General features: G+C 35.9%; 11 protein-coding genes and 1 pseudogene across 20 annotated transcripts in view; 6 read left to right on the top strand and 6 right to left on the bottom strand.

Moving 5' to 3' along the window:
• Window positions 1-12,208: 12,208 nt before the first annotated feature.
• LOC106325179 (basic leucine zipper 43-like) lies at window positions 12,209-13,038 on the top strand. The gene has a single exon (XM_013763202.1). The coding sequence runs from the start codon at window positions 12,292-12,294 to the stop codon at window positions 12,874-12,876; it is 585 nt and encodes a 194-aa protein (XP_013618656.1). The 5' UTR covers window positions 12,209-12,291; the 3' UTR covers window positions 12,877-13,038.
• A 2,178-nt stretch (window positions 13,039-15,216) lies between these two features.
• Window positions 15,217-17,090, bottom strand: LOC106323080 (zinc finger protein CONSTANS-LIKE 1-like). The gene has a single exon (XM_013761246.1). It carries the CDS (start codon window positions 16,457-16,459, stop codon window positions 15,494-15,496), a length of 966 nt encoding a protein of 321 aa, XP_013616700.1. The 5' UTR covers window positions 16,460-17,090; the 3' UTR covers window positions 15,217-15,493.
• Window positions 17,091-18,316: 1,226 nt separating this feature from the next.
• Window positions 18,317-21,208, bottom strand: LOC106322601 (isoprenylcysteine alpha-carbonyl methylesterase ICME). Its single transcript, XM_013760673.1, has 11 exons — window positions 20,736-21,208; window positions 20,272-20,348; window positions 20,052-20,121; window positions 19,885-19,965; window positions 19,687-19,761; window positions 19,463-19,564; window positions 19,239-19,376; window positions 19,095-19,160; window positions 18,868-19,011; window positions 18,693-18,783; window positions 18,317-18,600 (listed from the first exon to the last, which is right to left on the bottom strand). The coding sequence occupies exons 1-11, from the start codon at window positions 21,014-21,016 to the stop codon at window positions 18,439-18,441; spliced, it is 1,287 nt and encodes a 428-aa protein (XP_013616127.1). The 5' UTR covers window positions 21,017-21,208; the 3' UTR covers window positions 18,317-18,438.
• Window positions 21,209-21,888: 680 nt separating this feature from the next.
• On the bottom strand, window positions 21,889-24,178 carry LOC106326396 (annotated as a pseudogene).
• Window positions 24,179-25,704: 1,526 nt separating this feature from the next.
• LOC106325891 (endo-1,3(4)-beta-glucanase 2-like) lies at window positions 25,705-28,329 on the bottom strand. The gene is given in 3 exon segments (XM_013763940.1): window positions 25,705-26,133; window positions 26,705-28,198; window positions 28,200-28,329. Coding segments are annotated over 3 exon segments (2,022 nt in total). The 5' UTR covers window position 28,329; the 3' UTR covers window positions 25,705-25,734.
• A 208-nt stretch (window positions 28,330-28,537) lies between these two features.
• Window positions 28,538-30,746, top strand: LOC106325121 (uncharacterized protein At1g32220, chloroplastic). The gene is made up of 10 exons (XM_013763146.1): window positions 28,538-28,730; window positions 28,892-28,958; window positions 29,284-29,372; window positions 29,457-29,512; window positions 29,617-29,672; window positions 29,752-29,845; window positions 29,975-30,054; window positions 30,122-30,164; window positions 30,267-30,358; window positions 30,445-30,746. Exons 1-10 carry the CDS (start codon window positions 28,672-28,674, stop codon window positions 30,622-30,624), a joined length of 816 nt encoding a protein of 271 aa, XP_013618600.1. The 5' UTR covers window positions 28,538-28,671; the 3' UTR covers window positions 30,625-30,746.
• A 969-nt stretch (window positions 30,747-31,715) lies between these two features.
• On the top strand, window positions 31,716-34,183 carry LOC106324762 (ecotropic viral integration site 5 ortholog). Its single transcript, XM_013762741.1, has 7 exons — window positions 31,716-31,908; window positions 32,232-32,374; window positions 32,434-32,629; window positions 32,713-33,000; window positions 33,224-33,421; window positions 33,592-33,750; window positions 33,862-34,183. The coding sequence occupies exons 2-7, from the start codon at window positions 32,241-32,243 to the stop codon at window positions 33,946-33,948; spliced, it is 1,062 nt and encodes a 353-aa protein (XP_013618195.1). The 5' UTR covers window positions 31,716-31,908; window positions 32,232-32,240; the 3' UTR covers window positions 33,949-34,183.
• A 266-nt stretch (window positions 34,184-34,449) lies between these two features.
• LOC106323194 (dehydrogenase/reductase SDR family member on chromosome X-like) lies at window positions 34,450-36,704 on the top strand (the record flags this gene model as incomplete). The annotated part of the gene is made up of 10 exons (XM_013761349.1): window positions 34,450-34,545; window positions 34,631-34,831; window positions 34,980-35,046; window positions 35,131-35,159; window positions 35,255-35,463; window positions 35,530-35,648; window positions 35,723-35,818; window positions 35,896-35,971; window positions 36,056-36,209; window positions 36,459-36,704. Coding segments are annotated over 10 exons (1,188 nt in total), but the record flags the coding sequence as incomplete, so codon positions are not given.
• A 3,563-nt stretch (window positions 36,705-40,267) lies between these two features.
• On the top strand, window positions 40,268-43,842 carry LOC106327581 (very-long-chain enoyl-CoA reductase-like). Of its 8 annotated transcripts, none has more exons than XM_013765752.1 (10): window positions 40,268-40,366; window positions 40,862-40,994; window positions 41,087-41,453; window positions 41,537-41,611; window positions 41,700-41,808; window positions 41,908-42,005; window positions 42,092-42,175; window positions 42,254-42,630; window positions 42,765-43,145; window positions 43,218-43,842. In XM_013765752.1, the coding sequence occupies exons 9-10, from the start codon at window positions 42,780-42,782 to the stop codon at window positions 43,698-43,700; spliced, it is 849 nt and encodes a 282-aa protein (XP_013621206.1). In that variant the 5' UTR covers window positions 40,268-40,366; window positions 40,862-40,994; window positions 41,087-41,453; window positions 41,537-41,611; window positions 41,700-41,808; window positions 41,908-42,005; window positions 42,092-42,175; window positions 42,254-42,630; window positions 42,765-42,779; the 3' UTR covers window positions 43,701-43,842. The 8 variants fall into 8 exon arrangements, with proteins under 8 accessions (XP_013621206.1, XP_013621204.1, XP_013621209.1 ...); XM_013765750.1 differs by having other exon boundaries at window positions 41,087-41,222; window positions 41,297-41,453; window positions 42,254-43,145; XM_013765755.1 differs by having other exon boundaries at window positions 41,087-41,153; window positions 41,297-41,453; window positions 42,254-43,145.
• An 11,406-nt stretch (window positions 43,843-55,248) lies between these two features.
• Window positions 55,249-55,401, bottom strand: LOC106326683. The gene has a single exon (XM_013764597.1). The coding sequence runs from the start codon at window positions 55,399-55,401 to the stop codon at window positions 55,249-55,251; it is 153 nt and encodes a 50-aa protein (XP_013620051.1).
• Window positions 55,402-58,718: 3,317 nt separating this feature from the next.
• LOC106323196 (uncharacterized mitochondrial protein AtMg00310-like) lies at window positions 58,719-59,279 on the bottom strand. Its single transcript, XM_013761350.1, has one exon. The coding sequence runs from the start codon at window positions 59,277-59,279 to the stop codon at window positions 58,719-58,721; it is 561 nt and encodes a 186-aa protein (XP_013616804.1).
• A 7,417-nt stretch (window positions 59,280-66,696) lies between these two features.
• The window catches only part of LOC106327670 (protein MNN4-like), a 7,029-nt gene continuing 4,972 nt past the window's right edge, over window positions 66,697-68,753 (top strand). The window contains exons 1-4 of one of the 3 annotated variants that reach the window (XM_013765889.1): window positions 66,697-66,976; window positions 67,069-67,113; window positions 67,220-67,531; window positions 67,623-67,804. In XM_013765889.1, coding sequence (XP_013621343.1) covers window positions 66,772-66,976; window positions 67,069-67,113; window positions 67,220-67,531; window positions 67,623-67,804 — 744 coding nt within the window. In that variant the 5' untranslated portion in view covers window positions 66,697-66,771. The remainder of the gene's footprint in view (window positions 66,977-67,068; window positions 67,114-67,219; window positions 67,532-67,622; window positions 67,805-68,753) is intronic. The other 2 variants (XM_013765891.1, XM_013765890.1) reach the window with 2 other exon arrangements.

The following is a 68,753-nucleotide window of genomic DNA, read 5'->3' on the forward strand; positions in this document are numbered from 1 at the left end:
AGAAAAAAATAAGTGAAGTTAAACCGTTTTTAGTAAAAACTCAAATATAAAAATATATGAGTAATGAATCACAACTAAAGTTTAATTAACTTTTCATTGAATTGCTTACCAGTCTATATATTTTCTGGTATTAACAAACAAGTTTACAATTTTGATACTTCCAAATTGTTGTGCAGGACAAAAAAAGAATAATTTAACATTTTTAATGATTTCTATTTTTATAATCGTTCCACATATATATACGCTATATATATATATTCAAATATAAATGTCAAAATATTATAAACTTAATAAAATTATGCAAATAAATCTGAGTCAGAAGATAACTGGTAGTATAAATTTATGACCCGATTTACATATATGTCAGAAAACATCAACCAAAACAATTTTTAATATTATCTACTTCGCCAAATAGTATATAATTTTAAGAAAATCAAAACGCATAATCCGCGCGTAGCGCGGAAACGGACCTAGTGAACAATAAAAGCAGTACAATAAAACAAGCAATATAAATGTTAAAGAGAGGGACATGATGAAAGTAAAAAATCAATAGATATTCTTCATTTGTAATCTTGAAATGGTCGTTCCAACGAGTTTGCAATGGTCGGAAACAACGATAAAATATCCAACTAAAGAAGTTTTGAAGATGCCAGAAATGTTCATTGATAAGCTAGATTTGGCTAAACAACCATTAAACAAGCACAATCAGCTCTAAGAGTGACAAGGTTAACCGAAAAGACTAGGTGAATCTCAAAAACATCGGTTTACTGTTCGATGAGGAAGCCGGAGAAACGGCTGAGGCTAATGACAACTCTAAATCCATAATGTAAATATTAATACATAAGTGCGTCGTCCCCCTACATTATAAATCAAGTTTTTTTGCTAAATACATTTTAATCAAGTTGAGTGTATGTAGAGATATTTTTCTTCATCACAATTTCTCTTAACTTCCATGAATTTTTTAAAATGGTAATATGTTATTAAAGCAAAAAAAAATATCGAGCTTCAATCATTTTCCACTTCATTTGGTTCCATGATTCAATTGATTGTTATTGACTGATTACTCTTCATCCTCTTAGTTTGACGACTCAAGTTTGAATTTCAACAAATCATCTTCACGAACCTCATAAAGATTGTATTCCAGTTTGGATATTTCAAGTAGTTTCATATACTTTTTGATATTTTGGTTATTTTGTTCTTGTGGCAATTTCCAAAAATTGTATTATTTCGAGTACACAGACGGAGACGGCTATACTTATTATACACATTCGTAATTGCTATGTGTATCCAATTTTCAAGATGGATAAGTTACTACAACAGGATTGAACACGAAATCAATATCTAAGGTCGGATATGAATTAGATCAGGTAAATCATTTGGAAATGAAACCGTTTTTCATTAGAACTTTTAAAAATGTTTAAACTTCTAGTTGCCTATTTAATATTTCCATGGTCTATCAATTAACCCCGAAGCCCATTACAAATAAGATTGCTAAAAAAAACACTAAAGTTAACAGTCATTTTCACATGGGAGTGGCCGGCTCCTTTCTCTATAGTGACTCTACATATCCAAAGAGCCAAACTTGAAACATTGAGTGTCGATTTTATTTTCATTTCTTTTTGTGATCATGGAAAATCCTTTTTCTGGCTCTTGGATACCCAATTGGCTCAACACTATTTTCTATCCTCAAATACAATAATTATGGCCCTTGTCTCATTCCATGTAACATATACTCCACATGTAAATTTAATATAATTTTTTGAGAAATATAAGCTCCTCTATGAACTCTAAAGTTTTAACCACTTGCATCAGTTGTTCACATCAACCACGTATATATATATATATATATTTTAAGGTGAAATTTATTGAAGAATGTTTGGATATTCAAATTATGGAAACAAAACTACATGAAGATTAAGTAAATGAGAACAATAACCTCACCAGCATCTGAATTAGACATAAGAACACCATTATCGCACAAATCATTTTGGGTTTTTTTTTTTTTTTTTTAAAGAAGGAATCAATCACGGGCCGCCACGTGTCAGTGGAGCCCGCAAACAGCATTAAAAACAGACCAAAAACGTCTTCTATCTCGCTACTTCTACATACGTTTTTAATGAACTCTGCGGGATCCATGCCTTAAAACTCTTGTTAGTATACGGCGATAATGGTGCTCTACGTACATCTCGAAGCTTTGAGTTGGATGACTTTGGCAGCATTGAATTCGCCAAGTGACTACTGTTGCAAGCTCTACTAGAAATATGACAGAATTCACCAAGCATTCAAATTTTCAGATTTTCACTATATTTGCGTGAAAATGACCTTCTTATTGTCATGCATCTTTGCGAAAATAATATATAACAAACTATTCAACTATGAACGAGTAGTGTTTAACTGTTCTGAAGCATGTTCATTTCATGATTGATCAGACGATATATTTCTGTTATAAAACACTCGTTTATATCTTGAGTACTCTTTCATTGATTTATGTCTCGATGGTCATCTTCTATATTATCTAAAAAACATTTTCTTGTTATCTTTGATTTATATTTTTTTTTTTTGGAATTTATTTGTGTGGATCTGCTTCAACTAAAGCAGTTTAAAGAAGTGTATCAAGATATTTGTAAAACCACGAATATAAAACGTATTGTATTTTAGTTGGGGTGGGTGAATAACAACACATCAAAAAATAATTCATCACACCATTTCAAAATTTTCAGTTGATAATTATTACTTCAATCATTTTGGGATTGAAATTTGAGCTCAAGTTTTCCATGACGTTCTCCCACTTTGTCTTCTTGTCTCTTAGGATTCCCTCTTTTCTCCTTAACGGACCATATTAAGCTTTATAGACCAAAATGCATATCAACTACTCTCAAGCAAATATTATAATAGTAACTATTTTTTAACATTTAGAAGTCAATGGTAGAGTGGAATTTAAGAGCAGGATTAACGGCAGCTCTTATAGCTGCCTCTTAAAAAAAATTAAAAATAAGCGAATCCCACCGTATTATTAAGAGCTGTTGTTTTTGCCTCTTCTATAAGAGGCGAGTTTAGTTTGGTTTTTGCACTGTGCGCGAGCCCCACCGATACGTGGCGACCCGCGATTGGTTCGATTATTATTATTTTTTTTTAAAAAAAACCAAAAAAAAAAACTAAAAACATGTGCCTAAGAAGTTTACCGTTAATTATGCTCTAATGTTATTAATCGTAACTAAAATTACTAAAAACGAAGTAGTTATATGTTATTGACAACAAAACTAATACTTGAATAATCAGAAATACAACCTATATATACAACTTGTTAGTAAAAAAACCCTATATATACAACTTCAATGCATACCAATCAAAAATCATTTGGCCATTTCCAAACGTGAGAAAAAAGTTAGACACTGAAACCCATATTGATTAATAAATCTATCAGTAGCACAGGAAAACTTCATATACAACTTGGCTAGGATCCAGACTCATTATAAACTACAATGTAACATAATGTATGGATGCATTTTACCTCAAAAATTGTATGCATGAAAAGAAAATGTATGCATGCACTTGAACATGAATGCATATAGAAGGATAAATGATTCATGTCATCATCACCAATGTAAGAATATAGGCTCTCACATCGAAAATTTAACTAACTGGAACATAAATAATATATAAAAAGTTATGACCATTCCATTTAGGGCAAATCTCCAAAATAACACCTTTCTAAGTTTATATCACAAAAATAGCACTCAAAAACTAAAATGACCAAAATAGCACCTTTCTAAGTTTATCCTTTGAAAATTTTAATTTTTTTATTTTTCGAAATTTGAAATCTTATCCCCAAAACCTCATTTCTCAACTCTAAACCCTAAATCCTAAACTCTAAACCCTAAACCCTAAACTCTAAACCCTAAACCCTAAAACCTAAATCCTAAACCCCACCCTTTAACTCTAAACCCTAAGTTTGTGACTTTTGATAAAACACTAAATGCTATTTTTGTGACTTTTGACCTTGAGTGCTAGTTCGAGAACATAAACTTGATTTAGTGCTATTTTGTCTTTTTCTCTTCCATTTATCACTAATTTGTTTTAAGTTAGAATTTTGTGATAAGCGGGAATTTAACAACCAAGCAATATCTATTGACACACATAGATGCATTGTGCATGCATGTATAATGTGCATGTGTATGCACGCACTTGGTCTTAATCGGATACCAAAGCTTGTGATTGTGTTAGGTATTTAAACTTTCATGTGTAAAGTTGCAATCTGAGTTTGTATCCGTACCCTTCGAATAATTTTTTTTTGTTAGGGATCGAATAATAATTTATCTGCCTTTGATACGAAACCTGATTAACATAATACGTCAAAAGACTAAAATTATCTCAAAACCTAAAATAAATTACCGAAAAAAATAATTAGGCAATGATAAGAGGTATTTGAACTTTTTTACTCTTTGCTGGTCACTGTAAAATTAATAGCACAATAATATAACTTTCTGATAATGACTGACGATAATGATACAAATTGGCACTGATAGTGGATATGCAAGCCCTTAATAAAAGCTAATTACAAGGACATCATCACATTATTTTGGCCTTTATCAACTAGAAGAAAACTGGACTACGTATCTGTGATTAAACTATGTATTGTTAATTAACTAATAAAGTAAGAATTTTGTTTTTATTGTGAGTATATAGTTTTTTTTAGCCCTGGGACGGATCCGGATATCCGGATATCCGGATCCGTCGGATCCGTGGATTTAATATCCGGATCCGGATTCGTGGTTTCCGGATATGCGGGTTTCGGATATACGTCTCGATATTCTATTATCCGCGGATATCCGGATCCGGATCCGTCAAAATAATTAAAAATAATTTTTTTAACAAAAAATACTATTTTTTTAATATAATACATAAATTAAATATTTATAAATATATTTATATATGTTTATAATATTGTAAAAACTAAAATATAATATTATAAGATTAATTCATGTATAAATATTAATAAAATTTAAAAATTTAATAAAAATTTAAAAATACGGATCCGGATCCGGATATCCGGACCTAAAAATTATGATATCCGGATCCGGATTCGGTTTGCACAGTTCCAAGATTTTACTATCCGGATATGGATCCGGGCACCCCGGATATCCTATTTTCGGAGCGGATCTCGGATCGAATCCGGATCTCGGATAATAAGTCTCAGGCCTAGTTTTCTTGGTAAAATAAAAGAGAAAAATGGATCAATTTTTCCAACAAAAGAGAAAAGAAAATATGGATCGGTTTTACAGCAACTGAACGCAGAGATTAAAAGAAGCTAGGCACATATAAACATTTATTAAAATATATTTGTGAGTATTCTCCATTTGGCAAATTGGATAGGATGATTAAAGATATGAGCAGAAAAATATCAAGTATAAAATGGGTATGTAATTATAAAGTTTTTATATGAATAAAAGACGTGGAATTAAAAAATGTATCGTAAAAGGTGTGATGATATAATAGGCTTCGCTTTAGTGATTGGCTTATCCTTAATTCACCAATCAGTCGGACCATTATGACATCATCCATTTTCAATACTATAATAAATTAATATATATTGATGATTGCTTAACGAAAAAGATCAATGGAATTTCGAACTCTCATATGGTATTTAAGAGGCCAATTAATGAATGTCAGAGTTAAAAGAATTAAGAAATCTATTTTATCAGTCAGTCAAAACACACAACTTTGCAACAGTGTAAAATTCAAAAAGCAGTATGAATTTTAACATTTACACCCAAAAAAAAATACACAACTTTTTAGTTTCTTTGTGTTTTGTTGGGGGCAAATGTAGTTCTATATACATATTTAGTTTTAGCTAAAAGAGCATATTTCCATACCAAAAAGTCACATGATAGTTACTAATTACATCATATTTCAGTTTGGATTTTTTGTAATTTTCTTTACAAATTAATACGATATTAGGAATTCTTTGGTAAAGAATAGAAAATTGATTTTTAGCAAAAACAAAAAAAAGAATAGAAAATTGAAGGTAGGCCAATATCAGGTGGTAGTGTTACTGATGGGACCAAAACAATGAAAAATTCAAAACACTTTAATAGTTTATGACCCAATAAAAATAAGATTAAAGGAATAATAGATAAAGGAAACACTAAAGAAAAAAGCAAATTGGAGAAAAAAAGTAAAAGAAAAAATAGAGATGGGGAAAAAAGATTTGAGGCTGTGGAAGAAGAACAAACCGTGCAAAAGGACATGAGGCTGAAATAAAGAAGAAATAGACTTTGTCTGAATGATATGACCTGATGGTGTGTGTGTATTTGCCTTTTGTTTGACCAACACAGTCGCACTCTCTTTCGTTCAATAGTCATTAGATTTGGCAAATTATGCAATTTCAGGGTTTAAATCAGTCGGCAAAGTTTACTGTGTTGTGAATTTCACAATAAAGAAGAGTATTTATGGATATAAACTATTTTTTTCAATTCATTATCCGTCGGTTGAAGATGAAAGTCAGTAACATCAAAGCTTATTAATCTCAAATGAATATATAATCCATAATCCATAATCCATGAACTACGCTACACTACATCTGTTAAGCAGAAATTAATGGTCTCTTGATAAAGGTGGTTTCCTCAAATGGTAAGGTATGCATCACTAAACAGTAGAACCTGAAATTAACTTTTGGAAAAGAATAAAAGCAACTACTATTACTGTATTATATAACTTTCTGTGCACACCCAAAATGCTATGACCAATATCAATATGCATATATATTAGTTAACACTAGATTATAATAACCTATGCATGCCTAAGTTTTTGGTTATTTAAAGAAAGATACGTGCTAAATTTATAATAATGACAAGAAAGAAAAAAGGGACCAACGAAGATTTGTTCATTTTCCAATTATTGAATAGTTTTTAATTTACTTATTAGCAAATTTATGGCAGGAAACTAAAGGACAACCTCAAATGATTTTCTATGACGTTAATAAAAAGTCAAAACAGTTCTACAACGAAATGATCAAATATGCACTCGGTTATATTAGTTAGTTAAGCCAAAATTTTGGTCTTAAACCATAATAATCATTTTGCAAGCGTGTGTGGTATTAAGTGGCTGTTGAGTCTTCAGCTTCTCACATCACACGTATAGCCTTTGCTTTAAAAAAAATGTAATATAGCCTCTGCCTTAGCGGCTTAGCCTTTGTAATGAACACTATAAAACGACAAACCAACCCTGCCTACCGCACATCTTGCTTTCCTAGTGCAACTAAAGAGTTCGCTTGGTTATTGTTAAAAGTGCTCTTTGACCATATAGAGAAGAGTTATAAGTTAAGTTTATTTTTGAGTAAAAATGTTAAGATTTTATTACCAATTTTAGTTTTCGACAGAATTAGAGAGAAAACAAGAAACAAATAATTGAAATGCAACTAAACTAACTAGACATAAGCACTAACTCAACAAGTAAGAGAAAATACAACTACCTAACTAGCCTACACGGAGGACCCATCAGAGTCGGCACAAGTCGCTTGCCGCAAAAAGATGAACCGCAGTGAATACGAGATCCTGAGTCAGGTAGAAGTTGACGTACCCAATGAACATGTCTTTAAGATAAGGTCCACCCAAGAACAGCTCGCTAATGACCTCCTAATCCAAATCCAACATGCACGGACCGCTAGACCAGAGACCAAACACACCCATGAGACAGCCGAGCTTTATTCAACATGAACAAACACATGCTGCGATGGAGACAAATCTGAAACGAGATCTTCGGATCCTGCAAAAAGAAAGGGAATAATCTGCTGAGCAAGCCAAGAGGCCGACCAAGCACTGGGATGACCATTCCCTAACCAGGAGACCCACGCCGTCCACACCACCGACTGACCCAACCGGAGCTACAAGACGACGACCTGATCCAAAACAGAGAACCTGCTTCGGTCTTTAAGCGCTTCACAAACATCCTTGATAGAGCATGGCGAACGTGAAGCAGAACCAACAGAAGCCCTAACCACTCACGAAGAGAGTAGAGCACACTCGACCAGATTAATGAGAGAGGAAGCAAAAGGAGAGCAACCTCGGCGACGGAGACAAGCAAGCCATAGAAGACAAACCCTAACCACGCCACAGAAAATGTAGACGCAAGCCCACAGAAGAAACGATAGCCACACGACCATTCAAACCCTGTGCACAAACCGACAGACAACCGTACATGTCGTCTCCCTTGAGCAGAGCAGACCGCATGAAGACACCAGAACCCAAGCGCCGGCAAGAAGAAGAGAAAAACGCCCCTCGCCGGTAACCGTACATGTCGTCTTCAAGATACATAAATTAAATAAGTTAAGTTCTTGTATAGACATGATACTTGATTTAATGAGATTAAATACGTAATGAAAAGAAAATCAGTTACTGACTGTAGGCCTGAGACTTATTATTCGGGATCCGGATTTGATCTGAGATCTGCTCCGGATCGATCCCTTCGAAAATAGAATATCTGGAGCGTCCAAATCCAGATACAAATATTAAAATTTCGGATCTGTCAAAACCGAGTCCGGATCCGGATATCTTGATTTTTATGTCTGGATATCCGGATCCAGATCCGTAATTTTTAAAGGTTTTTAATTTTTAATTTTATTAATAATTATACTTGATATATTAATATTTATACATAAAATTAATTTTATAAAATTATATCTAATTTTTAATATTATATACATATATATATAAATCTATATTTAATTTATGTATTATTTTAGAATTTTAATATTTTTTAAAATATTTATTTATTTTTTAATTATTTTTATGAATCCAAATCCGGATCTGACGAATCCTCTGACAAATCCGCATGTGTATCCGAATACCATAAATTTTTTGGATATCCGGATCCGTTCCATTTCTGTATAACTGCATGATTTATTACCTTAAATTGAAAGACCAAAGTTCGAGAGTCATTCTATTGCAATTTTTTATGATTTTCCACTGAATTTTTATAAGTGTAAAAATCAGTTTTTCGGCAAGTATTGAAGACTATGTAGTATTCCCTCCATTTCAAAAATGTCCTTATTTTAGAAAAAAAATTGTTTCAAAAAGATATACTCCCTCTATTTTTGTTTATACGAAGTTGTAGCCATTTGCACACAAATTAAAGCACCCAGCACAATATCTTTTATGTCCTCAACATTAATTAATTATCATGTTTCGTAAAGCACAGAGTAGAGTAAATACATGGTGAATACAATCATTTGTCACTATATTCAGCATTGTTTTTTGGAAGACGCCAATTATATTGAAACATGAAAATGATTTGACTATTATAAAAAAACAGAGGGAATATGTTTTACATTTTCAATGTATAAATTAATTGCAAATTGTAAATTTCAAAAAACACAATGGCGTTTATAAAGATTTTATTGATTAAAAGTTGTGGAGGAATAGTTGATAACATAAATAATACATTGGTAATTACAATTCGATATGTTTTTTAATTAATGTGAAAAACCAAAAACACACATCTTTCTGAAATGGAGGAAGTATAAAGTAATATGTTTTAGTCTGAAATTTTACTTATCGAGAAAAAACACTAACATTTATAAATGGTTAAGATACTATGCACAATCAATGGCTTACTAGGTGGTTGGTTGTCCGCGATTTCGCGGATATAAATATTTTATGAAAATAATATATTATGTTTATAATTTTGAATAATAATCATAACTATTAAAAACAACCTTTTTATTTTAAATAGATTGAAAATTAAAAGTTTTGGTATTGTACAATCTTAGAAGATTATTGACATATATTGTTAATTCTATGAATTTTATTATAAGTTTCCAAAAAGTCTTTTTATGACATAATTTTTGATTAATAAATAAACCAAAGATTAATGAACAAAAAAGTTATTTTATAACACTTTCTATTTTCGCATTATTTTGTCTACCACTTTATTTTATTTAGAAGTAAAATAGTTACAAATAATTAATTAAAATTTATAGTAATACGTAAACAACATGTATTTCAGCAAACATATAAAAAATTAAGTATGTAAAAGTATAAAATAACATTGAATACAACCAAGAATACAACAAACAAGTTTTAATATTCTTCAGTGGTGTTTTTTCTATTACAAAATATGCATGTCAATTTTATTATAATCAAAACTATATCAATAGAGTCTTAAATCTAGTCTTGTATTAATATATTGTTCTCGTTTTTTAATTTATATTATAATAAACATTTTCATTGATTAATATTGTCTTAAAGAATTTACCATATAATTTTATTATAATCAAGGCTATAAAATTTATTAATAAAGTATATTAACTTTAGTCTTATATTAGTATAATGTTTCCAATGTCCAGAGAGTAATAACTCAACTATACGATCAACATTTATTACTGAAAAATGATTGAATGTTTTTAAATTGTATATTTGACTGTTTTGCATTCACTGGACACATTTTAGAAAAAAATATATATAGTGAGTATAAAAAAATATTATTAGGTTTAGGTTAATTAGTTTTCTGTAATCTATAATTTATTGTATCCACTATTAATATTAATGTTAAAATTGTTTATATAATTATTTCTATCATACCATTTGTATTAAAATGTATATTTTAAATTTCTATGATGTAAACTATGTATTTAATTGTTTCTAGAAACAAATTATGTTAATTCTTCTATCTTTAAAATGTTTATTTGTTTGTATGGTAATAGATTAGGTAGTTCTAGAATTAGTTTATTTTTTAAAACTTTAATTAAATAAATAAAAATTCAAATACCAACAACCAATCAAATTAAGAGAATTAATTTTAAATTCCACTTATGAATGACACCTAAGCAAAAGTCACTTAAGTGATTTTCTCAATTAATATATAGTAGGATTTAATTTGTTCGAGGCGCATAAACGTGTAAACAACCGTTTAACTCTGGGGGAACGTATTAACAATAAAATTCAGAGGTTAAAACCATGTTAAGAAAAATAAAGTTCAGAGGTTGCAAGATCGAGGGGCGCCTGCGACGAATGTTATGATCTCATGTTTGGATTATGCATGGGTTTCAACCTAAACCTTCTAATAAAAAAAACAATATGGATCAAATATTTAAATTTCTTGGTAAAATTCTAGTTTAGTAATTATTATATTAGTAATTACCTTTTGTGATACTAAGAAATTAGTTGACACCACGTTGTTTTATATATGATCTAGGACCTCTTATTAAAATTCTACGCAGGAAACCATATAATAATTGATGCTATTAGGGAAGAGAAGCAAATCTCAAGAATCCAAGAGATAATCTTCTTATTTTTTCCATCGAAAAAGAAGAAGCGAGATTGGTGAGTTGTGTAGATGTTGAAATTAAATAAAGTATGTATATATGTATATTTATAAGCTTTATAAATTGACTTATTTGGCATCATTACCACTTTATATGTTGGCTAGCAAAAGCATTGTGACTAAACTCAAATAATTTTGAAACCCCACAACTAGAAAGTATAAATTTTCTCTCTGATGTAAGCACAAAACACTGATCCAAACTTGATTTTATCCACAATATATACATAACGTGCCCAACTCCTCATGTGTCGTTATCATCATAATGCATGGGCATGATATATAAACCTGTGTCAGTTCAATCATGCGCGAACATCATGATCATGCATCATGTATGTTCACCTGTTTAATGCCACTAGATGGCCATGGTACCCTCCTATACTCGCATTGCACCGGCTACAAAAACTTTCCAGCCACTTGGTTATTAAACTAATCATATCATATGATTGATGTACCACCTCCACGTGTCATCACACACAGACACACATACCACCACCACCACCATGTATGCAATGGTTACGATATAACACAAGGCATGCTTCCCAAGTATCACCTATCGATCAATAAACAATACTGTCAATGGAACCAACTCATTTTAATTCATGAGCAACCTGTTTATCAATGTCGTAATTAATCTTTAATATTACCTACAAAACATTATGTTGAGTACCAACTTTATATATTTGTAGATTTATATGGCAACCTGCAAATAAATAAATAGTCTTCTCAATAATTTAAGGAAAACAAATCATGCCAATGGGTCATGTAGAAGACATAATCTAAATTATTTTATTTCAAAAGCTAAACCCTTAAGCATGTGTCACGAAAGCCACCAATTTGCAAAAAAAAAAATGTGGTCCACTTCTATGCCTTTATCTGCTGTATAAACACTCCTTCTCATTCAATCTCCACCATTAACTCACTCTCTTTGAGCTCTAACAACATCAGTGAGAGAGCGAGAGAGAGAAACTGACCATGCAGCCAAATTATGATAGCTCAAGTTTTAACAACATGCAACAACAAGATTACTTCCACTTAAACCACTATTACAACAACCTAAACCCTTCAACCAATATCAACAATCTCAATCTTATCCCATACCCTCAAATTCACCAAGAATTCAATCTACAATCACCAGGCAACAACTCTACCACGTCCGATGAAGCAACTGAGGATATCTTCGTCATCAACGACAGAAAGCAAAGACGTATGGTATCTAACAGAGAGTCAGCAAGAAGGTCAAGAATGAGAAAGCAAAGACACTTAGATGAGCTTCTTTCTCAGGTTGCTTGGCTAAGAAGCGAGAACCAACAGCTTTTAGATAAGCTTAACCAAGCCTCGGATAGCAATGATCTTGTTATTCAAGAGAACTTGAGGCTTAAAGAGGAAAACGTGGAACTTCGTCAAGTTATCACATCTATGAAGAAGCTTGGAGGAAGCACAAGCCTCCAGGGAAGATACTGCTCTTCTTCATTGGATCATGAGTTGGATCAAGACTTCTCTTGTATTACAGATGATCCAAGGACTCATCACCCATCACGAGTTGTTCGTTCTGATTGAACTTTTAAGTTTCTACCTCTAATCTATCTCTTTTTTTGTATCCACAAAACTCTGGCTCCTATATGTCTTTATGAGCCGAGACCAAAGTGGATTTTATGTATTTTTTCTCTGGGCTAGGCTTAGGTCTAGCACCGTTGAAACGTTACTTTTATAACGGTTTAACTAGGTACCAAAGTATGAGCTTTCTTTTCCAGCCATTTGTGATCATGAATAATGATTTGGAAGATTGCTTCTATATATATGTTATAATCTAGATTTTGTATAAACATGAAAGAAGATAATTTGGAAATGATGGATGTATCTTCTTGAACTTGAAGGAGATGATATACAAATTACTATTAGGATATAATTTTAAAGTTGAAAACGATAAACTAAAAGAAAAGGACGACAATTATTAGTCGAAAAGAGAAATGCATATTTTAAGTATACGTGCATAAGAAAGACAAACAAGAACTACCAACTCTCCTAACCCAGGACGACAGAGTAGCCAATTAGCGTCAAGAAAATTAAATTACTCAAAAAGGTCTTTGATAATTATGGTATTCTTCGTGAGGATCGCTCGAGGAGAATCCTTTATCGAATTCTTTTCGCTCGACGTAGAAGTATATGAGGTGAAAGTGGATTTGTGAAATTAACGTATATCAAATGAAAGTGATCCTCTCATACGCGCATGCATTTTTGCTTTTAATCTCGTCGGTGATCAATAGCATGCCTATCACTCGATATAACCATCCCGTTGAACATTTCTTAGGTGCTAAACGCCCGGTTCGAAACCAATCACTTAACTTTATCCATCTGCATGGTCAGACGACTAACTTCCACGTAGAGTAACTGGCTTTATCTTTTGCCGGTCCCAAGAAATTAGTCGCGCCTTTAGGTTCGGATACTTATAAAATGAAAACATTTCACTCTTTCGATTATTTTGTAACTCATGTTTGATCGCTACGATTATGATAACAGTTTTTTTTTTCTTTTTGGTAGCTAGAATTGTGATGAAAAAATCTCGCCTCTCTATAATTTATCGGAGAAATTCTATTAAAAATAGGAAACGTTTTAATTATATAAATAACGTATAATGCATGGGTCTAAACAGGGTAAATCCCCAAAACCTAAATAGCATAGGATATAAGAACCAAGTTGCTTTGGTCTAGTGGTATAGGAGCTCCAGCTGAAGTGTCCGCCCCTGGGTTCGAGCCTTGGCCACTGCGGAATTTACATGTGGGCTGCAGCACCCGAGACCGAAGACCGTTACACGGTGAGCCACATGGTCACGCCCTGGCAGCGTCCATGCTCACTTCGGTCTCTAGTCTGGACCACTTCGGTGGGGCTAGGATACTCGGTTAGCAAAAAAAAAGCATAGGATATAAGAGCATGATTATTGGGAAGTTCTTAAGGTGGAGTTTTTAACGAAATATAAGAACTCGTCTATTAACTTTTTTTAATTTTTAATTTTTTTTAGTTAAAAGTTAAGATTCAGGTTCTTATATTCCACTAAGAATCACACCTTAAGAATCTTCGAATAACCGTGCTCTAACATGTTTTCATAAGCTGACGCGTGCGGCTACTTAATTTGGGCGCTTTCTCTATATATCTGATCTTTGGTTTTATAGACGGGCTTAAATGAGCTTTGTTTATACATTTGCTTAGTAAGGCCCATAAAGGTTGAAAGGCGTTGATGGCTTGGATGGGGTCAAATTCTTGGACGTGGCTAGTTGTAGGGAAAACCAAGAGAATGTAGATTTTGGTTTTCAGGAAGGAAGTAGTAAAAAGCCACAAAAACTAATTTCCCTATAAAATAAGAAATCTATTTGATCAAAATTATGATTGGATAAAAAACAGTTTTTGGAAAATCAAAAACCAAAAATCAGTCTAAAAACTACAAACAATCGTTCTCCAAATATTCTTCTCGAACCTTGTGGTAACTGTCCATGTATATCTCTGAGTAAGGCTAAGGCTTCGAGTCCTAGAGTCATCATGACCAACTGTACCTGAGCCACAAGTTGTAAGAAAGTTTGGAGTCCAAAAGGAGCAAGTAATAAAAACATGACTTAGGTTGTCTTCACGTGTTTCCACGCCCGACTCTGGGCTAAAGCCCGTGAAACATGGGCTTCGGGTGCCAAATATTATATACAATTTTGGGGCGCCAATAAGAAAAGTATGTTGCTGGTCTAGTGGCTATAGAGCTTACATTTCTCCTAAAGATGTTGGGTTTCGATTCTAGCAAGGAGCAGAATTTTTGTAAATTTACTTTAGACATTTATTTATTCTGGACCGACACTGCTTGTCTCTGTACATTTAGAGAATCTGTGGAGTATCAAAATACATATTTGGTATCTTATTTCTGAAATGAAAAAGTTAACGCACCATCCTTAGCATGAAATGGAAACTATATGCCGAGAAAGCAGGCGTAAGAGTGAGAGGCCCATTAGCGTAGCCGTGGGTTGTCTGGGCATTACCTACGAATGGATAATATTCTATTCTATGTGGGGGTATCATTTCACATAACACAGTATTTATATTTGGTTTTGAACTAAAGTTGCAGTGGTGATAACTTCTAAGGAACTCAAACAAGTAAAACATTTACAAGCTGCAAGCTAGTTTTGCCTTAAGCATCATTTCATAATGAAGGAACAACTCCATATCCTGTGTTGAACATTATCATTGTGGGGAAACCTTGGTCTGCCTCTGCATCCACTTCTTCTCTCTTTACAAACCGGCCTTTGATCCGTGGTCTTGTCTCTGCATAAGCTTTCCTTGAAGCATATCTTACCCTCTTCTCAAACTTCCTCGTCTTCTTCTTCTCTCTGTATCTCATAACCCTAGCCTCTCTTTCCCCTGGACTAAATATCTGAATTGAAGGGTCAGGTAGTTGGTCTGTTGCCGCTTTGGGGGATGGTGAATGTAATAATACTGTTGTGTCACTCGACGTTGACTCTAACACAAGACTGACCATATGACATCCTGAGGATACATTAGTGAAACCAAACTGAAAGTTGTGTTGCTCATGGTGCACGTGGGCCTTTGATTCTTCAACTTGAAGTGGAACAACTCCATCTCTAGCATATCTACTTCGAGGTACTACGTTGTAGTCTTGTTGACAATCAACAAGGTCCAGACTATTGTTATTGTTTTTCTCTGAACTAGGCAACAACCAAGAAGCCACCTCTGTTTCATCCTCTTCTTCTTGTCCCATCACCACTATGTTCTCTGGATCTGTCATCGCTGTTGTCTCACTTGAATGGTTAGTGGCCATGGAGGAGATTGGGAGAATAGGAACACGTTGGTGGCGTCTAGCAAGTGGATTTGCTAAATGAACCTGTGAGTCACAGGCTATGCATAGTGATGCAGCATCTGCCTTGCAAAAGAAGGCAGCTGGGGCTCGCTCACATGCCTCGCAGACTCGAACACGTTCGTGGCGGGAAGCAAGAAGATTGGCAGCGTGAACTTGAGCATCACAGGTGGCGCATAAGTAGGCAGAATCAGCTCGGCAGTACACGGTGCAAGCTGCTGAACGGCATGTGTTGCAAGCTGCTGAACGGCATGTGTTGCAAACTTTTGTCCGGTTACGCTCTTGTTTCAACATAATAACTTCAGATGTAGTGTAGTTTGATGATGAGGGAGGTTGTGTTTTGAAAGGCAGAGACTAAGAAGAAGGCAAATGAAGGATATAATCTGGAGGGTAAGACAGGTGGCGAGAAGTTAGTGGCTTTGAAAAGTTGTTTGAATATCTTGTGGCTGGCTGAGTTTCTGTATAGGGTTTCTGTATGGGGTTCAGTCCTGCGATGCTGACATTGGCTTTTGTAATAACCAACCATCATCAGGACCAAGTGAAAACTGCTAGTCTTCGTATATCTCAACTACATTGGCCCTTTCACCATGGGACACATTAACGTATTGCCTAGGTTCTGGCCCATGACACATAGGTATGTTACAGATACGAAGCGTCTAGGTTGCAACTTCTGAACTATTTTCGTATTATCCCCGCTACTATTTTGGTAAAGCTTGGTTATCAACATCACCTATGGTAACAGGTAGAGCTGGGAATTTGGGTCATTACCCGCGGGTCCCGCCCCGTTTGACCCGCCGCGGGGCGGATGCGGGTCGATCGATTTACAAATTTCAGCATGCGGGTGCGGGTGCGGGTTGAGTCGATTTTTAGCGGGGCGGGTGCGGGTCAACCAAATTTGAGTCGCGAGTATCCGCCGACCCGCAAAATAAAAAAAATATTATTTTTTTCTAAATTTTTGTAAAATAAATAAAAATAAAAATAAAAATATGTAAAAAGTATATAAATTAATGAAAATTATATAATTTAAATTATAAATGTATAATTTTTATTATAAAAAGTAATTAATTGATAAAAAAAATAATTATTTATTAAATTTAATATTATCTGCGGGCCCCGCGGGTTACCCGCAATCTTAGCGGGGCGGGTGCGGGTTTACGATTTTTATTTCGCGGGTTATGCAGGTCGGAATTTTGAGTTTAAAAAATAGAGTCGATCCGCGGGTTGACGGGTCATGCGGGGCGGGTTGACCCGCGAACCCAGCCCTAGTAACAGGTCGGCCAAGCTGACGTGGCAAACTAAGGAGATCCGAGCAGCCAATTGGAATCTACCAAGTGGCTTCGAGTCTTAAAGATTGGGAAGAACATGAGCCACAAGTTGCAGCAAATGGTGGGTCCAAAGGGTGAATAATAAGGTAGGTAATATCAACATCACCTTATGATGTGTATGTTTATACAATCGAATTTGCATATGATCACCATTATATTCATAGTAATAAAAACATGCACGAGTCCATGCGAGTTGTTACATCTCTCTATCACCTTTTGAGTATATGTTAGTAGTTTTCGTATTTCTAGGTAACTTTTACATTTATTGAATACAGTGTGACCAATCAAATTAAATAAACTTTTTTTTTATTTGTTAAATTATATCTAACCTATTTATTATAAAATACTTTTTAAAAACATAATAATTTTCTTAATCTTCGTGCTTTTATCCAAAACTACTTATATTATGAAATAGAGAGAGTATCAATTTAGCCTTTCCTAGAAAATTTTCAAACTTGCGGAAGTAATCATATTGATATCAGTTCAAACCTACATGACTGAATCCACAAAACTTATACTACCTCCGTTCCTTGACAACAAATTTAATAAGGTCACACATTAAGAAAACACATTAATTCACTATTGTAAATGCATCATTTTACAACTATCAATTTTCAATAACTTTCAACCAATACCAATTCAATAAACTCGTTAGTTTTTTTGAAATTTACAATTTCTACATGGAAAACATATATATATATATATATTTGTGAAACAAAAAAAAATTTCTTCTAAAACATCTATCTTAACAGAGGGAGTATTTTGAATCTCAAACATCTAGTGATTCTAATCAAACTGACACTTTAAATTAGATTGTGAAGAACCCTGAGTTAAACTGGTAATAGATTTCAGCTTCAGTGACATACCAGGCGAGAGTTTCTATTTATATTTTAAGATACAAATCGAATAACACAAAAATGAAAATACAGAGAAAATAACTAGCTTCTATCAGAAGGGGCTAACCTCACGAGCTAGTTTCAGCAACAACTCTGGGACAAGACGCTTTCTAGGAGGAGCCAATGAGTCTTTGGCCAGCGCCTCATCATCATCCGCGTGTATCACAGAGACTATGTCATCAAAGAGTTCATCTTTACCGCCTCTTAACGGATCCTACAACAAAACACTCTCATGCATTTATTATAATTACCAATCATTGAGCTGAATCCGTGTCCGTACGTGTTACATAGTTTATGTGGCCTTGCCTGAAGAAACAAATCAGTATGTGTTTTTCCGTTGTATAAAATAAGCTCCACTTTGGCTCCAACAGCTTGGAGAGCGTCTGCAAAAGTTTTGCTGCAAAAAAAAAGAGAGAGATGATTTTAGTAAAAGCAAAGCATTGATTAGTAAAGTATAGCTTCAAGAGAATGATCATTGCACCTTGCATCACATGGTATTGAATAATCTGAGGATCCGTGGAAAAGCATAATTGGAGGCAACATAGACGCAGCTTTTCCAACAATTGGGTCTTTTAATCTTACTTCTGGCGAGAATTTATCAAATGACTCTTCTCCTTCCATTATGCTACAAGTTGGAGTTGATTCATTATAAATCTATATATAAAACTAATCAGTCTGCGTTTAGTATTTGATTAAATTAGAATTTACCTTAGGAAAATGGAGCGATACAGTCCCCGGTTATGGAAGTGATCAACCAAGTTGTATAGATTGTACCTGTTCAAGTTCAAAAATAATAAGCAAATCAACTGAATATATTACCAAAAAGCACATGAAACGTAGGGAATATAGTACCCTCCAGATAATCCGAAATAAGCTTTTATTTGGGAAACCCTCCAAGAGATGCTCTCTCCTTTTGATTCTTTAGTAGCTTGTTCCAGTAGAGCACAAGCGGCTATGTGTGCACCAGCTGATTGTCCCATCAGGTAGATCCTACAGAAACGCAGTTCAGTACTCGATACCGAGTTGGAAGATCTAATGGTTTAGATAAAAGTTAAAGTCAATGAGTTGATGGAAACCTGTTGGGGTCACCTCCAAAGGCAGAGATGTTATTGCAGACAAATGAGATTCCTTGAGAAGCATCCGTCACCATATCGCTAATTGTTCCCTGAGGAAAGTTTCTGGACCAAAAGAGGAAGGGTATGCTTGGTAAGGCGCTTCAAACAAATATAGATTTATGTAGAATCTAGAGTAAGGAACATATTTAAACGACTACTAGTTTTGAATGTTAAGCTTTAGTTACCTGTAGTCAACGCATGCTACAATGATATCCCTTTCTGCTAGCTGCATTCCTAGGAGCGAGCCCCAGGCTTTGTACCTATACAACATCACAAGAGTAGCAAACATGAACTCATTAACTACACCTACACCAAACTACATTTACAGAATGAACTTCAAACTTATTCATAGGAGAATGCTGTAACTCTATTGTGTTACTCACCCAATAATCCAAGCTCCGCCCGTCACAAAAACAACAACCGGCTTCATGCCATCGTTGTTGCTTGGTAAGTACAGATCCAGCCTACCAAAACGTCATTCATAAATGCAATGCATCAACAGTCTCAGACATAAGGCATACGATAAAAGCAGAGGTATTAAAAAGCAAACCTATTCCTTGGTTGATCTCCGTACACTACACTCCTCCTTACTTGCGATGAGAAAAAATACATATAAGCAACTGCACAATACAAAAAAAAAAAAAAAAAAAACTAGGAAATCAGAAATATAAACACTAAATTTCCCAGAAGATTCTTAATTTATAAAAAAAAAAATGTCCTTTTCTATGCATTTATTTATCACCATTCACCAAAGAAAAGAAAAATCAAACCTTGGAGAAAGCCAGGCATAAGCAGCATAGCATAACATGCAAGTGCAAGTAACTTCATGATCCATCGATAACCTACCCTGAACATGACTTAACAATTAAATAAAAATCCTTTCCTGAACTATAAACAAACAACAAAACAAAAGTTGAAACCGTATCTCCAAGGCTGTCAAGATATACACAATGCAAGTAAGCTATCACATGTTCAATAATAGATCAACAGCACATGGGGGTAGCTTTCCTAATTAGAGCTTGCGTTCCTAAACCTCACGCAACTTTGCAAATAAGACAGAACAGAGTTCCATTGATTCATTACAGAACAAGCAACAAACACAAGTAATAAAATATACTAAAGTTAATGATACCGTGCACACAATGGTTAGAGCCAGCTAATATATCTACAACCAATCACGAACTCCTCGTGCTTAATCATTAAATTCTGGAAAATTCGACATCAGTACTAGTACCCGAGGTATCGAAGAAGCTTGAAGCTAAGACGAGTAACCAGGTACGTCTCCTTCGCCGCGTGTCCGATGTCGCGGCCGAGCGACGGCTGCCGGCAAATCCGACGAGATCCTCCGTCCGCCGGCGACTTCCCCGACACTCGGCGACGCACCGGTTCGAGCGAAGACAAACCGTTGAGAAGAGTCGTTCTCTCGGAGTCGATAACCTCCTCGATCTCCGATACCGTCGAGGTCATCGGACGGCACCGCTCCGGCTGGTGAGTCTCCAGAGGCGGTTGATGCATCTTTCGCCGTTGAATTAGTGAATCAGATACGTCTTCTTCTCCTCGTGTTCGTCTCGGTGAAGCTCTCTCTCTCTCTCTCGCAAAATTTTCAAACTCTTTGCGCTCTCTGTTGTTTCTCCCTTCACCAGAAGGTAATAGTTATATCATATAACCAAGAGAGCCCTGAAACGGTGTCGTTTTTAATCCCTTCCTTAATTCCCTCAAGTTAATTAATTATCTTCTCGTAAGAAAACCTATATAATCATGTAAATGAACAGACACAAAAAAAGCTAATTATCCCCATAAGACTTTTGTCGTATGTATTTTTAGGGAAATAAATTTATTTTTTTTGTTAGTAATTTTTTGATTGGATGGAGTAGACTGACGACTTCGTAGCTATTGGCATAAGGTTAAACTCGTGGGACCCAGACATGACGAATATTTCAGAATGTGTGAGAAGAGAACCCATCACTTTCAGAAGCTCTAGATCATGGCAGTGCCCACCAACCACTACAAAGAACATCCCACGAATATTTTTTTTCTTTTCGTGATCTAAATTACAAATCAAGTGTGGACGCCACAAATCAAAGTAATAATGCTATTTTCTAGTTAATAATAATCTTTCAAAGGAATTATTAGTGTTGTATATTTTCTAGGTAGTAAGTAGTAACAGATTTACAGACTAGCGTCTGGTAATTGAAATCTCGTTCTACACAACTTGGTATCATAAACGTATTTTCTTTTAAGAAACTAATTTTCTATCAAGCGATAATTACGAAAACGTAGTAGTAGTATGAGACAGGTCTATAGCTACGGTTATCTATTGCAACCGGGCCAGCGGATTATGAATCTAATTTTTGGGTCATAATTGTTTTTGAATTGAAACAGTCATAGTTTCAATAGATTGGAAGCTTTTTAATGAAAAATATATATATAGATTTACAGGCTAGCGTCTGGTAATTGTGACATGTCTTTTATGTCTTGTCTGATGGTTTAAAACCTGGTTTGGACTTTGGCCTTTAGGGTTTTAATATTTTCAGATCAACTACTTTGTGTTTCTCATGTATTAAGTTTTTTTTTGTTTTGTACAAAAATGATTAGCAGCTTGTTTAATGTTAAGGTCTTACTGTTTTTGTTACCAGTAATGGTTATTCAAGTCTAAATGATAAGATAAATCTCACTTAATACTAAAACCTTCAAATGTCCAAAGTAAAAAGCATGAAAACAGAAAAAGATTCGAATTAAAGAAACAAGAGAAACATGGTAGCTCTTGTAAAAAGGGTGGTGGACAGTGGTTTTTTTTTTTTTGCAGATAAACGATCAACTTAAGAGGCTTGACAATCATCGACTTTCTGTTTCTTCCTTTGGCTTCTTCGAAGTTGGGTCTGACAAAGTGGTTCTTTCCTTGGCTTCTTTGCAATAAAATCACCTAAAGCACTGCTTAAAGCACATGAAGTCAACAATGAAGCTCTCAGCAAATCCACAGCCTGATTCATAAACACAGACTTCATCAACTTCATTTCCAGCAAGTGCAAGATAATCAAATAACCGGATAAACTAAAGCAATACATACCTCTGCTTTGCTGATGCTAATTTCTTGAACATCAACATCTTCTGCGTTAGTCTGCAACTTCTTAAGTAAGCAAACAGTAGAACAGGAGCTCGTCGGTGTAATGACCAGATCATCTGACACCGTAAACTGTGTCTCTTTCTTCAAGAACCCGGAACAATGGGTTTGGTGATCGTTCCCATGAGATTTTGGATCCACCAAAGTCACAGGCACAAGTTTGTTGACAGAGGAATATATGAACCGGTAGTAAACCGGTGGTTCAAGAGTGATGATACCAGGCAACTGCACCTGAAAGCTATAAAAACAAGGGAGGACACCTTTGGAATCTGCTGGTGCTGCTTTTGTTTATTCGTTAACAACACTCAATCCCTTGAAGCTTCTGCACAAGTTTGCTAAGCAACCGAAAGTGATACTGTTTCCAGATATTTCCAGTACAGATTCCAGAGGGACGGCAAGAAAAGACAATAGAAGCTCAACAAAATCTTCTCCGCACTCAACAAATAAAATCTTCATATCCTGCTTCCTAACGACTGCATTTATAGTTAAAACCTTTTCTGATTCATCAGCTTCATCCTTTTTCTCCATACATGGCCTTGACGTTTCATAAGACTTTGTCAAACCGCGTGCGCTTCCCTTGTTCAAGAAAGTCTCCGTCAACGGAGCATTTGAGGAGAATACACACTGCAGCAAAGTCAGGACCTGGTAGATCCAGATCAAAGACAAACTGTGAGGTAAGTAACGCAAGTTAGGCAGGACCGGTTCTGGAGATAAGCTAGTCAAGCAATGGCCTATGGCTCCTAAAATTTTTGAAAAAAATATACATAGAAAAGCCCCTTAAATTTGTAAAATAAAATCTATTAAAACTATTACTAAATCGTCTAGTGTCCCCAAAATTTCAGGACCGGTTCTGATGTTAGTAATATAAATAAATAAATAAATAAATAAACTCAGAGAGAATGAGCTGAAATTACCTCTTTGGAACCAATACCAACAAACTTCTCCCCGAGCTTACTAACATCAGCACACCCTACGGATTTAAGCCTTTCCAAGACAAGACCAGTGGACTTAACTGCCACTTCCAAGTCATCAGTTATGATGAACGTAGTAGAGGCACCACCACCGCTGATAAATACTCCATTTTGCATGTTATCTGCAACTTTTAGTTGTGATTCATGAATCTCTTCCTTCATCAAGTTTCCACATCGGCATCGAGTAGTGCTAAAGTTACTGCACAACCTACAGTGCGAGAAGCTAGGACACTTAAAGTACTTCTGGCCGCCCTCCGTAGGATTTATGTTGACCTTAAGCCTTTGGCACTGGACATCGCTGACACTCTTCGGACAAAGGAGCATCCGCTTACAGGCTTCGGTCTGAAAATTATCAAAGCCTATATCCACAACACTTGTATAGAGGTTGTTAAAACAGCCCACGCTCACGGTATGAGCTTTATTATGCTTCTTAAACAACATGGCGATTGTACCCATTGGCAGTGTTAAGAAACTGAAGAGAACGTCGACAAAATCTTTACCGGCCTCAGCCAAAACAACCTTGTTCTTCTCTTCATCAATGACAAGTCTTAAATAAACCTTCGCTTCTCCAGAACTTTCAGCCATTGTCGCGATTTGGAGGTAAGAATAAGGAAAGAGAGAAGAAAATATTTAAATGAACAAATAGGCGTAGACACCAAGAGTCAATATATAAGCAATGTGTCTGACAGTGAATAAAACAATTTAATACCAAGAAGCAACCCTTTAAGCTTCCCCATGAGTGCAGACTCGTAAACCAATACGTACTAGCTAGAGTAGGATGTTTCTGTAGCCTGCACTTTAAATTCAGAAACCACAAAAGCTACACTCGAAGACAGCCCTTTGAGCTTCCACTTCACTGCAAGGCCAACATCTAGCTTCTTTTTAGCCATCGTTTATATCAAAATGTTTAGATGTGCAAATTACAAATTTCATGATTCTCTTAATTAACTTCTGTTAAAAAAATCATGTACAAGTGAAAACAGAGAAAAATTGAAAAGGAAGAGCAATAATAATAGAAAAAAAACAAGTCAGTGTCTGGTGAACATATGTAGCAAGCATTTGAGGTTTTGGGTTGAACAATGTCAATCTTTGCAGAATCAAAAATCAAGATGAACCATTAGGGCTGGCCCTAGATTTTGGGAGCTAGGGTTTCAATAATTTTTTTTTTCTTTTACAAATTTGAAGACCTATTTCTATGTAATTTTATTCAAAAATTTTGGCTCATGTCTAGGACCGGCCATGTGAACCATCAATAATAGTATTAGGTCTCCCTACTGTTCATATCTCTATCTGGTTTCTTAGAAATAGGGTTGAATCTATCTTCCTTTACAAGCAAACTCCTAAAAGCAAAGCTCGAAGCAGAGGATGTCACCAGTGAGGCTCTCAATAGATTCAAAGCCTGATTTACAAATAACAGAGAATCACAGTTTTGTCTTCTTAACTGGCCAAGAAAGAAAAAAAAAGGTTTAGCTGTATCATACCTCTGCATTGCTGATGCTAATTACCATAAGGCACTGTCCTTATAATCATTTGTCCTTATAACAATAAGGGATATCTGAAATATCTGAACGAAATTGCAAAGGAGCATATCAAGTTATCAACCAATTTGAAGCGGTCATAGCTTCTCTTAAGATTGAGTTTCAAGATAGGCGAGTAAGCCTGGATGAAATTCACTTGCCACATAAAGCATATATACACATGATAGAGTTCTTTCATTTTTATAATACTATCTAATGTGCTTGTTGAAACATGAGTTTTGTGTGTTATAATATGTACACATGCATTATGCATATACGTTAATACGTACATAGGAGATAAAATGATAGCATCGATTGTTTCTTTCATGTACAATTTAAGGCACTTTTATATTGACAGCGACCTCTTATTATTACAAAACCTACGTAACGAGAGACTACATGAACTCAAAACAATCGAATTCCCGATATGAAAGATCAATGATGAGGGACTAAACCAAGTTTTATTTAATAAATCAAGTTACAATATTACATTTTGTTGTATTTAATTAACGGAAAAGCGAACAACTTCAAAGCTTAATTTCAATAAGACCAAACGAGCAATACTTCCCGCCACCGCCCAGCGCCATAGCCACCGTACCAACATGTACCCCGTCTTCATCATCTTCATTCATCACCAGAGTTTCTACTGTGAATCCACCACAATAGATTACTCAGAGAGTTCCCATCATCATGCCCTTTTAATCCTTTAACCTTCTCCATAGCTCCATCTTTGTCGTACATACTTTCCAAAGCATACAAAAATCCTTTCCACCCTTCTCCGACGCCGCCCTCTCTATCCAACGCAGGCAAAGTCCAATCCACGAGCTGCTTCGCGAATTTCACGTCCGAGAAGAGAATCTCCGACACAGGAAGTATCGGTAATAACTGGATTCCGAGGCGACACTCTTTCCACTCTTTTGGCGCGAACCATAAGCCACTGTCTCTCTTTGTCGACCATAATACCCCAACCACACGATTCTCCGCCGTGAAATCGCTCGGGTACAAAGTGTCCTCTTCTTTCACCTGCCACCACCACCGAGAAGAAAAATTAGTAATGAAATTGAAACTGACGTAGCATGAAAATGGGAATGGTTTTTGGTTTGGTATAATATCCCAATCGAACCGAAGAAAACCAATCAAATCCTAACCAAAAGAAAATTTGAACCGAATAGCATTCAGTTTTCAATTTGGTTTATTTGTTTTATAGTGTAAACTTATTCATTTCTAACTCATTTATATATTTGTCTGTATTAAACATTTAAATGTTACCTTTTTTTCCTAAAATAAACATTATTATGTACTTGTAGGAGAAGTAATAACATTTATCTTCTATAAAGAAATTGTTATCTTAGGAAAATATATTTGCGTAAATCTATCTATATTTTATTCTAAATGAACAAATATCGAAACATATTAGAGATGGTTTCATCCAACAAATTTTTAAACCAAAAGAATCAAAGTAAACCGAACTTAAAGGCGAAGACACTAGTACACAATTTGGTTTTCATATCGAAATTCTCGGTTCATTCGGTTCAAATCAACTTATCCGGTTCAATTTTATTATTTCATATTTAACGTTATTAAACGTCGTTACCTGCCACCACATCTTCGCGGCGTGAATCTCGAACGCCAAAACCGTCGAAGCCACCGCCGCCAGCTCTATATCACCATAAGCCAACCCCAACAAAGCAGCAGAGTAATAACCGTTCACAGCCTCGCTCGTGCTCTCCTGATTCCTCCCGTCAGTAAACTCCGTCAACCCTCCCGCCCAAGAATGAAGCTTGAAAAAATCAAAGCATCTCAAACGCGTATAAACCGAACTCGAACCCTCACCCTTCTTCCCCAGCGTCATGTAATCCGCCGCCAGAGCATAAACCTGGGGCCTATATTTCTTGCCCCACAAGTTATCGATTTTAACGAGCACGGCGATCGCGTACAGAAAGTAACCTAAGTGATAATGGTGATCGTTGTAAATCCCGAACCCGAAGTCGCCTCCCGAGTCTTTAGATCCGAGCTTGGTGATCAGACCGCCCCACGTGGGGTCGTAGAGGAACCCGTTCGGTCCGAAACTCCCGTCCAGCCACGGCTCGATCATGCTCTTGAGATAGTTTCGAATCTTCGGGACCACGTCGAGGTGGGAAACCTCTCCCGCGATTAAAACAAACCTCGCGGCCCGCGCGATTAGTTTCCCGTAGAAGTACGACGCGCTCGTGACGTCAGCGGACGAGTCCAATGCGTCGACGTTTTCGACGAGGGCCGAGATGATCTCCTCGCGGTGATGATCTTCTTTGATTCCTTTGAGTGAGTGCCACGTCACGGGGATGGGGGCTGGTTTTAGAAGCCACGTGTCTCCGACGACGCCTACCAAGTCTCCGTCGAGGCTCTTGTAACGGAAGGTGTCGAGAACGGTGGTTGATGATGAGGTTGATAAGAGCTTGAGGTGGAGAGGGTGAGCTAGCATGAGGAGGTCTCCGTAGCCTCTCTTCTGCCACGTGTACTCCATTTCAAACGGTTTCGTGAAGTCAGCGTCTCCGGAGACTGGGTAACAGACGCTGAACCGGTCTAGGATCGGTTCGGAGTCTTGATTCGAATCCGGTAAGACGACGAACCGTATTATACCGGAGAATCCACCGGTTGAGTTAATCGCGGAACCGGTTTTGACCAGGTTGATCGGGGAAGAGGAGTATATAAGCCACGTCTGGTCGTTGTTGAGCTTCGCGGTGTACTTGGTTGATGACCTGTTACCGGAGAAGGATGAAACCGCGTGGGTTGTTGAGATTGTGACCGAGGAGTTGTTGGAGACGAAGCAGGTGACGAAGGGGCTTCCTCTGACGAGGAAGAATCTGAGGTTGGAGGAAGGGAAGTCTAGCGTCACGCCGAGGTCGCTGAAGGAAGAGATTAAGTGTGTTTTTCTGGAGTGCGGGTCGGGTCCATCCGACCCGGTGATGGTGATGTCGGCGGTGAAGGCTTTGTAGACGACAGCAGGGTTGTGAGTGAGAGATGGGTATGAGATGGAGAGAGACGAAGGGGAGGTTTTGATGAGGTAAGGGTGGAAGTTTTCGGCTTGGTCGCCGTTTTTGAGGGTGAATTAAGTTTTGGAAGAATGAGTTTGTAGGGAGAGGGGAGGAGAGGAGGTCGTGGCTGAAGAAGCGAGATGGGTCGGGTAAAACGGTTGAGTCGGATCTTGGGAAGAGATAAGGAGCATTCGAGGAATCCATTTCTTGAAACAGTAGAGATCCTGTAGGAGGAGGAGATGGTGGTTTTGGTGGAGATTAATTTAACAATTTCCTCAAAAGGAAAACAAAAAAGATATAAAGGAAAGGCCTTTTAAGGCCCATATATTATATTTAACGACGGATATAGAAGCCATTTTGGGGGTCTACTCTAGTATTCAGAGTTCAGACCCAAACCTAACCAATGTGATCTGTCTACTTGGAAGCTGTTACGCCACAATAGTGTACACTTTTGAATGGGTTTAGAGTAGACAATTTATAATTCTTTCGATCGATCGATTGCTTGCTTACACAAAGCTCCGTCGGTTGCTCAGCTGTAGGGTTTGCTATGTTTAGGTCTCTGATTCGGGCACGATCACAGTCGTCCTCTCCACTCGTCACCATGTCGTGAGTTCTTCTTCTTCTTCTAGGCTTCTCGAATTTCCTTTAAAATGATGTTTGTCGGCTAAAGCATTGATCTTTGCGGTTTATATAGATCCTGCTGTCTTTGATCTTTGATACATTGTGATTGATTCATATGATGTTCCTTATTGGTCTCTCTGTGACAGTTCAATCACCCAGAGAGGAAATGCAAGGCCTTTGTCTGAAGCTGCTGGTTCACATTCTAGAGATAAGGTGAAAGATCATACCTTTTTTTCATTGCCTTTTGAGTTTGATGAGATATATTGATGATAACAGAGTTCATCAAATCCGATTGCAACTTCAGCAAAATTAGTTAAGAAAATCGAGTCCGTTGAAACAAGAGTTTAGATATTCATGTGTGTTAGTTAGTGGGAAGACTCTGGGCTTATAGTAGAGTAGAGAGTGCTCTCTTTTGTGTCTTTATTTCTCAATTACAGATATTCTTTGGTTGATTCCTTGTTGCTCTCTCTCCCTCTCTCTCTGCTCTCTGAACCTATCACATTGGTTTTGAGATTGTTACTTCTGTCTTGAAATGCAGATATTGGTTTTGGGAGGAAATGGTTATGTTGGATCACACATATGCAAGGAGGCACTCAGACAAGGTTTCTCTGTCTCCAGTCTTAGCAGGTAATTTTTTAAATCCTTCTTGTTGTTTTAAACCTGATTTTTGCTCATAGACCATCTCTACATAACTCTCTTCACTGTTATTAGGTCAGGAAGATCTTCTCTGCATGATTCATGGGCCAATGATGTTACCTGGCATCAAGGTATATTCTCTCTCAAAACACATTTCACTTTGTTCATCATTTAAAAAGCAAAAAGACTTCAATGAATGACCTGATTTTCTGTTTTTTTCAACTGAAACAAATAGGTGATTTGCTTGCACCGGAGTCTCTGAAGCCTGCACTAGAGGGAATAACATCTGTGGTAATTAGTTAATTAATAAATCTTGTTAAAAAGCGACTATCCATTTCAACCAGCATCTCATAATGGAAGAGTTGTGCAGATTTCATGCGTTGGTGGTTTCGGTTCCAACTCACAAATGGTCCGAATCAACGGAACTGCAAACATTAACGCTGTTAAAGCTGCTGCTGAAGGAGGTCAGATGTTTTTCATAGAACCTAATGAATTTTTATGGCCTTCTTTTGTTTGAATTATTTAGTTATCTACTACAAAAAAAAAAATATAGATATTGACAGAAAAAAGAATCTTAACTTGTTATGTTTCAGGTGTGAAGAGATTTGTGTATATATCAGCTGCTGATTTTGGCGTCATAAATAACTTGATTCGAGGCTATTTCCAAGGAAAGGTACTGTCTTCTTCTTCTTCTTGGCTTACTTCTTAGTTATATCATATGTCTATCCATCTATTTGTAGAGAGCAACTGAAGCTGAGATCTTGGATAAATTCGGAAACAGAGGTGTGCATATCTCGTCACTTTTACTTAGTACTCATTTGGCTACTATACATGTGTATTCTTCACTGATTAAGCCTGTGTTTTGTTTTCCTCTTGGTTTCTTAGGAACGGTTCTGAGGCCAGGATTCATACACGGGACTCGTCAGGTTGGTAGCATAAAGCTGCCACTTAGTCTCATTGGAGCTCCTCTCGAAATGGTATAAGAAGATTTTTTTTTTTTTTGCATCAATCTTTGATTGTTCTGTGACGATATTTTTGACCAAAACATATTTTATCATTACAGGTTCTGAAGCTGTTCCCGAAAGAAGTGACGAAAATTCCTCTGATTGGACCGCTTTTAATACCTCCGGTTAATGTCAAATCCGTGGCAGGTACTGCGGTGAAAGCTGCAGTTGATCCAGAGTTTGCATCTGGAGTCGTCGATGTTTACCAGATTCTTCAACACAAGACGACTCCATCTTAAACAATGCTTTGTCCTAGTTTATGTTTCTACGTATTGGTTTAACTGTTTGAAACATTGAATCGAATGTAAACCAACCACGGCCTCTGGCTCTGCCACTAATAAACTATGTTTAGTTGAAATTACTTAAATTAAAATACAATAAAAAATTAGGTCTCCAAATTACAAACATTCTTAGTTGAAATTTTTAATAAATTGTGTATTGTAATGTTTTAAAAATCATTAGGCTGTGGTAGGGACTAGGAGGCCTCGTAGAGGAATATTGTTTAGGCTAGGCCGATTTTTTAATAAATCAGTTTTTGAAAACAAATGTTTCCTTCATATCTAATTGCCGACTATGCAGCAGAGGCCGATGTACATTGGTAAACGGGGTGTCACTTGACACACCATTAATTTCAAATTTTCCCTTATAGTTATGTGTTTTTATAACATTGTTATTGAAAATATTTTAAATTGTGTAGTTTTAAAGTTTTCATGTGATTTTAGAATGTTTGGGTGGATTTTCTTAGTTAAAAAAAATAAAACTCAAATTCCATGGTTTTATGTGATATTCTAGAGTGGTTTAACAAAAAATCATTTTATTTTCTGAAATTCTTTAAAATCATCTAAAACCTCATTAAAAGTCACATCACCTCAAATTTTAGATTGAATACATCCCCTAAGTTCACTAGATTGTCTAGTTAAAATATGTATTGACACCTGTTAAAAAAATTTTTGGATCCGCCATTGGTACGCCGGCGGCGTCTTCTAAACCGATTTTTAGAACAAAACTTATAAATTGAGTTGCTGACCCTGTCTGTGTATTACTTTTGGATATTATTACAGAAAGAGAAAAATATGAGATTTTGGAAGCTGAAGTATCATTATCAGTCAGCTTTCTATTTTGGGTTATTGGAAGAACATGTAGGTAAAGGGCATATAATATGCTATTAAACTAACCGGTTAAACCAGATTGAACTATAACCGGTATTCGATTTCTGGTTTACGTTTTATCGGGGGAAAAGGAAGCTAATTTTTTTTTTTTTTTTTTTTTTTTTAAAGGAAGCTAATTTGCTTTTCCCTCGGATAAAGTCTGCAGCTTTGGGTAACATCTCGAACGTCCTGTCTTCTTTAAAAAAAAAAAACGCGTGTCTATCTATCGATGTGATCTCCAACATCGCATTTCTTCAGATATCAATTTTCATTCCGTAAAAAATTGAGAAGCTTTTGAGTTCGTAAAACTCCTTTGATCGTCTCGAAAGTCGAGGTTTTGAATACGACCCTTTTGAATCTGACATCGGAATGTTGGTGGGTTTCGTTAAAAGTTCCTCTCTTTCGTAATTTATTTACTTTGGTCTGAATCGTCTTTGTCTTCTCCTAGTATGATGATTAACTTGATCACCATTCACCGTGACTAATATTTTCTCCAGCATTTTTTTCTGCTGTTTGCGCTTTTCTTCAAAGATCTTAAATGGTTATGATCTGAATTTTTAGTAAAGCTTCTGTCTTTGTATTTACTTCTCTTATGTGAATATGATTTGCAGCATTGGTCGCTTGGTCTCACAATGTTGTAAATGGGGAGATCTTTTAGTATGTGGTTTAACTTTAACCAATGATTTGTTCTTTTTCAGCTTAGTTAAATGGAAAAGAAAAAAACAGATGACAGTCCTGTCCCTGTCATTGCACCGGTTGATAGATTTGGGTTTCTGAAGCAAGAACAAGGCAACTCTCCTCCACGTTTCATCAAAACCAGATCATCTACCAACTATGAAAAGTATGTCTCAATTGGTATTTTGTTGAAAAATCAGTATATTTTACCATAAAATTGTTTAGGGAGGAGGGAAGGGTGACGAAATGGAGGAAGATGATAGGAGCTGGAGGCAGTGACTGGAAGCATTACGTTAAAAGAAAACCTCACGTTGTCAAAAGGCGGATTCGAAAAGGCATCCCTGACTGCTTAAGGGGTCTTGTCTGGCAGCTAATCTCCGGAAGCAGAGACCTTTTGCTCATGAACCCTGGTGTTTATGAGGTTAGTGTCATAATCATAATCATAATCTCCTTGTGTGTTGTAATAATACTTGTTTTTGATTCTGATATTGATTTTCATTTTAGCAACTGGTGGTTTATGAGACTTCAGCTTCAGAACTAGACATCATCCGGGACATATCCAGGACTTTCCCATCACATGTTTTCTTCCAGAAGAGACATGGACCAGGCCAAAGATCATTATACAATGTTTTAAAAGCGTACTCTGTCTATGACAGAGATGTTGGATACGTTCAGGGAATGGGGTTCGTAGCTGGTTTGTTGCTTCTTTATATGAGCGAAGAAGATGCCTTCTGGTTATTAGTTGCGTTACTCAAAGGAGCTGTCCACTCCCCAATGGAAGGATTGTATCAGGTGAGAAACTTTCTTTATTTAGCTAGTTGCCTCTTTAATTATGCTAGTTTGAAAGTGATAGAGCTGCTTTAGTTCATAAGGATATTTTAAGAAAATGAACATAAAGTCAAATATTAAAAAATATCCTTTCCTTCATGAATTAGTTTATGACTGCTTTTAAAAAAAACTTCTCTGTGATTAAATATGATTTTTAATGATGTATTTGAGTTGTGTGTAAATGTAGGCAGGGCTTCCACTTGTACAGAAGTATCTGTTACAGTTTGATCAGCTTGTAAGAGAGCTAATGCCGAAGCTAGGAGAACATTTCACTCAAGAAATGATCAATCCGAGTATGTATGCAAGCCAATGGTTCATAACAGTCTTCTCCTACTCGTTTCCTTTCCACTCAGCTCTAAGAATCTGGGATGTGTTTCTAGCAGAGGTAAAATCAACATCTTTATAACCTTTTTTTTTTCAGTTTGATAAGCTTGTTTTTTTCTTATTTTTCAATTTTGGTTTTGGATTATTTATTTTTCAGTTTTGGATTATATATGTGTTTTAATTTCTCCAGTTTTGTTGCATCATTTCTTTGTTTTTTATCGGTGGGTGTAGGGTATAAATATTGTGTTCAAAGTGGGGTTAGCATTGTTGAAGCATTGCCATGATGATTTGGTGAAGTTGCCGTTTGAGGAACTTATGCATGCTTTGAGGAACTTTCCTGAAGATGCCATGGATCCTGATACTTTGCTTCCTTTGGCTTACTCCATCAAGGTTCTTGTCTTTTCTCTTTTATGAATCAACAAGCTAATGAAGTTAATGGGTTGTGACTTGTGGACACAAAAAAAAGATGCTTGAATCTATATTCTTGTTATGAATCTCCAGGTAGCAAAGCGTTTGGAAGAGATGAAACAGGACGGTGAGAAGCCTGTAGCTAAACCGGCTCAAACGGTCCACCCGGTTCAGCAATAGTGTTTGATAAGCTTGAGCCCCCAGGGTCTGTTAATTGTGGATTTCATTCAGTTTCATTCTCTTTTTTGCAACTCACGTGTGAAGAAAGTATAGTTGTTTTTTATTTATTTCTTCTCTAATAGAATTTCGATTCCAAGAAAATCAAACTTTCTAGTTTCTCCTTTCTTTTTTGTGTTGTTTTGGCATGATTTTTTGTGTGTGTTTAACATGCTTTTGTAACGTCTAAGTCAATGTATTTCATATTTTAAAAGTTAAAAGTAATTGTAAAACATATACTATGAGAAACTCTTATATGATTTCAGTTTGATTAAATCCGTTTGTTAAGATCCGCAAAACAAGGTTTCTCGATGTTGAATTCAAATTTGAATCTTACTCTTTCCATCCATCTAAAGTCCAACCTCATCAATGGAACGTGGCTAGGTGATTCACTGATTTGCTCGAGGCAAAGATAACTTTTACGTCAAGTAACAAAATATCTAATTGTTGTCTACATTAACACTGCAACAACCTTTCACTCCTATTCTCTTCTTTTCTTCAACGTCTGGACAAGGTTTAGTTTCAAGCTTTTTTGGTTACCTGAATCATTTTGGATCTCTGGTGAGTTACTTCTGTTACTATGTAAGCATCCATTGATGACAATTGCTCAACTGAATCCTAATAAACAGGTATTTTTTTTTTTCAGAAAATGATTAAAGACGTGATGGAGGCTTTACGTTTTGCATGGTCACCTAGTTCTTGGGACATGTTTCTTTGGAGTATCGGTCTCTTTTCTTCCTACTTGAAATTGCTTAGAGCAAGCATCTTTGGCTCAAAATCTATTCCCATTTCTACCTCCATCGTACAAAAGATTGGATCTTCAAGACCTATTTGTGTTGTTACTGGTGTAAGTAAAAATAATCAGTGGCTCATTAGACCATTTCCTAATGGATATTTTTTATGTTTTGCGTTTTGGTTCTATATTATGAGTATGAACTAGTGTTGTTTTGGTGTTTAAAAAAAAAAAAGAACTAGTGTTGTTTTTTTAATTGAAGGTTACTTCTGGGATTGGTAAGGCCACTGCATTTGCTCTTGCAGAGAAGGGCTACCACGTTGTTCTTGGTAATGCATTGCTTCCTAAAGTGTTTAATGTATCTGTATTCTTCTTCATTTAATGTGGTGGCATCTTTCTTGATTTATTTTCAGTTGGAAGGTCTCCTCAGCTTCTTTCAGAGGTTATTTAACATTCTTTTTTTTTGCTTTTTTTCTTTGAATTAAATATGTTCTTTCTTTCTTTTGATGCAAGAATCATTTTCTTGACTTATGATAGACTTTGAAAGAAATCAAGAGAAAGAACAAAGATGCACAACTCAAATCTTTCGTAGTTGACATGTCTTGTTTTTCATCAATCTTCAATTTTAAAGACTCTCTAAAGCAGTGGCTCTCGGACGCAGAGTTAGATCCTTCAATTCAGCTTTTAGTGAACAATGCTGGGATCATGGCAGTTTCTAGTCGACCAACCAATGAAGGTTATGATAGGTAAGTCTTTGTTTTCATCACTTTTTGACATGGATATGCTCAAAATATTGGACTATGGGTTTTCAGGGTGATGGCTACAAACTATATTGGTCCATTTACTATGACCAAACTCCTTTTGCCACTTCTGGAAAACAGCTCTGTGCCTTCACGGGTCGTGAACGTTGTATCTTTCACACATCGTTATGGTGAATATATAGTGTCATAATTCACCTATCATGAGAGTCAGTGAATCTGATATCTTGTTTTCATGGCTACGTAGCTTCTATTGGTAAGGTTGACAAGGATTATGTAACTGGAAAACATTTTACGACATACAATCAATATCCGCATGCTCATGTCTACGAGTATTCTAAATGTAAGCTCAAAACAATATTCATTTATATAGTTTTGTATTCGTCCTTGGGAACTGATGAGTTTATGTTTCTTGAATAGTATGCCTTCTACTTTTCTCATATGAGTTGCACAGACAGCTTCGTCTCAAAGATGATTCACATCATGTCTCTGTTATGTATGCATGCTTCCGATATTGTCTTAATCTGTTACTCTCACTTTTTCATTGTTTAAATATTATGTTTTGCATTATAAAATGCAGAGCTGCAGATCCTGGATTTGTGAAAACAAATCTAATGCGCGAGTATCCTAAATATGTATCTGCTTTTGCGTTTCTCTCCTTCAAACTTATTGGCCTCCTCCAGACCCCTGATGAAGGAGCTCGATCTTCAGTCGATGCAACTTTAGCTCCACCAGTTAAGGAAACACTTTAATTTTGTATCATAATTGCATCATTCGCCAATAAATTTAAACCACTAATAATTCAATAAGTTTAAATATATTTTTTTTCAAAATAGTACAATTTATTATTATTAAACAAAAGAAAATTTATAGAAAAAAATATTTTGTGAACAACTTTCACCAAAACATTAATTTTTGGGGAACGAAAGTAGCATATATCAATATGGAACTGTTCTAAGTGTCTTCATCTTCTACTTATGTAGGAAACATCAGGTGTTTACTATTTTGGAGGAAAAGGAAGGACCATTAAATCGTCAAAAGCTTCTAGAGATCCCAAACTTGGTAAACAACTTTGGGAAACTTCTTGTGGTTTGTTCGATCAGTTGCAGTCATATAACGACTAAATCAAAGACTCTCTTCAAAATCATTAACATCTTAGTGGCCTAAATTATCTCTGTTTTTATTGTTATTTGTACTCAACTAGTAATAATAAGCAGCACATTTTAAGATTCATGTGTTAAATACAGTAAATGGTGATACGCATGGTTCATAAAATGTTAGTTCTTTTAAAGTTTTTTTTTTTTTTTTTGGTGTATCAGTACTTTCTCCCAAAATGTTAATTCTTTTAGTATAGCCACAGGACTGAAGGGGATAAAAGTGAATATATTCAAGAGCTAATTAGCTCAATATACTTATAAGAGTGAGATACCATACAAATGCGGGAAAATGGTAGTGATGGGGGAAGAAAAATGGAGGGATTTTGGATATGGATTGCAAATAGGGTATCTTTGGGGTGTAGGGAGTACAATTGCTTTATATTCAATATAGTTTTCGTAAAGCCGTCTACGTTTATTCTAACCGAACAAACAGAACAATTAACGTGTTTTCGAATGTGAATGGTACTTATCGTAATTCTATACTTAAGTTTAGTCATGATATTCTTGTGATCTATATCAATATGTCTCTTGTAAGAGAGCTTCTACACTTGTATACGTTGATATTCGGTGTAGTTTGTCTTTTTCTTTCTCAGTGTTTTATACGTTTTTTTTAGAACTTGTTTTCTCTAAGACATATAGTTAATGCAACACAATTGAACGTGGGTGTTTTTGCTTCCCAATAGTTCATTCACTTAATAAAAGTTCGTTCTATAAAGGATTTTGTTGCCGTGGACCCTTTTTGTTCTTAACATCTCATTTTTTGCTTGAAATATTTTGTTTTCTCTTAGCACATTTGTTTTTAAATAGTTAAATCATGTGTTTAACATGGTTCCTATTCGTTATCTTTTGATAAAGATTCGATGAGTTTTTTAATTGGGTTTTAATTTAGTAATAAAAACGAAATGTTTGGCAAACGCATATGCAAAATTAACAAACCCCACGTTACATATTTCTATTTACAGCCATAGACTTGGCCCTAATATCTCTATATCTATTAGAGATATTTTTTAAAGACTTGTCTTATTCTCTTAAAAGATACTATACTGTGTATATCTAAAATTAACAAATAACCGGAAATGAAGTAATGTTTACCCTAACATCAACTCAAACTTTCTATAAACTAAACTCAAAATACTAATCACTAAACTGTAAAAAATAAATATAAACTCTAACTCAAATATCAAAATATGAAAATAGTACATAATATGAAATATTATTTAAATAAAATAGTAATAAATGAAATAGCATATAATATCTCAACTGATTTGACATGAATCGATGATGTGAAGAAGAGAATCGAAGACACCTCGACCGTATCGCCGTCGTGATCTGTAAATTTCAGAAGCAGAGACGTAGCGGTACAAAAATAGATGAAGCGGAAGTGAGGATGAAAAAAGAACAGTGGTAGTTAGTAGTCGAAGAAGAAGATATTTTAATTTTTCATTAACCGGATATTAGAGTTAATATAGTATATATTACAGAAATAATGGAATTACTTTTTTTTTGTTAGATATTGAATTATGTTTTGTTTGGTAGTTATCCTGCCCAATGCCCAATTTCCTTTGTTTTATCTTAACACATTTGTTTTTAAATAGTTAAATCATGTGTTTAACATGGTTCCTGTTCGTTCTCTTTTGATAAAGATTCGATGAGTTTTTTAATTTGGTAATAAAAATGAAATGTTTGGCAAACGCATATGCAAAATTAACAAACCCCACGTTACATATTTCTATTTACAGCCATAGACTTGGCCCTAATATCTCTATATTTATCAGAGATATTTTTTAAAGACTTGTCTTATTCTCTTAAAAGATAATAATTGAAAAAGAAACAGAGGCGAGAGAACCACACACAAAGAGAATCCTCTATCTCTCTCAAAATTGACACGTGAAAAGTCCTAGATAGCCAATTAAAAGCTACCGACATAAGGCAAAACTGATCGTACCACTACCCGTTGCCCACGTGATTTGAGTGTACAAGTAATGAGCACCACCGAAGTATCTCCATGTAGCCTATAAATACAAACCCTAAACTGACATCTCCTCTCACCAATCAAAACACAAAAACACAAAAACACAACAAAATTCAATAAATAAACAAATGGCAGACAACAAGCAGAGCTTCCAAGCCGGTCAAGCCGCTGGTCGTGCTGAGGTCTCTTTCTCTCTTTAACTCTCTGATCAAATGCAGTTGCTGCGGTTAAACAATCACACTTTATAAAATAAAGAGAAGTTATTTATATTTTCTTGAACCAAGTAAATGAATGTATTAATTGATTTCGTGTGTGTGTAAATATAGGAGAAGGGTAATGTGCTGATGGACAAGGTCAAGGATGCTGCTACCGCAGCTGGAGCGTCTGCGCAAACCGTAAGCGATCTACCCCATGATATATATAAATAAATAGTAAATACGTCTCTAGTGTACATGTATGTTGATAGATCTCATATCTTTTTATGCTGTACATGTATTTACGTTTATAGGCGGGACAGAAGATAACGGAGGCGGCAGGGGGAGCTGTTAATCTCGCGAAGGAGAAGACCGGCGTGAAAAAGTAGCCCATTGGAAATAAAATTGGGAGTTATAGTTTCCCTTTTTAAAAATTAATCGTTGTGGTTTTAATTAAATAAAAAAATGGGGTGTTCTAATTGATCTTCACCGTAGTTCTTTGTTGTTGTTGTTTTTAGTGTTTGAAGTAATGTTTTCAACGTTTAGGTGTATGCCTTGATGTTTATGTATTCAGTTCCCCGTTAATGAACATCTGATTTAAGCTTCAATTCCAACAATTTATCTTATTATTATTTTTTTTAAAGCTGAATAATCCTGAGAAGGGGGGGGGGGCAGTCAGTGACCCCCCGGGGCCCATATCAAATTTTTTTTTTTTTGAAAATTTTTATGTTTAAATTGCATATGTATATTACATTCAGATAAATATAGTGTAATAGAATATAACTATGTAAAATAATTTAACTTCTTACAAAGTTCAAACAAAAAATAAATGTAATTTTTTTTTTTTTTTTTTAAAAACTAATAGTTAAATTGTTCAAAAAGAAAACTTGTTCTAAAACTTTTTATGGTAGGGCCCAATTTTTTTTCTTTTTTGCACTAGCCGGCCCTGCTTTCATATATATATTATTAGTAAGTTTCTGTTTCTGATTAAGTCGAATTATAATTCCGTAAACACACAAGTTAAAGAAACCGTACTTCAAATTAGAGATAACAATTCTGATTAAGTTTGTTTTAATCTAAATTTCCCCCGGATTCGATTAGCACTGACCACTAAGGTTTTCACATAAGTTTTCGGCCCGAGGAAACCAACACATGGCCTGATCCAAAGCAGTCGCCAAAAGCTCTAAATCTGCCACGTGGCTAGTTTGGACTCACAAAATGGGAACCAGAAAATTCCTCGTAAATAAAGAAAAAAAAAAAACTTGAAAAATTCCCAAGGCACTGCGGACATGTGAAATACTGATCTAAGTAACATTTAGAAATATGACAGCCAAAAATAAAAGAGAATTCTAATTTACCGTAATGTTACAAAGTTGGCCACGTGGACTAATTAATCAATCGCTAACCAAAACGGAAATTACATATTTACCCTTAATATTTCAACTCAAAGTCGCGTTTTATTTATTTTATTTCGTCTCCACTCTCCTCCACTCGCGCGTTAGTCATATCCTCGTTGCATCGTCTCCGCCCGCCGCCGCGGTTCAACACTCTCCGGCCAACTTTAACGGGTAAGTCTCCGTCAATTTCGCTGCGTCTCTCACCGATTCCTCCTTCTAGTCAATTAGTTGCATTCGTTAGGCTATCTATAATGAAAAAAAAACATATCGATTTGCTACTTATGGATACTGCTAATTCGAGTATCGCGATTCGTTGGATATTGCTCGGGAAAAATCCGAGAATGCCTACCTACGGTGACTGTTGGCAGAGACCGTTTGTTATCACTAAGAAGCAGAAGTTGATGAGGACGAAGAAGTCAGTGGGCTCCAGTCTGGAATTGGTGACAACTTATCATGTGGGATAATTTTGTTTAAAGATGAGATCTTGGCTTCGAGGAACGCTAAGTGCACCAATAATCTACCTGGTGGGAGCATAGGGCTCATGTGAGAGGTTTAGGGTCGGTGTTCTGCAGAGCCAACCCGGGGTGCACGAGACATGTTGTTACAGAACCATCTGCATTTTGATCATAGATTTTTAGTATTTAAACATCTTAAGCATCATCGCAGGTACGATTTGCTCTGCCTTGAGGGGCTTGCTCAAGCTCTTCGCGTTTTCAACAAGAAACAGAAGATACCATCATATAGGCTTGTGGACATCGGGAGAGAGAAGATGCTTAAAATGAATGTTAAATCAGATCAGGTGTGTATGTATATTCCTGGCAACCAAAGTTCGTTTTGTTTTTTTATTTCCCTTGTTGTTGTTGATGTTTTTGCCTTTTGCAAACATCTCAGATTCTCCCTTATGTTGTATGTGCTGCTTTATAGATCTTCAGGATAAGCTACATCAGAATATTTGCAGGTATATGTTAGTGTCAGCTTCCATAAAACTCTGTCTCTGAATGAATTCAGCGATCTTCTCGGATCTGAGGTTACTAGCACTACTTCCACTTGCTCGTCTATGTTTTTCCATGTGAAATATAGCTAACCATATATGTCTCGCAGAGGTTTTCATCTTTGGCACTTTTAGATAGTGATGAATGTCTACACAGAGGTTATGACATGGCTACTATGCTCCCACAAGGAAAACTTTGCATTGCTAAATAAAAGAGATGATAACTCGGCCGTTCTAGTTGCTAACCCGCGGTCTGCTGATCTCGAGGTACCTCTCAAAACCCTTTTTAGTGCTTTTTTCTTAGATTACTGCTTTTCCATTTCTGAAAGATTTTTCTTTAAAACAAACAGGTAATCAGATCGAGTCTCATGCCTGGACTCTTGAAGACAGTTGGTTCTAACAAAGACCACCCTAAACCTATCAAGGTAAGCGGTTTGATTTTATATATCCTTTCTTCAATCACCGTACCTAAATTTGAGGTCTCTTGATCAATTTTTTTGTTGTTGTTTCAAGATTTTTTAAATAGGTGATGTGGCGTTATTGAATGAAACAAAAGACTGTAGGTGCATCCAATCGTCGCCATCTCGCTGCACTACATTGTGGTGCTACTTCTGGATTTGAGGTTAACTGATTTCAGTCTCATTTTATTTTCCCAGCTCATCTTCTTGGTCATGGATGATGCTTAAAATCTGATACTGAGAGACTTCTCTGTATTGTTCAGCTTATACATGGCCTCGTCGACAGAATCATGGAAGTAATGGGAGTCCCATCTGTACAAACCGGTGACAATACACAGGATACTATATAAACCGCTCTCAGGTAAGTTTTTTTCTAATGAGTTTGATTGTCTTTGATTACCAAACGCAGACTCTCTAAACTGTTTCTTTTGCTGTAATCTGCGAAAGGAACCTGAGTTTTTACCTGGTAAACAAGCCAGCATCATTTACAAAGGGAAACATGTTGGTAACTTTGGAATCGTGCATCCTCAGGTACACTTGTTTTGATTGAAAAGTCAAATTAAGCGGTTTGGTTTGTGATTTAATCGATTTTGTTTTTTACTGCTCCAGGTTTTGAACAACTTTGACATCATTGATCCATACTCTCTCGTGGAGATCGACATGGAAGCTCTCCTTTCTGTATCTGTGCTCAACTGTTACAGTTATCGATTTTGTCTCTGTTCGAGGATAAAAGAGGATTATTCCTACAAACTGTTTAAGCTTCTTCGCTCGGTGGATTACAATTTTGCATGGAGATATTCTTTTCGTATTTTATTGATTGAAAAATGTTGAAATATTTCGAGAGAGATGCTCAACTTTCCATGTACACACACTACTGACCGATGGAACAGGTTACACGTCAGTTCATCGTATTGCTTGCTTGGAGAAACAGTGTGAAGAGAAGATGAGCTTTGTCCACGCACTACGCACCCACAAGTGGAGGTTTGGTGAGGTTTAGGTTTGGTTTGTTTACACATTTTTTATATTTCTACTACACCACTGTGTGTGTGTGGGTCATCTGATAGAAACAGCAGCTAATCATAAATGCATCTAGTTACGTGTCGGCGTCTCATTTGATCAGAAAGTGCGGCTATAAATGGAAGATAATTGGAGAGGACAACAATCATCCATGGAAATGGCGACAAGTTTTCTTTATCCACCGCCTCCGTCTGTTTTGCTCAATACTATGACCGTCGTTGGTTTAGCCGCTCTGCCGGTTATAGGTCTGTCGGAAGTGAGAGGAAATAATCTGAAATACTCCAAATTCAACAACAACAACGCATCATCATCATCACAAAAACAGCGATTCGGTAGCATCTCGAGCAGAACCGGAATGCTTTGTCTATACACGCCAGCGTTTCTAGCCGCATCGGCCTCTTTCGTCCTCTCACCTTCTCAAAATCTCAGATTCCTTCTTCTCAAATCCGCACTCTCCATCCATTTCTTCAAAAGGATCTTCGAGGTAAAAAAACCTATGATTATATATCCATAAAACCGTTGTAGCTTTCTTTGACTGACGCATTTCGTCGAACAGGTTCTGTTCATTCACAAGTACAGTGGAGAGATGGCCTCAGACGCAGCTTTCACCATATCAAGCGGCTATTTCTCATCCGCGGCGTTGGTGCTGTACAGCCAAAGCTTCGCCCTGGGACTACCCGATCCGGGTTTGGATCTGAAATTCTATGGGATTCTCATGTTTGTGGTGGGGATCGTTGGGAATATGTATCACCATGTTCTGCTAGCTAAGCTGAGGAAAGAAGGTGACGGTGGTGGGAAGAAAGAGTACAAGATACCAAAAGGTGGTCTGTTTGGTGAAGTCATATGTCCTCATTACATGTTCGAGATACTTGTGTTTTGGGGCTTCTTTATGATTTCTCAGACCATTTACTCGCTGTCTTTGGCCATGTCAACTACTTTCTATCTTATGGGTCGGAGTTATGCTACGAGAAGATGGTATCTTTCTAAGTTTGATGACTTCCCCAAGCGCATCAAGGCTCTCATTCCCTTTGTTTTCTAGACATATATTGCGACAACTGGATACTGTTTTACTGGTTTTGTTACACGAGAGGGAAAATAAATCTCCTATATATTAATTAAAAAACATTTGAAAAAAAAATGTAATCTCAATTTTGTTTTAATTAAAAAATACTTTTTGCTTACGTGGCACATCTAAATGATTTCTAAATTTTTTTTCTAACAATTCTATAGCACTTAATATAAACTACAGTTTAATCTAACGTTGTTCCACTTTTCCATAATTATATAATACTAGAGAACATTATATTAACCTAAAATATAAAAAAATATGTATTCTTTCTTTAAATAAAAGCTACGGAATTACCTAATATGATTTACATATATATGGCAATTAATGATTATGAATAATAAAGATTTGATAACAATTTTTGCATCCTTCTTCATTTTGTTTAATTTTATATTATTTAAAAAAATAAACAATCACAGTAACCATATAATAAAAAAATTAGATTTTTTCTTATATGTTATATTTTGAATTTTTTTTAAATGACTTTAAATTACAAAAATGAGGAAACCTTATATGTTATATTTTATTTTAAAAACGACTTTAAAATACAAAAATGAAGACACCTTATATGTTATATTTTTCATATATGTTAGATTTTTTCTTATATGTTATACTTTAATTTTTTTTAAACGACTTTAAATTACAAAAATGTAAGTTTTCCTTAAGTATACGACTAAAAACATTAAAATGACATGTATCAATTCAATGGTTGATTTGAATGCTTTCAAAATCATATGGAAGATAAAAGTCAAAATAATTTAACTGTGAAAACAATACTGTTCATTTTTTTTCATGAATGTGTTCGATGGAAAAAATAAGGTTTTTATGTCATAATTTGTTTAATATCCACTAGAGAAACATTATATTAATCTAAAATATAAGAAGTGTATATTCTTTTCCTAAATAAAAGTGACGGAATTACCTAATATGATTTACAATATGACAATTAATGATTATGAATAATAAAGATTTGATAACAATTTTTGCATCCTTCTTCATTTTGTTTAATTTTATATTATTTAAAAAAATAAACAATCACAGTAACCATATAATAAAAAAATTAGATTTTTTCTTATATGTTATATTTTGAATTTTTTTTAAATGACTTTAAATTACAAAAATGAGGAAACCTTATATGTTATATTTTTCTTTGAAGCGACTTTAAAATACAAAAATGAAATTTCTTATATGTTAGAATTTTCTTATATATAATATTTTGAATTTTTTTAAAACGACTTTAAATTACAAAAATGCAAGTTTTCCTTAAGTATACGACTAAAAACATTAAAATGACATGTATCAATTCGATGGTTGATTTTAAAGCTTTCAAAACCATATGGAAGATAAAAGTAAAAATAATTCAACTGTGAAAACAATATTGTTCACTTTTTTTCAATAATGTTTTCGATGAAAAAATAAGGTTTTTATGTCATAATTTCTTTAATGTCCAATCCGATCAACCCATGATGTATTAATTATAGTTTTGTTCCATAATTTTTAATAAAAATTAATCCGATCCATCAGAAAGAAATTATATAATAACAACAAAAAATATTGTATATGTATAAATAAAATGATCAAATATATAAAAAAAATTATCGATAATATATACAAATAAACTCACTCTGCGCAAGGCGCAGGTCTTATACTAGAAATATAGTAATTACATCTATATTATTAAAAGAGAAGTACCCATTAAAAATACTCTTAAGTTTTCTAACTTATTTACACTTCCATGCCACTGAGAATTAAATTAAACTATCTATTTTAATGCTTATCTTTTCGAGTTAAATTAATGAGTTTTTTTAATCAAATTTAAACTTAATGTATTAAATGAACCTACCTATTTTAATGCTTGTCTTTTCTGATAAATGAATGAGTTTTTCTTAATCAAATTTAAACTTAATGTCATTAAATGAACCTAAAAATACATCATATTTAACGTAGCTTATTACGGACGAGTACGTCCCAATAATGAACTTGAATTTTATTTTTACGAAAACGTGAATCACTTGACTTATGTAATATTTAAAATATATTAACTACAATATAACAAATGCATATAACCTACCTATGGTTTAGTTTGAAATGATCATGCTCAAGTTTGATATAGTCAACTTACATCATATATCGATCGATGTACAATATTCAAACCACCTATAGCTTTCGTTTTCTTTATAGGATGTATCAACAAACCAATCATATTGATTTTCTAAGCTTTATAAAAAAACAAATCAATAAATACAAACTCAAAATCCAATATCTTCTATTAATCAAAACAAAATATCTTCAATGTCGTATCTTTAATGTACCTATTAAATATAGAAACTATAACCATAATTACATTAATTATAAGAATAGATTTGATTCCAAAAAATTGATCTATTACTTCAGTAATTGATTTGCTTGCAGAAGATGAAACAATAAATTTAAAATTTATAAGAATATAAAGATATAGAGATTCCAACCAATTGCCTATATTTGCGTATGATTTTCGCATAATAAGCTTCAAATTGAACATTGAAAAAGATAGAGAATTTTTTTTTTAATCTTTTACCGACACAGAACTTAAACAAAACGAATTTTTTTTGTTACACTTCCCGGAAAAAAACGGTTACAACATGGGCTTTCATAATATGGCATTTTAACATATTAATGTTAAGAACATTTAATAATGAATCTTTTATGCCATACTAAGTCATAATATAATATTTCTTCATATTTTACATTAATAACCATTGTTTTTATATATCGTCTACAATTCTCTAATTACGTCTATTTGTTTAATTTTTTATATGATATCGAATATTCGTCATAAATGGATGGTTTAAGATGCCAAAAAAATTATTTACTTGGTGAATATAATACATCAAATATTACAAATACATCATTTAGTTAAATAAATAAACAAAAACTGAAAATTCATACCCGCGCGCAGGGTATAGTTGTGATTGATGACATTAATAATGTTTCGTATATACGCATTGTAAACTTAAAAATTGTTTCTTTAACAAGTTTTAGTTTTTATATAATCCCCTATATATTAATTGAGAAACATTTTAAAAGTTATAACCTCAACTTTATATTAATTAAAAAAGAGTCTTGCTTAAGTGTCACTTAATTAGAATGTCAATTTTGCTTACGGCTTGAGAATCAATTAAGAATTTTGTTAGTCCAAAATTAAATTGTTAGAGATTGTTATATTATAAAGTATGTTCATAATGGATTATTTATTTATCAAATTGAAATTTATTATATATTATTTCCTTAAATAAAACCTAAGGAATTACCTAATGTGATTAAAATATATATGACAATTAATAATTTTAAATAATAAGGATTTACTAACAATCTAATTACTTTTTATCATTATTGTTTAATTATTTATTATTAAAGTAAATTACACATTAATCATATAATAAAAATTTAGATTTTTTTTTTGTATTTGTTGTATTTTGAATTTTTCAAAACGAGTATAAATTGGTAAAACTGTTAAAAGTCTCACATAAATTTTTGTGATCAAAGTTTTAATTTTTTTCTATAATAAGATATAATGATTATAAAATCATATGAATAAATAATTTTATTTAATATGTGTTTATGTTAATATGTATTCCATATCATTTAAATTAAATTATACATCATATGAAAATACATACTTATATTTTGATATTTGCATTGAATATATATTGAAAAGTTAATATTTTAATTTTAAAATCTTCATTGTTTTATTTAAATGATTATAAATTGTTGAAACCACTAAACATTCCACATTAAAAAAATTCGTTAGTGTTAAATTTTGTTACACAAATATGCAAATAATCAAAAAATCATATAATCATATGAGTATATGAGTAGAAACCTTATTTAATAAATATTCATATTAAAACTATACTATATATCTATGTTAATATCATTTAAATTTAATTATATATCATATACAATATATAAGATTAATTGTTTTGATTTATTTACCCTAAAATTGCAAATAAATAAGAGTAGCCGTTTGATTTATATGTGTACACCAATTTATTATATAATATTAACTGATTTATTAGTTATTTGATACATAATTATTATTTTCTTATTTCATAATATGCAAAATACGCAAAAGTAATAAATATAAAATATTTCTTCTGCACAAGACGCAGATCTTAATCTAAGTATATATCCTTTTAATAATTTTAAATCTTAAACATTTTTTAAATCTCATGTCAAAACAAAAGATTGAAATGAGAATAAACTCAAAAATTAATAATTATATCGAGCAATAATCAAAATGAAAAAACGACACAAAAAGGAAAAAATATTGAAGATAGATAGTATTGGCACGTGAACGTAAACTTCTCATAACCATAATTAACTTTTAAATTGGTAAATAATGATATAACACCAATATCATTGTAACCAAATAGTAGGCCTGAGATTTCCGGCCTAAACGTTAGGTGAGATTTTTCGGCCCAAACGTTAGGTTCCTATGCGATAAATGATTTTTTGACCTAAAATATTTTTAAAAATGGTATCAGCTCATCAGTAAACAAATTATGTAATTAACAAAAAAAATTAAAATTGTTTAAGGGCCAAAAATGTTAACTCGATCAACAATATAAATTTTATTTTTCCATATGATATTTCTTAAATAACTTTCATATAAATTTACCATGCGCAAGGCGCATGTCTTATCCTAATTTTAAAATTAATAAATTAATTTGTGCCTTTTTGTCGTCAAATAAATTTGTGTTAAAAACTCGCAATATCAACTTTCATTCCACAATTTAGAATTTGGTATACCTCTTGATTAAGGGTGGGCGTTCGGATACCCATTCGGGTTCGGTTCGGGTCTATTCGGGTTTTGGGTTTTCAGGGCCAAAGATTTCAGCCCCATTCGGATATTTCTAAATTACGGTTCGGGTTCGGTTCGGATCTTTGCGGGTATAGAAATCAATTTCGGATACATTCAGGTACCCGAAATACTTCGTTTAGATCGGGTTCGGTTCCGGTTCTTTAGATACCAAAATTTTGAACCCGTTCGGATATTTAATCAATTTCGGATCGGGTTCGGTACTACTTTTTCGGATCGGGTTCGGTACTACTTTTTTGGATCGGGTTCGGTTCGGTTCTTCGGATTCGGATATTTTGCCCAGCCCTACTCTTGATCCAAGGAAAAAAAGGAAGTAGTAAATTTTTGAAATTTATAACGTTATTTAAACAATTAAAAGAGATTGAAAAAAGAGAAGAAAAAAAAGGATTTTTGTTGGATCATAAAATCCACTAAAGGGCCTGACCGGTTCAAATACAGCGGTTGCGGGAGTTTGCAGATGCAGTTAATTGCGTTTTGATATTAATAATGTTCCGTATACGCATTGTAAAGTAAAAAAAAATGTTTCTTTGACAAGTTCTAGTATTTTTTTTTAAATACAGTTTTTAAATAAATTACTTTGTGTTTTTTGCTGTCAAATTAATTTGTGTTAAAAACTCGTAATATCTACTTTCACTCCACAATTTAGAATTTGGTATACCTCTTGATCCAAGAAGAAAAAGGAAGTAAATTTCTAACGTTATTTAGAGCATCAATAACGTGTTTCTTAAGGCTGGCCCTTCCAAAAAAAAATAATTTAAAATCATGCTGGACGCACCATTATTTAAGACCTGCTTCTTCTACCTCTTCCGAAGAGTAAGAGGTGAGTTTGTGAGGGTTTTGCCACTTTTCGCGGATCCCACTGACACGTGGCTGTCCGCGATTGGTTTATTTTTAAATTTTTTTTTTAAAAATCGGGCAAAACAAAAAAATAATTAAAAAAAAAATTTAGAACCGACCCCTTGCGTTAATGCTGCTCTTAAACAATTAAAAGAGATTGAAAAATAATAATAAAAGATTTTGTTGGATCCTAAAATCCACTGAGAAATAGTGCATACGCATTATACGAAGCAATGAAAAAAAGAAAGTTTTGTTGACATAACTTAAGCTTGAAGTTATCTTGTTGTTATCCTAATGAGGTTAGGATTTGAATATCTTGGTTTATAATTATCTAGTTAAGTTTATCCTAATGAGTTTAGGAAACTATGAGTTGTTATATAAGGAGCTATCATGATGTGATAGAACTTAACGTGTTGAGAGCTTTTAGTTTTTGAGACTTTCTAAAGGCAATAAAGAGTTCTTGAGTTTGAGATTATTGAGTTTGATTGTTGAGCTACGTTCATATCTTTGGTTTCAATAATTGGTATCAGAGCATTAATATTGAAATCAAAAACGTTCGAGAAGAGAAGATAAACATGGCGGATCTGTCGATAACTCCTTTCAAATCTAAAGAGAATGGTTCCTCGGCAATCAAATGTCCGATGCTCACCACCACCAACTACACGGTCTGGAGTATGCGTATGAACGTTCTACTCAAAGTGCATAAGGTTTGGGAAGCAATCGATCCAGGTGGTGATGATGGAGACAAAAGCGATATGGCTCGAGCTTTCTTGTTTCAATCTATCCCTGAAAGTTTGGTTCTTCAAGTTGTTTGGTTCTTCAAGTTGGTACTTTAGCAACAGCAAAGGAAGTTTGGGATGCGATTAAAGCAAGGAATGTAGGAGCTGATAGGGTCCGAGAGGCAAGGTTACAGACGCTTATGGATGAGTTCAATAGGATGAAGATGAAGGACACAGAAACCATAGATGAGTTTTCTGGTAAAATTTCTGAGATATCCTCCAAATCAGCAGCATTAGGCGAGATTCTTGATGAACCGAAGCTGGTTAAAAAATTCCTCAGCAGTCTTCCAAAGAGGAAATACATACATATTGTAGCTGCGCTTGAGCAAGTGCTTGACCTCAACACTACAGGCTTTGAGGATATTGTGGGAAGGTTAAAGGCTTATGAAGAACGAGTTCAGGATGATGATCAACAAGATGATCAAGGGAAGCTTCTATATACTAATACTGATCCTAAAGGACAACAAGAAGGTTATGGCAGAGGAAGAGGCCAAGGTGGTCGCTATAACAACAGAGGACGTGGAAGAGGACGATATAACGGTCGAACTAACTGGAGACAAGCAGGTGATTGGACGCAAGGGAGAGATGCATCCAGAGTTGTTTGCTTCCGCTGTGATAAAACAGGGCATAACGTCTATGACTGTCCTGGACGAGTACTTAAGCTGCAGGAAGCACAGGAAGCTGAGAATGACAGCACACATGAGGCTGAAGATCTGATGGTTCATGAACTGATCTATCTTAACGAAGAAAAGGTAGTACCAAGTAGGTTTGAGACCCAATCTGGTGCGGATAATATTTGGTACCTAGACAATGGAGCTAGCAATCATATGACCGGGAATCGAGAATATTTCACAAGTCTGGATGAGTCTATTACTGGAAAGGTGCGCTTTGGAGATGACTCAAGGATTGACATCAGAGGCAAGGGGTCGATTTTGTTCATTACTAGAGACAGAAAGCGGAAGGTCTTGGCCGATGTGTATCATATACCAGAACTGAAGAGTAACATAATCAGTCTTGGTCAAGCAACAGAGTCTGGCTGTGAAGTTAAGATGAGAGATGAGTACCTAACACTCCGTGATCGAGAGGGAAACGTGTTACTTAAATCAGTAAGATCAAAAAATCGTTTATACAAGGTCACAATGGAGGTTGAAGGAACAGAGTGCCTCCAACTTGAGAAGGTAAGTGACTCGGCTCTATGGCACGGAAGGCTTGGGCACATTGGTGTGGATGTTATGAAGGTAATGATAAACAAGGAGATGATCACTGGTATACCAAAGATAAGTGTAGAGAAAGAAACGTGTGCCTCCTGTCTTATGGGAAAGCAAACAAGAGCGTCTTTTCCTAAAGTTAGCCCCTACCGTGCCACAAAAGTTCTAGAGTTACTTCATGGTGATCTATGTGGACCAATCTCACCATCAACAGCCGGAGGAAGCAAATATATTTTTGTTTTGATTGATGATCATTCAAGATACATGTGGTCAATTTTGCTGAGTGAAAAAAGTGAGGCTCTTGAGCACTTCAAGAAGTTCAAGCAACTCGTTGAAAGAGAAACCGGAGCTACCATTCAAATATTACGTACTGACAGAGGTGGAGAGTTCATGTCTCGAGAGTTCAAAGAGTTTTGTGACACGCATGGGATTAAACGACATATGACCGCGCCATATTCTCCACAACAGAATGGCGTAGCTGAGAGACGCAACAGGACATTAATGGAGATGACCAGAAGTATCATGAAAGCTATGAATGTGCCACACTACTTATGGGGAGAAGCTGTGAGACACTCCACCTACCTGATCAATAGGGTCGCTACTCGAACGCTGAAGGATCAATGTCCATATGAGTGTCTCAAGAAGAAGAAGCCTAACATGGGGCACCTACGTATATTTGGCTGTGTATGTTATGCTAAACGTGACACTCATCTCCTTAAGAAGCTGGATGATAGGTCTAGAGAGCTAGTACATCTCGGGGTTGAACCAGGCACAAAGGCATACAGGTTATATGATCCAAGGAGTCGCAAGATAGTAGTCAGTCGCGATGTTGTTTTTGATGAAAGCAAGGTTTGGAGTTGGGATAAAATTGAGAAGAAATCTTCTGGAGTAACGTGTGAGATCACGTTACCAACTCATAAAGAGGTAACAGTCGCTGAATCTGAGACTGGAGATAGTGAAGCTGAACAAGATGAAGAAGATAGTGACAGTGGGGATGAGGAGAGCGATAGCCCAATACCTAGAAGATCAACAAGAGTTATCACACGGCCGGGTTACTTGGATGATTACGTCCTAAAAATAGAAGTGGACGAGACTGAGAGACTTCTATTACTCATCAATGAGGAACCATGGGACTGGAACGAGGCGAAGCATGAGAAAGTTTGGAGAGAATCTTGTGAAGATGAGATAGCTTCTATAAAGAAGAACAAGACATGGACACTGGTTGAGCTTCCTGCTGGATGTAAAGCTATTGGATTGAAGTGGGTCTTTAAAGTAAAGCGCAATGTGGATGGAAGTATAAGTAAGTACAAAGCAAGACTTGTAGCTAAAGGCTACGTACAACGTCATGGTATTGACTACGAAGAAGTGTTTGCCCCTGTCGCAAGGATAGAGACTGTCCGAGTTATCATTGCATTGGCGGCATCCAATGGATGGGAAGTTCACCATCTAGATGTGAAGACAGCATTCTTGCATGGAGATTTGGCTGAAGAAGTATATGTGTCTCAACCTGATGGTTTCAAGAAAAGAGGAAGCGAAGATAAGGTGTACAAGCTTCATAAAGCTCTCTATGGTCTAAAACAAGCTCCAAGAGCTTGGAACACAAGCTCATCAAACTGAAGTCAATTCTTAAAGAGTTAAACTTCAGTAAGTGTTCTAAGGAACCATCGCTTTTCAAGAAAAGAACGAATGGGCGTGAGTTGTTAGTTGCTGTTTACGTAGATGATCTTTTGGTAACTGGATCTTGCGTGGAGATCATACGAGAGTTTAAAACAGAGATGGCGGCAAAATTTGAAATGACTGATCTTGGCAAGCTTACCTACTACTTAGGGATCGAAGTGATACAGTCTGAGCTTGGCATTGTTTTGAAGCAAGAACGATATGCGTTAAAGATCTTAGAAGAGGCAGGGATGAATGAGTGTAATGCAGTCCAAATCCCGATGGACTCAGGCGTAAAACTATCTAAGGCAGAAGAAGAAGAAGACGTCAACGAGACAGAGTTTAGGAAGAACGTTGGGTGTCTTAGGTATTTGATTCATACACGTCCTGATCTTGCCTACAGTGTAGGGGTTCTGAGCAGATATATGCATAATCCTAAGGTCTCACACTCAGTAGCGTTAAAACAAGTGCCGAGATACGTTCGAGGAAGTTGTTCTCTTGGTTTGTTTTATAGAAAAGAGAACAAGAAATGGCTTATAGGATACAGTGATAGCAGCTACAATGTGGATCCTAATGATGGAAGAAGCACAACCGGCTTTATCTTCTACTTTAACGAGTGCCCTGTTTCCTGGTGTTCAATGAAGCAAGAGATCGTGGCTCTGTCTTCTTGCGAGGCTGAGTTCATGGCTGCGACGGAGGCAGCAAAGCAAGCTATTTGGCTTCAAGAGCTTCTAGGAGAGATTGTGGACGAGTCTAACAAAGCTATGATATTGATTGACAACAAATCCGCTATAGCCTTGACTAAGAATCCTGTGTTTCATGGTAGGAGCAAGCATATACATAAACGGTTCCATTTTATTAGAGAGTGTGTAGAGGATGGGCTGGTGACCGTGAAACATGTAGCTGGTAAGGAGCAGAAGGCTGATATCTTGACTAAGGCACTTGGGAGATGCAAGTTCAAAGAGATGAGAGGCTTCATTGGCGTTCAAGAAGTAAAGGAAGAACACTTCAAGCTTAAGGGGGAGAATGTTGACATAACTTAAGCTTGAAGTTATCTTGTTGTTATCCTAATGAGATTAGGATTTGAATATCTTGGTTTGTAGTTATCTAGTTAAGTTTATCCTAATGAGTTTAGGAAACTATGAGTTGTTATATAAGGAGCTATCATGATGTGATAGAACTTAACGTGTTGAGAGCTTTTAGTTTTTGAGACTTTCTAAAGGCAATAAAGAGTTCTTGAGTTTGATTGTTGAGCTACGTTCGTATCTTTGGTTTCAATAAGTTTGAGCTACAAATAACATTTATAAATTTCAAGTAAATAGGCTTCGTCTCTCTCTCTCTTATAATGTTCCAGAACAAATTACAAAGAGCGCTTTGGATTAACAATGTCAATATGATGATGATGACGGTGTTACAGATGACAAAATGATGATGATGACTTGAAGCGCAAACAGAAGAGAAAGTTCCTTGATCATTCAGAGAGATTCCAGTGATGATGAAGAATCATGCGGCATTGTAAGTAGTAGAAGAAGCACATATTTGAGGAAGAGGTCATTTTTATCTTTGACTAACTAATTAAAAGATTGAAAATTTATATCTGTAATTATATCTACAACAAAAGAGGTTTAATTACTTTTAGCTATATCTTAATCTTTTTTTTTTGAACAAACCACTTCATTCCCATAAATAAAAAACACAGTGTTACTCCCTAGCTAAGGGGAGGCAAACACAGCTATATCTTAATCTATTTGTACTCGTAAAGATTGAAAATTTGTGTTGTCCATATTTGTAAGTTATATGCTAAAGGGGCAATGAAACTCGAGTCCAAAACACTGTTATTCTACATTTCTAGATAGTAAATTACTAAATTTGATGAACTATCATTAACTTATTCATACGATATAATTCTTAAATATTGATGAAACACTATGTAAATCATAATAATCATTGCATAATGTAAATATTAGTTTATAGAACAACCAACGATGGATTGAGGTCACACTATATATACAGTTCGGTAGAACTCACAAAACTAAAACCAAGCAAAGCGGTTTTCACCCTATCCATAACACGACTCTCTTCCCTCACTTAATTAGTTACCCATGCACACATAAGACACACGCATGGCACGTGCATACATACATTTGAACTTGACATTGTTTAAAAAAAAATCTTTTGGATCAATCATGCGAACAAAGGAGCATGACCACACACCTTCTGATGATGTAAATCCTTCCCTTCTGTTCTTTCATATACTTTCCCAATCTTCTACTTATCGATCTCTTCTTCTGCTTTGATCTCTCTATGCTCATCATCTCCCTCTTCGTTTCCATTTTTAGGCTTCCAAATAACTAATCTGTTGAACAGAAGTCGCAACTGAAACTTTGTTTCTGGGGTAAGCTGATAAGCAGAAGTGATTTGAAGGAGAATACACTTGTGGAGGGTGTGTATATGTAGAGAAATTGTGGAGTCATGCATGCATGGTTACATTTTCAGTTAATACAATACAGTATATGTTTAAAATATTACACACTTATGATAAAACCGATAAAATGCATATTAATGACTTCATCACACCCAAGAAATTGGAATATTACTTTTTAAGTTTCGACAATCGAACAAAACTGATACAGTTATCAATTATCACATTAAGAGGATGTAAAACACAATCCCACATGTCTTTTCTCGTGTTCCACCATGCAAAGGCAATCAAACATAACTTGAACCTGGCCTTGCTTCAAAGTCTCCACTAAATTAACCATACAACTTAACATGTATGTAGTAGACATACTCCCTCCCTTTCTAAATGTAAATAGTTTTAGCAAAAAAAGTTTGTTTTACAATATAAGTAGTTTACATATTTCAATGCATCTTTTTCATTTATTGGATATTGTGTGACCAATGAAATAATGTTAAGTTTTTAATAATTGGTTGAATTAATTGGTTAAATGATATATTCTTTTAAATAACAATTTTCTAAATATTCGTGCTTTTAAGCAAAACTACTTACAATTAAAAACGGAAGGAGTATATCTTTGCTTAATTAATCACATTTCAAAATACAAAAGCATAAAATACGGGGAACTGTTTAATCAGTCATCCAGATAAAATTTATGATTTAGGGATGAAACAATATTTAATTGAATTTTCTTTTATCTGTACGAATTTGCAGCTTTTTTTTCTTTTTATGTACAAATCAAAATTATGTGGACATATTTCATCTTGATGTTACGTCGTAGGGTCATTTCTTTTTATGAGATTTTTGTTGAGAAATCAAAATCTACATTGAAATATCTCAACAGAGAAGCTGTTCTTTCTCGCTCATAGATCCTTATTTAAGGTTGAGCGTTTAATATTTTCTCTGTTGTAACAAAACGTTGTTGTTCCCTTATGGTTTAATCCATTGCAGAAGTTAAAAAAAAAATACCCTAAGAAGTATAAAAAAAAATACAACGTGCAAGAAGTATCAATATTCAAGAGTCACATTTGAATTTTCAGAAGAAAACTAACTAAGCAAACATAACTAATCCTAGTAAGTTACAACAAATTGTCGATAATAAAATGTTTTATGTTACAAAAAAATGCAATGTTATTTGAAGCAAAAAGTAAATGAACAGACAAGTCTTTTTAGAACATTTTCAGAGACGAGTCTTGAAATTGTGCTTTCTCCAAAGTTCATGTTCCCTCAGTTTTTCTGTCCACTTGAAATAAATTTATTTTATTTTTGTCAAATCCACTAGTTATAAACATTTTCCAAATACATGTAGTTATTAGACAAAATAAAATTCCCAAAAGAAAAAAGAAAGGGAGTAGCAAACGAGGATGTGGAGCGACCTACGCGACTACGCATGACTGCATGCTAACTGTCTGGCATAACCCAGACAACCTTGTTTATCTTGTCTCCTGACTAATATTGATGTGATTAATTTTCTTATGGATATTTGCTACACAATAATTATTGATTAGATGTAAGTATGTAACATTGAACTTGAACATGATTTAAGTATCATTAGACCGTATCTTTGCCTTGGACTAATCAAAGATTATGTACGTAACTGAAAATACTGTACGGTTCAACGCATCAAATACTAGTTTCGTCTTTGTAATACAAGTTTGATTAACTAATCATTGATTAGTAAACTTAATAGAGGGTGATTAGTTTCTGTTTTATGAAGCATCCGATATCTTGAATTTAGTGATTTTATAATGGACCCCTCATATATAAATATTGATACAAAATACAGCTGTTACAAAATTGAATATACTTCTCTATATGTATCAAATATATGACTTTTATTATGATCTGTTTACAGATATGTTTTATGTTTTACATTTACAGTTTTAAAGAGAAACTTAATCTTTTGTTTAGAGTTTGTTCATACAACAAAACGTTTGTATTTTCATGGGCCCTTCAGAAAACTATTGTCCATTGGTTCAACGTTTAGTTTCACAAATACAGAGAAATAAACTTACAAAGTCACTAACAGCCATTGTCTTTTTTTTTTTTTTGTTACCAACTAACATTCATTCATAACTCTAGTTTGGTGGGGGCATTAAAGCCACAACCACCTCTTGTTCATACAATTTTAAGGCATTTTTGGTCAATAAATCAGTCTCCTCATTCCTCTCTCTCGAGATCCAACCAAATACAACATCATCAAAAACACTAACAATAATGCGGATATCTTCCACAATTCCATACAGCTCCAAGGGGGGGGGTTATCACCATTGACATCCGAAATCAGCTGGCTCGAATCCGATTCAAAGACTGCTTCCTTCACTCCATGGGAGCTGTAAGTAGCTACCGCTTCCTTCAGCGCTAAACCTTCTGCAACTAGGGCTGAGGGAGTAAAACCAATCCCTTTCTTTAGCATGGTCCTCTATTCTCGCGATGTTACCGTCCACCCAAGCCCTGCATTCTTTGTGGTCTCTGACCACGCAGCGTCCGCCCGAGCTATCGTACCAAGCACACGAGACGTCTGCTCCGGGCTCTTTTGGCTACATTTAGCTTTCTTCTCCTGCGCTGAGGCCCACTCTTTTGCTGCAACTATTCCCTGCGATAGTATGTCTGCCGGAGTCCCAGCGAAGGTCTCAAAGACATACCTGTTCCATGCTTTCCACAAGCCCCATATAATCCAAGGAACAATCGGGGAGGAAGATAAACCTGTTGGGGGGAGGCACTTCTGCCCCTGGAACTCAGTCCAGTCAGCTCTCAAATCTGTCAATCCGCTATTTCCAAACCGTCCGTCAAGAGGAGCGAGATCCCACACTTCCCGAGCAAACGGACAATGGAAAATAAGATGATTGATAGATTCTGAGTTCCCGCACCGCTTACAGGCGGGGTTGATGTTTATATGTCGGACCATCAGTCTCTCTCCTACCGGGAGGATTCCCCTCAGACACTTCCACATAAACATCTTCACCTTCGGGGCCACTGCCAAATTCCAAACCGTCTTCTTCCAATCAAACTCCGGGGTAGGCTCTCCTTCTAGGATCTCATCTGTTACTTCTGCCATGGTAGTAAAATATCTTGACTTGACCGAATACTCCCATGTTCTTGTTCCTAACCATTTTAACGCATCAGGTGCTCCTTTAGTACTAGGTTGTAGATTGAGAATTATTTCTTCTTCAAACGGTAGGATAGTCTGGATTAACCTCTGTTCCGCTCGCCGGTCTCCTCTAGGATGAGATCTTTGACCATTAACTCAGTTGATTCTCTAGTTGCTGGGCCCATTGGTCGGCACAGAGCATCAAGCGTTAGCCATGCATCATCCCAGACCTTGATTGAATCCCCATTCCCTACTATCCATCCCAGATTTTTAGCCAATAAGTCCCTCCCCACCAGAATGCTTTGCCAACCATGAGAGGCTGCACTCGGCGCGGAACATGTGAGGAGGTTCCCATTGGGACAGTACTTGCTTAAGAGTATTCTCCCTAGGAGGCAGTCTGGGTTTTCCTTCAGTTGCCAGCTTATCTTGGCCAGGTAAGCATCGTTAAATGCATGTATATCCCTGATGCCCAAACCGCCATTGCTCTTTGGAAGTGTCATTTTGTTCCAAGCGATCCAAGCCATCTTCTTCTTCCCCGACTTATCGTCCCACCAGAACCGGGTGAGCGCTGATTGGATACGGTTACATAAGGATACTGGGAGTTTAAAACAGGTCATGGAGAAGGATGGTATACGTGAAAGGACACTTTGAAGCATCACCATCTTTCCTGCTGCTGATAGATATATGTTCGACCAACTACTTGCTTTTTGTTTAATCCGCTCCACAATAGCGAGAACAAGTCTTTCTTCTTTCTTCCGAAGTGCTCCGACAGTCCAAGATACTTCCCAACTCCGCCTTCCTTTTGGATTTGCAGTTCATTGTGCACCATTCTTTTCAAAGTAGCCGGGGCTTTGCATGAGAACGTGACCGAAGACTTTGCCAGGTTAATCGATTGGCCCGATGCTTTCCCGTAGCTATGCAAGATTTCTTTTAGTGCCAGCGTTGATTCTTTGTTTGCCTTGAGGAAGAACATAGTGTCATCCGCAAACAATGGTGGTTTACCCTAGGGCAGCCTCTAGCGACTTTAATCCCTTGAATTAGGCCTTCTTCTTGCGCTCTGTTACATAATCCCGAGAGAACTTCACTAGACATAATGAATATGTAGGGAGAGAGGGGGTCGCCTTGGCGAATCCCTCGGCTCGGTTTAACCTTTCCTCTAGGCGAACCGTTAATGAGGAAGGAGTATGTAACTGTCGAGATACACTGCATGATTAGACCAATCCACTGGTGGTGAAATCCGAGTCTCTCTAGAACCGCCGCGATGAAGTCCCATTCTAGTCGATCGTACGCTTTACTCATATCCGTTTTTACTGTCATCGCCACTCTTTTCTCTACTTTAGATGTCTTCAAGGTGTGTAAAACCTCATGAGTAATTAGGACGTTGTCTCCTATCAGTCTCCCTGGGACGAAAGCTGATTGGTTCTCCGATATAATCTTCCCCAACAGCGGCTGCAGCCTTCTTTGGAGTATCTTGGAATAGACCTTGTAATAAACATTACATAGCGCAATAGGCCGATAATCAGATACTCGTTGCGGGCCTTTGATCTTCGGGATCATGCACACGTGAGTGTCGTTAACTCCGAGGGGAAGGGTTCTTGATCTGAACACCGCTTGAACCTCTTCTACAAGGTCTGGCCCGATCACACTCCAATGGGTGTGGTAGAAGCTCGCCGAAAACCCATCGGGTCCTGGTGCTTTTTATCCATTTATAGCAAACATTGCTTCTTTCACCTCCAAGGCCGTCGGTATTGCTATAAGGCCCGCATTATCTTCATCCGAGATCAGGGGTTGGAGGGCGTCTGTCACCGTACTAGTTCACTCTCCCTATTCCGAGGTGAACAGCTCTTTGAAGTACTCCTCTACTATCTTCGCTATCTCAGCCTCTTTATATACCATCACCCTTGCGCTATCTTCTAGTACTGTTAGAGCATTAGCCCTTTTCCGATTCTTTGTTGTGGCATGAAAAAACCCAGAATTTCTATCTCCTTAACTGAGCCACAACAGACGGCTTCTTTGCTTCCAAAAAGCCTCCTCCGCCAGATAGGCGTCATTAAGTTTATCACCAATTTCCTTGATAAGGGCCGTGTCATTTAGCGGGCTAGTCAGGGCTGCCTCCAGTTCTTGCTTTCTTTGCTTAATAAGGACCTTGCTGTTCTGTTGTTCGAGCTTATTCCACTCTGATAATGCTCTTCTTGTAGCCGCTAGTCTCTCAGATACCTTTGGCCGGTCTAAGCTAGCCCATGACTCCAGAACCACTTTGATTGCCTCTTCATTCGTGTTGAGCCTTCTGTCATGCCGAAAGAGGCCTTTCCTTTTCATAATAGTTGGGTCAAGGCAAGAGACGAGTGGCTTGTGATCCGAGCCTTCATACTCCAGGTAGTGGCAGCGAGCCGATGGGTAATTCTCCGCCCAAGAGCTGTTGGCCACAACTCTATCCAGTATACATCGCACCAAATGAGTACCCCTTTGGCCTCGCCAAGACAATGGGTCACCTGAATGGTGGAGATCATACAGGTCGCCTTCAGAAAAGAAGGTTCGCAAGTCTGAAAAGGAGCCCTCTGGCCTTCCGGGCCCCCTACCTTCTCTTCACTACGCAGTAAGTCATTAAAATCCACCGTAAGGAACCACGGTGCATCTCGTGATTCTGCTGATGCCAAGAGGTGGTTCCACAACAGGTTCCTTTGGCCTCTGTCCGTACTGCCATATACAAAACTTGCATATAATAATTTTCCTTCGTATTCAATACTCGTATCGATTACATCAGTATTATGATAGAGCACTTGTAACTTTATTTCTTGCTTCCAAAGTAACGCAAGACCCCCCGCTCTGTGGCCTGTGGGAGTTACCAAGAAATGCTCATCATACCCAAGCTGATCACATTTTTGAAGTACGAAGTCATCGGGATTTTTAGTCTCAATAAAGAAACAGATGTCGGGTCGGTAGGTCTTCGTTATTTCCTTGAGACGACGAACTGTCTTGGGATTCCCTAACCCTTGACAGTTCCAGCTCACCATCTTTAAGGACCGGGAGCGGATGGGATCCGAAAATCCATCCTCTTCCTCGAAGTGCTTGGGATCATGTTACAGAGTGGCATATTTTCTGAGCTTGTCGTTGAACCTCCTGGTTGATTCTTCCCTTTAGACGGACCCACCCCAGATTTGGCTTTCGTAGCTTTAGTAGACCGCCTTATTGGGGATGGTTTGCCAGCAGGCACCCTTCTTATTTTACTACTAGCAGCTGCAGCTAATGAGGGCTTAGCCCCTGATGACACGTTTCCTTTTCTTGGTCCTGGGGGTCATCCCGGCTTCCTTTTAACTGTCGAACCCGTGGTTGTGGGTGGTAGTACAGTCTCAGGGGGGTAATCTAGCCTCAACGAGGCTGGTAATCTCTCCGCATTAACTATATCTCCATTAGGAGGAATGGTCCTCTGAACTGGTTCCTGGACTAGGGGGCACGGTCCCAGTCTTGGAGATGTGGGGATGCGCTCATGAGATTCCGGAAGTGAAAGACGTTAAACTGCCGGAATTCTTTCTGGAGTATCAGTTATTTCTATCCGACCATGCTTTTCTGCACTCAGATGCATGGCTGCTTGAACCATATTGGTCGTCGTTTCCTCCATTTCGCCTAGGTCCTCCGCAAGTCTCATTCTTTCCTCCCGCGCTTCCCTTTCAGATGGGTCAGCCACTCTAGTATACTGTACCATAGCATCATGAACCTCTTTTCGTGCCTGCTGTAGATCTCCAGTTGGGAGAGAGGGCACAGGTTCAGGTAAGGGAATCCCATTTTCAAAATTTCTAGATTGGGACCTCACAGAGCTCAGCTCATTGTCAATATCAGCCCCTGGGTTTCTTACTACTGCTCTGTAATAGCTTATACTTTGAGATGACGCTTGTCTTTTTTGTAGAACAGAGGTGCTCATGCGTGCATTGTAGCGCTCCTCAGGGTAGCGAGAGCGTTCCCTAGCCTGACTGGCTCTCCTGTCCTCTTCCTTCTCCTTCCATGTCTTAGGTTGCAGTTTATACTGCCGTCGGCCCTGCAGTTCTTGATCATAGTGGGACCGTCGCTCACGATATTCTGCTCCATTCGAGGCCGAGAAATGGTAGATTGTATTATCTCGTGGTGACTGCTCCCTAGCTTCGCGACCTTCTCTGACTGAGGTTTGGGAGGCTTGCTTACTACGATCCGCCTCCTGAGACGCTCTGAGTAAACGTTTCTTTGCCTTTTCTTCCAAACAATCATGAATATCATGATCCAGCCTCAAGCAAGTTGTACAATGCCTCTCCAGTCTCTCATAGACTAAGCTTGCCGTCACTTCCTCTCCATTGGGATACTCTATTACTGTGGAGGTGATTAGTGGAAGGAGGCCGTTGACATGGGCCCGCATGCGCATGGTCAGAGGAGTGATTTCAGCTTTCTCAAAGATCCCTATATCATTTCCAATACTCGTCGCTATTCCTTCAGACCAGAGGTGTATGGGGATTCCTTGGATTTTTATCCAGAAGGGGACTAAGGACGGAAATGCTTTCGACAGCGTTGGCTCTCATCTTTGGACTATAACCATCCATCTAGCAAAATGGTATGGTCTTTTCTCCAACACTTGGAGTAGATCTTCCTCCCTTTCAAATTGGAATTGAAAGAGACCATTACCCAGGTCTGCCCCCACAGGTTTCACATCGATCAGACTTCCAGAGGTCCGAGAAGAAAGAAAGGAGGGGCCAGATCTTCTGAACCGAGCGATTAGTGACTCTCCCTATTAGCGTTAGGGAGCACTTGTTGATAAGCTCAGTGTTCTTCGGGAGTTCAGCTCGAACCCGAGCCGTACGAGGCGCCTGATAGTCCTCTGTACAGATTTGTTTCCCCTTATCAGCTATAGATATCCTTCTCTGCATTCTCGCTGCTGAGTTCGGAAATAACTTATTGGTTAAGATTTCAATAGGCGGGCTGATTGCTTCTTAGATCCAGCCGTGAACTTCAAACAATGTCTCAACCTACTGATACTAAAATCGCAAGCAGCAAAAAGGACAGGAACCCCTGTATCATAAGCTTCGGTTACAACTGGTTTTGTCTTCAAGGGGCGGTAGGAGACAGACAGTCTGCATAAGGACTAGCTCCGGTAACCAGGCTGGCGAGGGCGAACGGCGGCGGTCCCTCCGACATCGGGTCGGGGGAAGAACCCGGGGGATAAAGGCCAAGGCTTTGGATGGACCGCTGAATAACTCTAAAACCGGTAAAAATTTGAAAATACAGAAGGATAATCAGAGGAATTAATCCATAACCGGTAAAGAGACTGGCGGGTAAAAGGAGTATTGCTTTACGCAAAAAGGATAATGTCTTTTCTCGGAAAGCTCGTCTGGGAGAGAATTTTCTCACTACATTTACAGGGAAGTTGCTTAGAAGGTTTAAATTCCATCCCATTGTCTAATCTCACAATACCACTAGTTCATTGACCCATTGGGTTCCCTAGTCATGCTATCAATACTCAAATTCTAATCTACAAGACTACAACACGCCTCTATGTGGCTATTGATGATCTTTTACTTATTGGCCTTTGTGGCCAAACTTTTTTTGTTTGGACTTATTTTTTGTTTATAATAAACCACGGTGTTAAAAGCGCGAACAAAAATCGTTGGGTTAAAAAAAAAATACTTGGGGAAACACCGTGGTTTATGAGTTACTATCATAATGTACAGTTAAAAAAGAAACTGGCATGATTAATAATGCAAACTACCAAAAAATCGGCTCAAATTTGAATTTTGTGGATAAACGTTTTTTGAGATGAACAGAAAACTAGACAAAGAGATACTTATAAATGACAATAACAATGTGATATTTGATATTTCGAAATGAATAATAAGAAAAATGAAAAATAACATCTGCAAAAAAATAAGAAAAAAAGAAGAGACAAATATTATACTATTAATGAATCATTTTTTTCCATATTTCACCTGTCACCAGTGATGCCTACATTTGCATGCCTCTTCTGCTCCCACCACAATCATTAGTTTCTATTGTGGCCCCCTCGTTTAAGTTGTTTAACCGGTTCAATCGGAATAGCTTTACTCGGTCGTTATTTTTATATCCTAAAACCAAAGTTTTTCAAACAGCTCTTGCACATATCAACCACGGATTGATATATATCTACAACATGCCAGTACTCTGAACGTTTGATTGCTTTAATCTATATGTTGAAATTTGAGTTGTAATTTGGTTTTGGTTGTTACAAAAAAAAATGGTTTTGGTTTGATACAAACTAAATTTAGTGCATAGACAAACTAAATTTAACAGGTAGATAGTTTAGTTCAGTTTCAACTTATTTTGTTTTTAGATTTGAATTTATTGAAATTATTTCTTCTTGGCTCGAACACTCTCAAGATGTCTTAAAGTCCGAAGGATTTCCCAAGTCTAAATTTCATATTCGATATTTTCATACGTTTATAACATTTATGATGAAAAATATATTAAAAAGCATATGATAAAAGTTCTATTCGGATTAAGCATTCATATATTTATGATCCAAGAGATTCACTTATTCTCGGAAGAGTAAATAAATAGTTGATAGTTCGTCATCTTCATCACATGTACAACTATGATGAATGTGACGTTCACATGGACATGGATATTGATATGTGTACGACCACAGAACCACTATTTATAGAGTCCACTCGATCACTCATCAATTAATTTGCTCGCTATAACCAAACAAAAGATGACCATGTTATTGAAGACAACTCTACTGTATACACACAAACACCATTATTATAATTTCTACATTTTAAATAATCAAAATATACCATATTATATGTAACTCCATGTCACCCTATCCATTCTTCACATTCTTCCAACCCCTCACCATGTGCCAGCATCTCTCCTTTGGTCCATCCCAATCAGACGTTGGCCAACAAGATTTTTCGTTGGTCCATCATTCTTTTAAAAACTGACTATTTCACACACACATATACATATATGGGATTACTCTATGTTTATTTCATTATTTTGTAGACAGAAATGCAGTCAAAAAGAAATTAAGTTTCTTATAAATTGTTATGAAAGTACTAGTTTGCAACTACTTGATATTGTAAAACATTTATAGTTAGTGATAAATTAATGAACCGTTTTTAAGAAAACAACCTAGATGTGGTATTAAATCACTTAAGATAAGAGAAAATATGTGTGGGTGTTTGATTAAGAAAAACACTCTGGACTACGACAACGTAAACTAGTTAGCTTAACTTTTCTTCCTGCTAACTAACTAAAGTGAGTATTAAGTCGTTTTCTATAAGATTATTAAAAATGTTTTATTTACATCATGCTTTCAACATTTCATTTGATGTGAACACTATTGTATTCTGTGAAATGTCATCTGGTCATTAACCACCCATAAGAGATCATCATGTCACCTTTCCAATAATCTGACCTAATATTTTCAACTCATAAATAGTGTGTACCAGTAATACTACTGTCTCACTTGAAGAAGAGAACTACTATGAGCTAAGTTTTAAGAAATAAATTAATGGAAACAGTAAACACAACTATATTTCGAACAACCATTCCAAGATGACTATATAAATTATATATGATATATGACCAATATCTAACATTCCAATCATTTATTTTTGCGTTTAGTGACAGTCATTTTGCAATAGGCTAATCAACAATATAAACTTATTTATATATTTATATATTTGAATTATATATTAAAAGCAACTCTAAAAATATAAAAATTTGAATTCAAAACACTCAAAAGAAAGAAGGACCATATTTTAAATTTTAAATTAAAACTACAGCAAAATAGCAGAAAATGCCAAGTGAGTTGATTCCTATAAATGGATTACACCCACGAAAAAACAAAACTGCTATATTGTAAGATTTGTTTTCAGTACAGGGCAAGCAGTCAATATGATTAACAACCTCATACGCATTTCTCCACATTTTTTAAAAAAGTTCAATTATTTTCAATATGTCAAGAGATACAAAAGAATTTTAATATTAATACCCAATATGATTTTTGTAATAGATAAGCAAACCAAATAATTCGCTTTTCAAAAAAAAAGGAGTATATATATCTTTTCATATGTGCTGCCTGATTGCTTCATTTATCCTCCCTCCTTAGCTTTTGCCCTTTCAAAAAGAAGAAAAGGAAATATTTCGTTTCCAATGGCTCTGCCGGGAGAAGAGCCTGAGTTTATGAACCTAAGAGAATGGGATAGAAGAGCTCGGTTCATCCGCGAAACCCCGCCTTCTAGAAGGTTCTCTGCTTCTTACGTTGGCAGCTTCAGAGAAGATTATCACAAGTCTTCTTCAAGAACAAACGTGAACAACATCTCTAGTACTGCCTCATCTCCTGGATACAGTATCAAAGGTGGTTAAGACTTTACCACTCTTTCTCTTTATCTTAATGTGTTGACGAGTTATTTCTTCTGAAATGTATAAATTTTTATAATTTATAAACAGAAGAGATTGATCCAACAACATATTCCTTCACCAATGCAATCAAGGGTAAGTTTTTAACGAGTAATAAAATCTTTATTTTGAATCAAAAGAACATTCAAAACAAAAGAGGAATGTTAAATTTTGTTTTCTATGTGTTTTTTTGGGTTTGCAGCGTTACAAGCAAAGTCAATGTTCAATAAGAGAGACTGGTTAACACAAGAAGGGTTTGCGTTGAATTCAAAGTGGAACGAAGCAGAGAAATATATATGCAACCCATTGTCTGGAGAAGTTCCAATGGAGTGTTTGTCTTCTAAAACACTACGTGCAAGATCTTTCAGAAACTTGACCACCATGTCTGCTCCTCTTCACTACCCTATCCCCAATCCTTTGACGAAGATTGGTCAAAATAAAACCAATAATAATAATCCTAACGTCAGAATCGTTCACGAGGATCTTTATGCTCTTGACCCTGTTCTTGTTCGAGGTGATTAAATTTTAAATATGTCCCCATTTATTAGTTGATAAGTTTAGTTTTCTTTAGGTTTATTGTCTTCTGATGTGGGGTGTGCTTTTAGCAGAAGAGAAAGTTGTGGGGCTGAAACGAGATGTAGGCATTAAGAGTACGTGGGTGGATAGTAGCTCCGGTAGCCCTAGTCCGGCAGAGACGCCTCCGATCATGGAACGGTCGCTGAAACGAAACGTGGAAGCTAATGATTCGCTGGTGGATTTCAATCTCAAACTGGAAGGTCAACCAGAGGTACTTAAATCCGTATAATATATGTTCATATATGATACATAACGTAAGCCCTTTATCAAAAAATAAATATATATGATACATAACGTTCTTGAACAATTCTTCCAATTTTTTTTACTATACTCATTAATGAGCTAATTTTCCTCTTTACAATTAATCTTATATATGGTATAGTTCTTGAATATAATTGTTGTTTTTTAAAACATTAAAAAAAAACAAAAGCATGGTTTGTAACTTTAAAAAAAAAAAAAAGAAGCAAAAATATGATTTCAAACACATATATCATGTAAAAAACACGTATCATATATCATTTTCGAGGTGGTTTATTTTAAAATTTCATGTATCATTTTTTTAAAAAAACGGTTTACAAATTATTTATTTATTTATTTGTGTTGATTTCATATCTTCTTTTCATAAGAAATATCCCATCTAAGAAAACATGCATTCAATCTTTTACAAAAAAAACATGCATTCAATCGAAAATTGTATTAAATGCTAACAAACGCAGAAAAAAAAAATCTCAACTACTAAAATATTCGAAAAACTACATAATTCCCTACCATGAGGTCCATGAAAGTGGTACGGAAATTAAAATAATTGCACAACATTTTGAAATGCTCGTGCATCAATAATTAGATTATTTCCCAAGATAAGAAAAACACCAAACATATAATTATACTATCAATGTTTCAATCATAGAAATATACAAGGATAAAGAGCAACCTACCACTACAAGAAAACATCGGTATTCTGACGGACATTCCGACGGAAAATGAAATCCTCGGAATATACCGACGGAATTCCGAGGAAACATCAATCCGTCGGAATATTCCGAGGAAATTCCGAGGAACACTTGATATCCTTGATCGATCGATGGGATAATCTCATCGATCGATCACATTGTTACGCTTTGGTCCATCATAGTGATCGATCGATGCGTTTTTGGACATAT

This window comes from Brassica oleracea, chromosome C2 (assembly GCF_000695525.1).
Source record: "Brassica oleracea var. oleracea cultivar TO1000 chromosome C2, BOL, whole genome shotgun sequence".
NCBI lineage: Eukaryota > Viridiplantae > Streptophyta > Magnoliopsida > Brassicales > Brassicaceae > Brassica > Brassica oleracea.

Coding starts and splice junctions, on each gene's coding strand:
- LOC106325179 (XM_013763202.1), top strand. CDS start 12,292: ATGCAGCCAAATTATGATAGCTCAAGTTTTAACAACATGCAACAACAA.
- LOC106323080 (XM_013761246.1), bottom strand. CDS start 16,459: ATGTTGAAACAAGAGCGTAACCGGACAAAAGTTTGCAACACATGCCGT.
- LOC106322601 (XM_013760673.1), bottom strand. CDS start 21,016: ATGCATCAACCGCCTCTGGAGACTCACCAGCCGGAGCGGTGCCGTCCG. Junction 19,377..19,462: donor TTTGGAGGTGACCCCAACAG/GTTTCCATCAAC, acceptor GCGTTTCTGTAG/GATCTACCTGATGGGACAAT. Junction 19,161..19,238: donor TATTTCGGATTATCTGGAGG/GTACTATATTCC, acceptor GAACTTGAACAG/GTACAATCTATACAACTTGG.
- LOC106325121 (XM_013763146.1), top strand. CDS start 28,672: ATGTTTAGGTCTCTGATTCGGGCACGATCACAGTCGTCCTCTCCACTC. Junction 28,731..28,891: donor TCTCCACTCGTCACCATGTC/GTGAGTTCTTCT, acceptor TCTCTGTGACAG/TTCAATCACCCAGAGAGGAA. Junction 30,055..30,121: donor GAGGCTATTTCCAAGGAAAG/GTACTGTCTTCT, acceptor ATCTATTTGTAG/AGAGCAACTGAAGCTGAGAT.
- LOC106324762 (XM_013762741.1), top strand. CDS start 32,241: ATGGAAAAGAAAAAAACAGATGACAGTCCTGTCCCTGTCATTGCACCG. Junction 32,375..32,433: donor TCATCTACCAACTATGAAAA/GTATGTCTCAAT, acceptor AAAATTGTTTAG/GGAGGAGGGAAGGGTGACGA. Junction 33,422..33,591: donor GGGATGTGTTTCTAGCAGAG/GTAAAATCAACA, acceptor CGGTGGGTGTAG/GGTATAAATATTGTGTTCAA.
- LOC106327581 (XM_013765748.1), top strand. CDS start 42,780: ATGGAAGATAATTGGAGAGGACAACAATCATCCATGGAAATGGCGACA. Junction 43,146..43,217: donor TCTTCAAAAGGATCTTCGAG/GTAAAAAAACCT, acceptor TTCGTCGAACAG/GTTCTGTTCATTCACAAGTA.
- LOC106326683 (XM_013764597.1), bottom strand. CDS start 55,401: ATGGAAACGAAGAGGGAGATGATGAGCATAGAGAGATCAAAGCAGAAG.
- LOC106323196 (XM_013761350.1), bottom strand. CDS start 59,279: ATGGTGATGCTTCAAAGTGTCCTTTCACGTATACCATCCTTCTCCATG.